The sequence below is a fragment of the Pinus tabuliformis genome, chromosome 7 (assembly GCF_031772625.1).
Source record: "Pinus tabuliformis cultivar Carrire ecotype Pingquan chromosome 7, CPIR1, whole genome shotgun sequence".
NCBI classification, from domain to species: Eukaryota; Viridiplantae; Streptophyta; class Pinopsida; order Pinales; family Pinaceae; genus Pinus; species Pinus tabuliformis.
The window spans coordinates 910,445,840-910,511,268 of NC_142293.1; the positions used below are offsets into that span (position 1 = coordinate 910,445,840).

General features: G+C 35.4%; 1 long non-coding RNA gene and 2 pseudogenes across 1 annotated transcript; 1 reads left to right on the forward strand and 2 right to left on the reverse strand.

The window, feature by feature from the left end:
* Positions 1–30,676: 30,676 nt before the first annotated feature.
* Positions 30,677–33,105, reverse strand: LOC149250606 (mannitol dehydrogenase-like; annotated as a pseudogene).
* Positions 33,106–34,814: 1,709 nt separating this feature from the next.
* LOC149250607 (uncharacterized) lies at positions 34,815–37,831 on the forward strand. Its single transcript, XR_016265953.1, has 3 exons — positions 34,815–35,282; positions 35,380–37,434; positions 37,571–37,831. It is a non-coding gene; the product is annotated as an uncharacterized LOC149250607 (long non-coding RNA).
* A 27,126-nt stretch (positions 37,832–64,957) lies between these two features.
* LOC149250608 (putative mannitol dehydrogenase) overlaps positions 64,958–65,429 on the reverse strand; it is a 2,043-nt pseudogene continuing 1,571 nt past the window's right edge.

A 65,429-nucleotide genomic window follows, 5' to 3' on the forward strand; every position in this document is an offset into this window, starting at 1 on the left:
TAACTATATCAGGGTGCTGACTTGGTATACTCACAAGAGTCTATCCATGGGAAATTGATTCTGATATTGGTCGAAACCTGTCCCAGCTACATAATAATTAATCTTCAAGACATATTCATGTGTTTACTTTTGATAATATCTATAACAGGGCATTTGGCATGGAGCCCTACTGCTTGAGTCCAAGCCTTCTGGATGTTCCCTTTACCAAGGAAATAGAGGTTGCGGGGGAGGTAGCTACGCTTAGATTCATGATGCCCAAGTTTGCATAGAGATTCATGAGACGATTAGGGGTAGGCATCGATGTCAAACTCAAATATGCCTTAAAGATCATTGACGAGTTTGTTATGGACATCATTTCCTCGTGCAAGAAACAATTTAGCAGCACCTCCAGAACTATTCATAAGGTGCCTGAGGACTTACTATTTGTGTTCATGAGATCTCGAGACGATTATGGGTTCTTGTATTTTGAAATTTCATTGCGAGATGTTTATTTAAATTTTAGTTTTATTGGCCATGACACAATGCCTGTAGCACTCTCATGGTTTGTTTGGCTTCTCCTTCAACATCCCCACATCAAATATCAAATCGTGGAGGAGATTTATAGAATTTTAGAAGGAAGAAAGTAATTAGAAGGTAATAAGGATCCAACAATTTCAGTAAACAGGAGTTGAAACAAATACATTATGCACATGCCTATCTCTCCAAGGGGTTGAGCCTCTACCCACCTATTCCAATAGAAATGAAACAATTCTCGGAGGACGTGGTGTTGCCATACGACACAATAGTTAACAAAGGTACGATCATATTTTAAATCATTTACGTGATGGGACAGATGGAAAGCATATGGGGGATAGTAGAATTTATAAGTAAGCTAAGTAAGCACCAAGGGATTCGTATAGCATAATTGATAATTACATGATCAAGAATGGATTTTTTAGAGGAAACATTAAGACTACCTTGTACAGAAAGGTAAATGAGCATGGACATATTTTGATTGTTTGCTTGTATGTAATGAGCATGGATAGATTTTTATTGTTTATTTGTATGTGGATGACATGATTTATACCGGTGATCTCGAGTTAGATTAATTCAAAGCAACCATGAAGAAAAAATTGAAATCACAGATCTTGGTCTTATGAAATATTTTCTTGGCATAGAAGTTGAGAAATTCGAGAAGGGAATTTTTATTTCTCAAAATAGATATGCTAAATATTTGTTGAAAACATTGAGGATGGAAAATTGTAAACCTACCCCTACACCATGTATAAAGTTAAGGATGATGAAGGATCAAATTTCAATCCAACTCTAATCAAAATATTGGTTGGCAACCTCACGTGTTTCACAGCTACAAGACCGGATATTATGCAAGGATTTAGTTTGATTTCCAAGTTTATGGAGACTCCAAAAGACTCAAATTGGAGAGCGGGAAAAATAATTCTAATATACATAGTAGGAACTACAATTTGTAGCATAATGTATGCAAGGACAGAGAAGAAGGATTTAATTGCATATATAGATAGTGATTTGCACACAATATGGATGATATGAGGAACTCTTTTGGTTGTGTCTTCCATCTTAGTTCAAGTGTGATTTCATGGGAATATAAGAAGCATCCTATTGTGACACTTTCGTTAGCAGGAGTAGGATATGTAGTAGCAACATCAACAACATGTCAAGCAGTGTGGTTAAGAACAATATTGGATGGACTCAAGCAGAAACAACAAGGATCAACAACAATATATTGTGAAAACACCTCAAGCATTGCACTATCCAATAATAGTGTGTTTTATCAGAAGAACAAGTATATTGATACTAGATAAAATTTTGTTAGATAACTTCTAAGCAATGGAGAAGTTGACTTGCTACCTTGTAAATCGACTGATCAATTGGCTCATATGTTTACTAAGTCATGATCGAAAGATCTATTTGAGTTTCACAGAGGAAACTTGGGTGTTGTAATCCTAGCTAAGACATAGACCAACACACATGTTTGAGTTGTCATGAGTTATGTCTTAGTTTAGCTGTTGTAATTAAGGGGAGTGTTAAAAATTTCTAATTACTCATGCATGGAGAGTTATCAAAGATTAGAGAGTCAATTAACTAAATCAAGTTGAGTCAAGTTGAGTTAAGTCTTATTTTAGTTAAAGCAGAATCTAGAGTGTGGTTGCATGTCAAAATTATTTTGAGAGAGTCACTAGTTGTAAAGGTTAAATACAGTACAACGGGTTCATTATAATTTTGTGTGATCAATAGAAGAGCCGCAACTTGTGTTATTGTGTGTGTGAAATTTGTACCTATCCTCCTCTGCCTTTCCAACAAGTACTACACAAACAAAATTTGTATTCATTAATCATTATCACATACACATCCACAAAGTTGTGCTCTTGGTTTTCACCCACAACACTGATTAAATGTGGAATCATCAAACTAACTTGGCTTGAATTTTTTCTAGCTAATGCTTTATGCAAACTCAGGCTAGACTTCCAATATTGGACTTACTATTTCTAACGCCAACCATTTTCAAAAGCAGAATAAAATAATTATTACAATTATAGATATTAATAAAATAATTATTTTGGATTTGTAAATGTAAAAAATTGTAAACCAATCATACTTTCTTACCAGTTATCATTACCATTTCTTTACGGTTTATTTCAGGTCCTTTTCTTTAACATATTATTTAAAAGATGGTGGTTTTTAAAACGATCATTTTTTATTCAAAACAACCATTTATTTGCGGTCAATTAAAGTGTATATTAATATTAATAGAAACAGGAATCCACGAAGATACACATCATTGCCGGTACTAAAACCATTGTAATATATTTGATGAATGTTTATTATATATCTCTAGTATCATACAAGCCCGCTACAGATTCCAAAATATGCTTGGACTTAGGGAATGGAAGTCACATTGATATTGTTACTGATGTCTAAACAACATAGCTAAATAGTAGACAGTGTCTAACGGCTCCTTTCAGGTGGACGTAGTTACGCAGGAAAGTTTCCTTAACAAATCCGGCCTTCTCCAGAACTCTGGCCGACGCCACGTTTTCAGGGAGCACAAGAGCTTCAATTCTCTTCACTCCCTGCAATTCTTTGAATCCCATTTTAAGTGCTGTTGTCACCGCTTCGGTGGTGAAGCCCATCCCCCAGTATCTTCTAGCGATGGCGTACCCCATCTCGGCTCGGCAGTTGTGAATACCGGTTCCTTGCTTGAGCATGACGTGACCAATAGGCTTCCCTCTGAAACATATAGCCTTAAACCATGGGTGAGGAATCACCACCTTCAGCAGAAACTCCCTGAGATTCTCCTTGGATTTAAAAGCTTCCCATGTCATAAACTTGGTCACTTCTTCGTCACTAGCCCATTCGTAAAAGTCTTCCAAGTCTGCCGGCAGAAGTTCCTCAATTGGACTTGCCCAACACTAAAACTGCCACGCTTAGCTTCCATTCTTTCGATCTTCGACTCTCTCAAATGCTCAGTTCTGGCTCAGCGATTCGCAATGGAATCTGTAATTTAAATGGACAATATCTCCTATGAGTTTGCAGCACGGCAACACTAGTCGAGTTGGATGAATGCTGGGGTGAAGATGGTGGAATTTATAAACACTCAAAACTGCGTCACATGCCGATAAATGTAATGTGGAGGTCGGCAATGAATTCCTATCGAATGCTGACTGCGTCACAAAAGTCGATTGGAACGCAATAGTCTAGCAACATAGAATCGCTCAGACAATCTAATATGAAGATGCATAGTATTGCAGAGGTCGGCAGAGTTAAATAAAGAGATTACAGGGGAAAATAATCCCAAAGATTTCCTTCATTTCCTTTTACAGTTTGGACAGTTTGAAACGGACAGAAATAATTTTTATTATTTAAATTATATTCTTGAATAATTTATTATTATTTATATTTTATATTAAAAATTGAATAAATTACACATTTTCAATTTTTTTAATTATTTAATTTTTTTTTTATTTATGATTAAAATATTTTACCAAAGTAAACATAAAAAACAAACATATATATACATATATATAACCTTAAATTGTTTATAAAATAATCAGAAGTGTTTTTTAATTTTTATTATTTAAAATTATATTAAATTATTTTATATAATATAGGTATTTTATATAATTATATTATATTATTAAAATTATTTATATTATGTTATTTAAAATTATATAAAAATTTTATTTATTTTTAACCAGAATATAATGAGATTGAGATTATAAAGTTTTTATTATAATCTACCATATTTTTTCATTTAAAATATATATTTTTAAAGGATCTGTGTCAATTCTAAATTGAGTAGGGACTAAATTATACATGGTCTAATATGTAAAATAAGCCTTTCCGCCTCAGAATATGAAGCAGTGATCATGCAATGCATTACTTGTAGTGGACATACCTTGATGCGGTTATCTTATATTCTATGCTAGCAAATATCATCTGAATGCTTAGTAATACAGGTCACTCTCTGTGCAGAGTTCTAATCACTGAGCAATGCGACTTTGGTATCCACCCAACCTATTGATTTTATAACCGCCAAGTTCTAGTCCCTAAATTAGTACGGCATATATATTAGCAATTGTTCCAAAAGATACAAAGAGAGGCTGATAGGATTATTAAATTGGAATTGTTGAATTTTTCTAGAAGAGTTAATTGGTTTGTGGAAAACCTTATTTTCTTGGACTGGATCACTGTGCAATCACTTTTCTTTAGATGTTTTGTTTATATCTATATTACAAGGAATACATTGAATGTATTATTTCATTTTAGAGTAAGTTAATCACCCAAAATCAAGAGGTTAAGTTAATTACCCAAAATCAAGAAACTTCTATAGATGGCCAAACATATACAAAATACATCTCATTCATATGCAATACCTAATCCCTCTTTCCTTTTCTCTGAGTAAAATTTCAAAACCATGAACATATGCTATTTCATATGCACAATAAACCCAACTTCTAAAATTTCAATGCTTGGATGCGACGATTGTTAATGCATAAAAAGTCCTATCGGCCTAAACATAATCATCGTACATATTCGACGTATATAAACATAATCATCGTACATACTCGAAATACACACTTATTGCCAACTGAAATCTATTCAAACAAAAACCAAAACCACATATGGTTTTCTCATAATTATAAACATCCACTTCCCTGGCAGACGTTAATGCCTCTATGATTTTATGAACTTGGTGGTCCACTAACGTATTTGTTCGTTGAGTTTTTCGGTCCCGAAGATTTGGCACAAAATCGAACACTTTGCAGTCCTGTTCAATGTTGTTGATCTTTCTTTGAAAAGACGAAGCATACGCGGAGGCAGACAAGGGTTGGAACAAGTTTCTTGTGAAAATTTTATGCAAAAATTTCTCAGAACAACATAATGTATAGCCTATTGTCTGTTCAAGATTTTCACTGTTCAGAGATTGGAAACCGTAATCGAGCTAGAGAAGTTCCATTGCAATTGTAAGAACATGAAGTCAAATACAAGACGCTAAACTTTAAATGACATTATTCTTTGGAAGGACTCATCATATTTACTTTACCTTTTATGTAAATGACAGAATGCCTCAATCAAAGAACTAAGATGTGTATTATAAAGAAATGATTTAGTTTGTTATTTTAATTTTCCAACGCTAAATGTTCATGGTGTGAACAGCTGAACATCTTAACAGAATTGAAATTGTCCTCGGTGTCAGTGTTTAGATAAGGTCTTCAAAATGTTTAACATGCAGTTACAACACAAATGAATTTGGCTATTTATAAAATACTTTCGAAATGCAAACATTTAAACACTTTGCCTAGCTTTGCCTTGTTTTCTTTACCACTGTGTAAGAGGCTAAATAGGATTTCAAGGTTAACGGTTGAAGGCAACTGCTTTAGATCTTTGGATATTTTATCACATTTTTATTATCTCAGATGGAGTGAAATGGATATGAGCTTTAATAACTACTAGATTTAAATGAAGGTTATTTATATTTTGATAAAAGGTTACTGTATGTTGTTTTTACAACAAACACGGATGGAGATACTGCTGCTCCGTGGTACAGCTTCGAATCCAGGCAACCATCTGTTTCCCTTCATCAAATTTGCCTAAACCAGATTGCAGACAACATCAATAAACTATGCTGGAAATCTTGGTGTCTACTCCATCAAATAAAATTACAGACGGCAAGAAACAACAAGAGAAAATATAATATATAATTTATTGGTAAGAATTCCGAGTATCTATCGCCAGGCTTGACAAGCATTGTCATCTGATAGAACTCTGTCAAACTCAAACCATGCTTTACACAATTGTTTCGGAAGGATGGAAAATGAAGTTGGGAAGGCCACAGATTTGATCGATCGCTCGCTAACGCCACAACATTGCGTCGATTGTCTCCTCTGCAAGCCTAGCCTCTTGAGGAAAATTAGAAATGCTTAATACTAATTAATGCTTGCCAAAAGCCAGGGAAGAAGAACAGTGCTTGCAAAAACCCAAGGAAGAAGATGAACAACAACAACTGGCAGACCAAAGAAACTATTAACTCTGAGGCCAAGAGTGACATAAAAGAATGGGAAAAAGCAATAAAAATATCTTCAAGAATGACATAAAAGAATGGGCAAAAGTAGTAAAAAATATCTTGCCATGTGTATATTTGGGAAAAGCAGTCACATGTCAAATCAACGATTGAATGTGTCTCACTTGATCCAACGGAGGAGGTTAAAAGTGTTGACAATTTTTGATGCATAGGAAAGGCCTATTGGCCTAATTAAATATATAATATGTGGATAGTGTGTCTCGAAAATAGTAAAAGCAACTGATGTTTTGATATGAAAATATTGTATATTGAAAATAATAGCAAAGGGTTGTGAAAATCACATGATTATAATCCCATACAATTTCATTAAATTAAAGGGCATTATTATATAATTTTTATTTAATTCTTTAAATATTAGTTAATAAATATATGCATGTCATTATTTAATTCTTTAAATATTAGTTAATAAATATATGGATGTGATTGTTAAAAGGATAGTTTTAATTAGTTATTAAAATATGGAGTATTTATATTCATATAAGAGGTGGGTGAGGGAATCAATCTAATTATTTATGATAGCACAAGCTTATTATTGGAGAAAATGAGAGAAATCATCTAATGTTCAATGGAGGTGGTACAACATTCTTAGGAAGATGTATAATAGCTTTTATAGTAGCAAGAAGGGACGAAAAGAGAGAACTGTTATGAAAGAAAGATGGGAGGCCATGATTTTATTTCAAAAATAACCCATAGAAGATAGTAATTAAGCTAAGAAGTAAGTTGGTATCCACGAGAGAAGTTATGGATAAGAAAATATCCAAGAGTGTGTGTAGAGGATATGTGAGTGATCTTGTAGTAGTTAGAGTTCTTAGAGAACGTATTTAAGAAATTCCTTATCAATATTATATTGGAGCCAAGGAACGTGTTAGTGTTTGTCTTTTCCAATGCTCCTTTTCCTGGAGAGACAAATGTAGAAATGCAACAGTGGATCGTTAAATTCTTCTATTTTTCTTGAAACCCATGATATATATAATTATGCAATTTCCTCAATGATCCTTGTTTCACAGTTTTCACATCGAACAAGCACTTTTTCACACCCACTCTTTTATTTCTTTGGAAAAATTTAACCCAAACTTTCAAAGAAGCGGTCTATGTAATAGATCTAACAATAATCCTTGACATCCCTCAATGGAGAGTCTCTAGCCTCTATATAGGCTTCAAACATATGATACCATGGGTAATAACCATTGGTCTATCAATATCATATATCCAACACAATGGGCTTATCACATTATTTCCTAACTGCTAGTGATCCCTTACATTATGTTAGTTAACCACTTTATTTTTTAACTATGACCCATTTATTTATTATCCTTATATCTCATTATTACTTTGGGTACCTCCTTGTGTACTCCAGTTTATCCCCCCCAGGTATACTACATTGCACCCCCCTTAAACATGTTTCATTCCCGAAACTTGAGAAGAACACAAATAATAAGATCTACCCAAAAGAGTAGTCCACTGGTACCATGCACGTGCATCTAGCCATCCCAATGAAATGTGAACACTCGATCTAGTAGGTGCCTCACTCGCTTGAGATGGAAGCTGGTTATGGCGGTTCCTCTTTGTTGATGTGTTGTGGTTGGATCATCGCACTTCCCTATCTATTTCCCAGGGGTTGGTTGTTGTCCTTGTTGCTAGTTTGTTGCCACCTTGTTGGTTGTTTCCTTGTTTTTTCATGTGGGTGGTGATATATTGAATCTTTAAATGATGGAATATATTTCGTTAGTTCCTATACTATTGGTGCCAAAGTGGTGTTTGGTGCCTTTTTTGGCACCTCCATTATCAGTGTCTGAGTTGTGTCTAGTGCTTTCTCATAGTTTGCACTGATTCGTGTATGGAGAGATTAGGTAGAGTTGTACTGCAAGATAGTATTGTTATAGCCTATGAGTCCAGAAAGTTAAAAATCCATGAAAGGAACTATGATGTATATGATTTAGAGTTAGTTTCTGTCATACATGCCTTGAAAATGTGGAGATTATTTGTTAGGTAAAATATTCACTTTAGTAACTAACTATATCATCTTACAATTAGGTTTAGTCAACAAGATTTCAATGTGAGACAAGCTATATGGATGGCATTCCTTAGTGAATTTGAATTCGACATAAAACGTATAAAGGGAAAAGAAAACAAGATAGCAGATGCCTTGAGTATACATGCATACGATATCATGGAAGTGGCAGTTAGCAACAGTAAGACAGATTTCATAGAGAAGATTCAAAACTCTATAATTAATGACCCAAAATATCTAGAAATACAACATAAATTACAACAAATTCACATTCCTGGTTATACATAAAGCTCTGAAAAATTATTGTTATATAGGAATATATTGTATGTCCCCAATATATCTTCTTTGAAACATATGATACTTGATTAGTATAGTAAGAGACCACACATATGACATCCCGGGTACCAAAAGATGATCATGGCATTAAGGAAAAAATTATTTTAGCCCGCTATGAAGAAAGAAGTGGGATAATACTTGTCAAAATATTTAGACTGTCAATAGGTAAAAGTAAAACATGAACACACTGCTGGGGTATTGAACCCACTACCTATTCTAGAATGGAAGTGGGAAATAATCTCCCTAGATTTTTTTATCATTGTATTATTGATGACTAAAAGGAAACATGACTCCATTATGGTGGTGGTATATACATTAATCAAGGAAGCCCATTTCATACCAGTGCAATCTACTTATGGTACCTCACGGACCGCCAATATTTTTATGAAGGAAATTTTACGGTTTCACGGGATACCTAAAATGATAGTGTCAAATAGAGATTCCAAATTCACCTCAAATTTTTGGAAGTCATTTTTTGGGGGCATGGGTACTAAATTAAATTTTAGTATGACATCCATCCTCAAATGGATGGAAAAATTGAAAGAAACAATCAAATTTCAGAAGACATGCTTTGAATGTATGTTGTGGACAAGCCTAGAAAATGGGAAGATTATCTGCATTGAGTTGAGTTCGCTTGCAGCAACATTTATCACACATCTATAAAATTGAGCCCTTTTGAAGCGTTGTATGGTAGAAAATTCCATACACCACGCAATTGGAGTCAACTAGAGGATACGATGATTCTAGGGTGGCAGACATTTCAAGAAACTAGTAGACAATGTGAAGAATTCAACATAATATTAAAACAACACAAGATCGACAAAAGACTTATGGAGATAGGAAAAGAACATAAAGAGAATTCAAAGTTGGGGATCATATGTATTTGAGGGTAAAACCAAGGAAAAGTACACTGAGGACGGGAACCTGTCCAAAATTAGCACCACAACATTGTGGACCATTTGAATATTTGGATCGTGTTGGACCAATAACTTATCAATTAGAATTACCCAGTGCCATTAAAGTTCATAATGTATTTCATTTTTCTTTACTTAAGAAATATATACATGATAGTTCTCACATTATTGATTGGAAAATGCTATAAGTGGAAACAGAAGGTGACTTCTTGGTAGAACCACTCTGTATTCTAGACAAGAAAGAGATCTATCTTCGGAATCGAGTCATCGTTTGGGTTAAAGTGCAATGGAACCACTTTACTACGGAGGAGGCTACCTAGGAGCAGGAAGATGATATGCAGAAGAACTATCCACTATTGTTCCCGAAAGAAGAAACTGGGAATTAAACACCGAGGATGTTGTAGCTAAAAGGGGGGAAAGATGTGACATCCCTTAGTTTTTGGTAATAATTAGTATTCTTTATTTTTGAAACAATTAGTATTGATCAAACTATGATTAGTTGGAATGGTATTTCCATGACTTGGATACAAGTGGTTATGAAATAATTAAATTTTATTATAAATAAATTGGAATGGAAACTACTTGATTGAGACACTTGAGTAAAGAGATAATTATGAATCTCAATCTTAGGTAAGATTGAGACAAATATTCCATGGGAAATAGGCATTTCCAATGTGTGAGCATTTAATGGATGGAAGAACAAGATCCATTAAATTGTCTAGTTGGAGAAAGATGTTAAATATATGGAACGATAAATAATTGTTGGAGATAAATGTAGGCTTTAGCAACAAAAATCTTTCCATAATGGTGGGACGTCGCTAATAGAAAAAAATTATTTTGGAAGAAAAGCTAGAAATATACCTATTGAGAGGATGAAGGATTTTTCGAAGCTATGAGGGATCTGACTACCAATTGGTCTAAGCTCAGGGGGGAACTGATGGTCAGTTCATGGTTGGGTGGAATAGTGTACTCATTCAGTGATTCTTCCTTATTCTGGTTAGAAATTGTGCGTGCTTAATTCTGTTGGTAAATAAATAAATATATTTTCATTCTTAAAATATGTGTAAGAATTAATGTATTAAATATGTTGTACTAGAATTATGCTTTTGTACATCTCAGTGGTCAAAATGACTATAGGATAAAGAAATTCCAAATTTATCTTGTGGGCGGATTTATGATTTTCTCTCTGTGAATAAGCACTGTGCAAAGGAAAAGATAATGATAATTGAGTCCATGGGGTTAAAATAGATTACACTCAGAATATCTAGAGCTCAGACCTCTTCAAATTCCTTTTTAAAATTGAAGGCAACTCAATCAAGCCAAATTGTTACCTAAAGAGAAGGGTAAGTACCCATAGGAAGCTGAAGAATGAAAACAAAACAAAATCTCTGATGCAAGTAGATAGTCATTATAGCATAGAAAATTAATTTATGTGTTTTAATAAGTAAATAGAATCACATTATTGGTAGCGTGATCAAGGTAAGAATGAATTATGAATTAGTAACAAATGAGACCTTTCCGTTTATCAAATGCATAGAAGATGGGGAATGTAGAAGAATCAAAGCACCAGTAGTCCCCATTCTAATAAACATATTTATTATGAATACACCTAGTGTTTTAACAAGCTTTGAATAGAGGTGCGTGGACTTGATAGCTGATTTTTACAAATTGGTTAAGCTTAGAGCCATACATTAATTAAGCCCAATGAATAGGAGAAACTCAGACTTGTTTATTAATTCAGATCATTAAGAAATTACAATGGAACTTGTTCCAACATAAGGGAAGAAATACATATCTACAACTCAACACCAAATAATCTTTCCTAGTTCAGTATATGTAACTGTGAATATATTTTAACCTGGGTAAGAGAAGGAAACTACAATCATAAATGCTATTGAAACCATAGAACATTGAAATTATATTATAAATCATTCCATGTAAATAAAACATCAAGATAAGGCCTATAGGCCATTGAAAGTATATATATAAGCTTGAAGTTTACCTGACTATCAAACAAAATATAAAATAGAAATGTCCAGCTAGATAGCCATAACGTAAGATCTTGAGTAGATTTTATCAAATTACATATGAATGGTAATAACTTCATCCTAGTATTATGGAGACATAATATTTAGAGGATAGGATATCCATTGAAGGAACACCCTGTAGAACACAATATAGTTGGTATGAACCATACCATTTTGGAAACAAAATAGGAAAAAAAGAAACCCAGTAGCACGAACAAGATTCCATCAACGACTCTACCAAATAGGAACAATTGTGGTATTTGGTAACTCTTAGGAATAAAGGGAAAATTCCACTGACTTGAGAAACCAGATAACTTGTTAGTCATTGTTGATCCTATACTTCTACTCAACGAGACAGGAAGGGAGTGGTCGTGAGTGTACCTACAGAAAACAAACATTGAAATCAGTATTTAGTGCGTAGTTGAGAATAACAACAGGGTACATTAGCAAAGGTGTTTTGAGATTTCTAGAAAACTACTAATCAATATTACCTTATTTTTTTATAGTTGAATAATTTTCTCCCTCATCTGCTTGCTACAAAAGGAATGAAAATTGTATTTGGGAATGAAAAATCATGCATAACAAAAACTAGGTGAAATCAGTTATAAATCGTATATATATTTAGGAAGAAAAGCATGCACCTGTGAAGGTGAGGGAAAATGAACAATGAAGTCTCTATCAAGTGACCAAAACCCTGCTTGCCGAAAATACTCTACAGGGGGGCATAGAAGCGATAATAGGTCACCATAGGAGTCATACTGGCATACGAGGGGATAGGAAAAGGAAAAGTAAATACGTATCATTATACCTGGAGGAATAAGCGTAGGATAATACTCTAACAGTATAGAGCCTGATAGGAACCAGGGAAACTTGTAAAAGACCATAAGGATATCATTTCCTGATGTGGTTGTGACATATGGTAACCAATCGAAGAAACCAACGAAACCCACGACCCTTTGTTCCTCTGAAATGAGAACTAAGTAAACAAGCATTCAAATCTTACTAGAATAAGGAAACGCACAATTAGGGAAAAAGAAATGACAAAGAGTAAGTGGCCATTATAATAGAATCCCAATGAATTATAAAAATAAACAAAGCAAAACAAAATTCCTGCTCTGCAAATTGCAAAGGAAAGCAATATTTTAGCTTACATGGATTACTAAGGTTGCAACTGTATGTTTTGGTGGTAAATCTAATATAAGACACATAATTAGACATAAAACCTTTAATGGAGCGAACAAAGTAAAAACTAGTGAAAACGAGGAGAAATGGTGACAATGCTATTCAAGTCAAGGATAAACCAAACCATTACTACCTATTTGAGAACAAGTTACCTGGATATGGTGGAAATGATTCTGTTGTCATGGCCCAAACTATGGTCTTGCTGCTATCCTCCAAGAGGTTGGTGCCAAACTTACAAGAACAATGATCAGACCTTACCCTAGGAAGAAAATCATCCAATGGGAAACTGGTTTAGTAATGGCATGTTTTAGCATAGGATGAGGGTTTTCCATGAATGCAGGACGTATGTTGATTTCCCTGAGGGAAACTAGGCATAGGACAGGGATAGATGAGACTGCCAAATGCCAAAGGAAAAGGAAAGGGTTAATGCAATTAGGGTTTGATGGATGAGAAACCACCATTGGATTCCATCGCTACATCTCAGTCATGCATTTAACTGAAGGTCAGTGCCTCCATGTGACTTGCACATGACATATATTAATTTGGAAGGACGAGATTGGTTCACTAATTGGTTTAGCGTACCAATCTTTATAACCATTGTCATAGCATCACATTGATTGTAAATAAGGAGTAATAAGATTTTACTTTGGGGTCAAAACATTAATCATACATGTAACCATACATAAGCTCTCAAATCATCTTCGATGTTCCTTTTTATATCAATGCATAAGTAAAATAAAATGTGGGTAAGTATACTCCTCGGGGTTAGGGAACCTAGGGAATTAATTACCGAGTTAGGGTAATACTAATAAGTTAAGGGTTGTATTGGGAAATAAAACAAAGGTAAAGAAACATATGTGGTCGTCGTAGTTGAAAAGGTGGTGGATTACCTCATCATACAATGTTACAATTATAGAGCATAAAAGTAGAATATATAATCTATGGACAGAGATAGTGGACTCCAGTAATAACATAAGAACCAATCATTATTAATTCTATTGAATTTAGTCGTTGAACTATTCTTAGTAATGATGTATTATGAGTATGAGACATAGAGAAAACGATGGTTTACAATGCATTAATAAAAGTACAAGGAAGGGTTTGTGACAACTTCCATTCTCTTATTTTCTTTGCTTACTTAAGGAAAGTGCGAGAAGAATTCAGGTAAGTGGTCATCTACATTCATGGTTACACTGGATTTTTTCTATTACCTTATCTAGTAGATGTTTCCAGTACATTTGAGTAGGTAGGTGTAAGGAATAACCTCAGCACCCAAAGCATTCTTTTTAGTTTGAGTTTGTAGTAGAGTTTTCAACTCTTAGTGTACAATTTAGTTTTAAGTTTGAAGAATGGATTTGGTTCATATTGAGGATTAGAACACACTGTTAGTTTAGTTACAATTTGGTTTTCACTCCCAACTTTAGCTGAGGGAGGTAATTTCAGTATGAGTTTCAGTTTTCAATTGGCTTCAATTGGAGAAGGTCACAGATTAGAGCATATTGGAGTTGGACTTCATTTACCAATGGTTTAGGCTACTAGTCTACTGTGTTCCTACCACCTCATAGGGAGCATGTGATCCCCATTAGAGCCAATTTTGTTGTCTTATAATATAGGGATCATAGTGTTTCTATATTGTTATTCATTTCGTGGTGTTCTGTAAAATTTTGCTTATGGTTTCATGAGTATCATAGTTAAAGTGTCATTGTAAATATTTGTGTCAAAAAGGGTTAGGTCATGGGGAAATTGATTATCATCAATTAGTAGTCGGTGTTAGTTCAATCATGCCATTTAGTTGCAAAGTCAGTTAGTATCATATCAACTTTATGATCACGAAAGTACACTTGCATTTCATCTCACTACATAATTTAATATCCACCATCATATGAAGAAGAAGGCTTTGTGTGGCATAAGAATTCAAAATTGTATCATAAAACACTCATTTTCTCTCATCCAAAGTCTAGTTTGAGCTTTGGAGAAATTTCAAGGTGAAATAAATCATTGAGAAGGGCAAAGGAGAGGTTGTAGGTCGATTTCAAGCAGTCACTGTGAATTTGCTGCACAAGTGATCTACTGCTATGCAACTATTGCATAAGTGGTGAAACGGCCTCAGGATTTTGAGTAACAATTTTTCTCTCTTCTATTCAATTTTAAATGTTTCGTGAATCTTTTTGAACACCCTCCAACTAGTCTCAGAATTTGCAGAAGACCCGAAGTACACCAACCTTGGATGTGCATTCGCATTTGTTGTGCAAGTTGCATAGTCCCTCATTTTGGTGAACTGTGGAAAATTTGTAATTTTAATAGATTTATAAGGTTTTATAAGGATTTTTTATTTGGTAAGAGTTCTCCTCGGCCATTTTGAAACAGAAAGGCAATCATAAGCTTGAAATGTTGGACTTGCTATGAAATTGTTGCGCAAGTGGAAATCAATCATCTAGGAGGTCTTTAAGCTTTAGAGATACTAATTCGATATTTCTACCATAAAAAATACATTTAAATCCTACCCATTTCATCCATTATTCCAGAGGAGGTGCAAAACCATATAAAGCATGGAGGGCTACTTGGACTTGTTATGAATTTGCTGCAAAACCTGACTATTTTTTTCATCATTTTCAAAAGTTGGTTCCGACCAAATGGAGCTGAATTTGGGAAAAAAAAAATAATGTTTTTTTAAGAAAGACCAAAAGAACACAAAAATCCTTAAGCTTCTTCATATGATTCATACATTGGAATATTAAAATTCATCTTTGCAGCCTAGTTTTCATGTTTTGTCATTTCCTATTTTAGTTATGATGTTTAGGTTCAGATTGTGAGGAGCTGGAGAATAATTTTTTGAAACTTAGAGAGGTTTCTCAAAAGGAAACAGTAATATATAAAAAACTCCTTTTTGTTGTAACATAGTTTAGGATTTAGGAGATATGAGCTAGTTTTTTATCCCTAGTTTTCTAGAAATTCAATCCCTGTTCTGTAGTAGACTTGTTGTGAATGAGCTACGAAACTGCAAAGTCATATTTTTGAGCGAGTTATCTTAGTAAAACCATGATGCAAATTTTTTTAGGTGTTATTAATTGTGATAAAACATTTGGAAACTCATAAGATTGAATTGGGGCTAATGAATTAATGTAAATGCTTAGAAAATAATTTGTTTAAATGAGTCCCTAGTTTTTAACCGTTAGATCTATTTTCCTTGCAGAAGTTAGGAACAAAATTCTTAATGAGGAAATCAACCCATGAAGGTGGGAAATGACTTTTTTAACTCAATATTATTATGTACATATAACAGAAAATGAGTTGGTCAGTGTGAAGAAGCTAGTTTACAAATTTTGCATTTTTTTTGTCATTTTCTCAATTGAATAAAAGAAGGGAGAAGGTGTTTTGACATGGATTCTTGTGTCAGATGTCTATTGGTATGTGTATTGTCTTTGTTATTAGTGGTTCTTATGTTTCCATGGTGTGAAAAGAATTCTCCATTCTCATCTTAAAGGAGTTTTGCAGAATTAACTTTGTGCTATGTTTTATATTAACTAAACATTCATGTGTTTCCTTTTATTCTAATGGAAATTTGAATTGATATATAGTTTGATCCTCTTATTGTCACCTTTTGATGTTGAACTCATCGACACACTACAATGAATCTTGGTTACTTATCAACATAGCTTCCTATCCTACCCTTGCTCAAAATATCATTGTTATCCCTTATTCACTTGAATCATTAACTATATTGAGCCTATTTGAAGTGGATCTTCCTTCTTTAACCTACCTTCAAACAACAAATTGAAATTACCTTATTGTATCATCGTAGCCAACCTAAGATCAAGAATTATTTCAGTCACTTGATTGACTGAGTGAAACCCTAGTGAGAGAGCCCTCTCCAAGGCTAGTAGGGTTGGATCCTAGCCTAAAAGTGGTTTGTGATTACCTCTAGAATTTCTCACCTCAAGCTAGTGAAATTTATAGAGTGCTAATAGAACCGTTTACAAATTTCAAAGGTTACATGTAATCAAAGGTTTAAAAAACTTCATGTTCCAAAATCAAAAGGTCTCGGCATTTTGTCTTGAGTGATACTAAAGTTTTTTCCTCTTTTCTCCACTTCACAAAATACATCGCATTCATTAATCTGAACTTTAAAACATATTCTGGGTGACAGTGGAATAACGAAAAGACTAAATAGCTGCTGCTAGGAAAATTCGGAAGCGTTGGAAATATTTCTTCAAAAAACTTCTGCGAACATTGCACATTTACAATATTTTAGAGTACCAATTTCTCAATTTAGTTTTAAATTACCTTTTAAAAAATCTTTTTGTAAGAATGTGTTGGAAGTGTTCTTATCGTATGTTTGGATATATGTATGTTTTAATTTACATAGTCAGCTGTCGTCAAATTTGAACACCAACCATGTTGGAATATTAATTCCAACTGCAGGAGAGTTTGCGGACGTGGACCGGGACAGCGATGGCAGGGCAGTGATCAACGGGAATCCGCCATCAAATCAGCGAGCACGCAGCAGGAAAAACCGCTTCAGCAAAACCACCCGACACTCATCGGACCGCCTTTTGCTATGAGGCAGTTTCCATACGCTCGCCTCCGATGCAATCATTTTTGGACGCGTGGTCCTCTGTACGTTCACAAAACCTGCCATATTGGAGCCTAACGTTCGGCATGAAGTGGGCTCCCGATATTCTTGTCCACTGTCCGATGCAGCTCATCAATTTCCGCCGTCCATCGTTTCAACTTGCATACGAGCCTGCATTAATGACATTGCGTGGAGTAAAGTTAAAGTCTGATTGACCGCCGGTTCCGTCTGCAAAAGAGTTAAATCGAATTTAAACATGGTCGTAGAAAGTTGGTAAACATTTAAGTTTTTTTATTTACGGCACGTAAAATAATTAAGTGCACGTTCGTTTTATGTTTTAATATATGCTTTTGTTTTAGGGTTAATTCATATATATGTAACGAGCCAAACAAAAGGAACGTGCTCTGTATTGTTGTATTTTGCACATGGAAGAGATGTAAGCGCGCAGTAGCGAAAGAACAGGTGGAGCGCATATGTTTCAAGAAATGGTTTTTATGAGTCGACCAGTGTGTGAGGCATGTAATGTATCGCACAACAGTGCGTAGAGTTTTGCAAGGAGGATATGCACAGCAGTGCAATGTGTGAGCTCGCGGCAGCGAAAGAAAACAGGGGGAGCAGCATAAAAGGTTTTTATGTGTTGATTGTAATTTGAGTTGAACAGCATGTAAACAAAGGAGTATGCGGGGAGTGTGAGCATATAATTTTTTGTGGAGCTACATATGAAAATTTATTTTTACAACAGTATGTGTAAAAATAGTTTTACACCAGTAAATGTAAAAAGGGTTTTACAACAGTAAAAGAAAATGAGAATTTTACCCAGCAGTGTAAAATCTCAGGAGGAGACAGAGTTTTATTTTTGTTGGTTGAAATGTTTCTTTTTGGTAAATCCCTCTGAGTGAAAGAGGATGAATATGTATCAGGCATTTTATGTTTAATGTGCATTTTTCTGGGTATGTAATACTCTGTTCTCAAACAATTTTTTTTTTTAAGCTTCCCTGTGTCAAAGATCATGTGGAGAGAAGGAAACAGAACATTGCCTCTGTGTGTTCAGTTTTTATTTGTTTTTGTGATTTTACCAGAAAAATCCCCAACAAACCAAACATCGATATTGAAGCTTAGTCGACCCTCTAGGGATTTCAACATAAATCCACAACCCTCCCAAAACACAACTAAAACTTCTCATTCTAAATCTTTTCTTGGATACCTTCCTTTATGTCCCTTCGAATATCTTCTGCAAAGTGAAATTGTAGGTTACCTAGATATTGCGAAGATGAAACACATGCCTAGTTAGGAATCTGCCCATGCCGTTTCAAACTGTCCAAACTGTAAAAGGAAATGAAGGAAATCTTTGGGCCTCTGCGCCGGAACTCATCTGAAAATATTATGATTATTTTTCCCTATAATCTCTTTATTTAACTCTGCCGACCTCTGCAACACTATGCATCTTCATATTAGACTGACTGAGAGATTCTGAGTTGCTACCTACCAAAAGTCAGCATTCGATAGGAATTCATTGCCGACCTCCACGTTACATTTATCGGCATGTGACGCAGTTTTGGGTGTTTATAAATTCCGCCATCTTCACCTCAGCATTCATCCAACTCGACTAGTGTTGCGCTACTGCAAACTCATAGCTCATATTCTTCATTTAAATTACAGATTCCATTGTGAATCGCTGAGCCACAACTGAGCATTTGAGAGAGTCGAAGATCGAAAGAATGGAAGCTAAACGTGGCAGTTTTACTGTTCGGCAAATCGAATTGAGGAACTTTTGCCCGACTGACTTGGAAGACCTGTACGAATGGGCTTGTGACGAAGAAGTGATCAAGTTCACGACATGGGAAGCTTTTAAATCCGAGAAACGAGTTTCTGCTGAAGGTGTTGATTCCTCATCCATGTTGAAGTCGTAATTTCAACGCAGCCGTGCGCATATCTCCAAAACCACCGAACAAAACCACAAACCGCCCAGAGCATATCGCACCGCCTTCCAGTGAAAATCTGTTTCCGTATATTTGCCTCCGATAAGATTTGGTGCAGACGCGTGGCTCTCACCATACGTCATCATCTCTGACATATCGGGAGGTAAAGTTCAGCATTAAAGTGCCTTCCGATATCTCCGTCCGCCGTTCGATTGTCTCCAGTGTTTTTGACCGTTGATTGCTCAAACCTGCATACGGGCCTGTATCAAATTAAATATTGCGTGGAGTAAATTAAAAGCTTGGTTGACCATACCTGCTATCAATGCAATGTCATATGCGTTGGTAAAATATTTAAGTTTTTCATACGGCATATATTAATATTCATAAAGAACGTGTTATATTTTTTTATGGAGTGTTGACCATATGTAATGTAAAAAAAGCCACGGTAATATAGAGTTTTTACGTATTATGTTTTATATAGCGAGCAAAACATATATGCTCGAGTTTTTCTCATTGTATTTGCAAGGGGGAAACACACAGTAGTGTGTAGAAAAACAAGAACAGGGGCGTGAGTTTTTTTTGTGATGTAATTTTTTTTATGTGTTGGCCATCGTAAAACGGAGGTGTAGCGAAAAACCATGTGTGGTTTTGCACAGCAGTGCATAAAGAAAATGGTGGAGCGCATTTGTATGTATATGTAAATTTTTATTACAGCAGTAAAGTGTCTTTCACAGAAGTGAATGTAAAAGGGGATTTACAGCAGTAAACCCAGCTCAGTGAATTCTCAGGTGAAAACAGAGTAAATGTTTTTGTTGAATGTATTTTTGTGGTGAATCCCTCTCAGCAAAGAGGATGAATATGTATCAGGCATATATGTTAATGAATAGAAATGTTTTATGGTGTTAAAATACTCTGTTCTTCAGTCATTTTTTTTAAAGCTTCCCTGTGCACAAAAGATCCTGGAAAGGTAGAAACAGAGCATTGCCTCTGTGTGTTTGAATTGTTTGTTTTTGGGATTTTCTCAGAAAAATCCCCAACAGTGGTATCAGAGCAGGCTTAGGCTCTTTGAAGGTGACAAAGAAGCTAAAGGGAGGAGCTTGTTGCAGCAGTAAAACTTCTCAAGCAGAGTGAAGGCTCAGTCAGGAAAATACTCAGGTATTTCACAAAGTTTTTTTTGTGTTGCTGAAGAAACAGTCAGTTGTTTTAAATCCACAGTCAAGGAATGGCTAGCACAAGCACTGGTATGGGTATGTTTAATACCCAGCTCCCACAGTTTAATGGGAAGAACTATGACTACTGGTCAATAACTATGAGAGCCCTGTTTGCCTCTCAAGATTTATGGGAAATAGTTGAAGATGGTTTTGAAGAACCAGCAGATGAAACTAAGTTCAATGCATTAACTCAGGGAGAGAGAGATCAGCTGAAGAGCAATAGGAAGAAGGATTCAAAAGCCCGTATGTTGTTGTATCTAGCAGTAGACCAGAGTGTGTTTCCAAGGTTAGCAGCAACTAAGACATCCAATGAAGGATGGAAAACCCTCAAGACAGCCTATCAAGGCATGGAGAGAGTGAAGACAGCAAAACTACAATTGTTGAGAAAAGATTTTGAGAATCTGTGCATGAAGGAGTCAGATAACATTGACTCATTCTTCACTCATGTGATTGGTGTAATCACACAAATGAGAACTCATGGAGAAACCATTGAAGATAGAAGGATTGTGGAGAAAATATTGAGGGTCTTACCCTCAAGGTTTGATGCCATAGTCACCACCATTGAAGAGACAAAGGATCTCTCAAACTATTCAGTTGATGAGCTACATGCATCACTGATAACACATGAGCAGAGGTTGAGTAGGAATGAAAACTCATCTCTTGAGCAAGCCTTCAAAACCCAGATGTCCTTTGAAAGAGGAAGAGGTCAAGGAAGAGGAAACTGAAGAGGAAGAGGCAGAAGCCAGAAAAGAGGTGGAAGGAACAGCCCATCAAATGCACAAGGAAGAGGCAGCAATACAAATCAGAACCAAGGCCAAGGCAGCAGCAAACAAAGAGAACAGTATCATGCTCAAGGACAAAGGTATGATAAATCTAATGTTCAATGCTATTATTGCAAAAAGTATGGACATTATGCAAGTGATTGTAGAAAGAAACAGCATGATATGAATAGTAGACAAAATGCAAATGTTACAAGAGAAAACAGCAGTCAAAATAATGTGTTGTTAGCCTGTAACATGGCTGAAACAAACAGTGAGGACATTTGGTTTTTAGACTCAGGTTGCAGCAACCATATGACCGGAAACATAGCCTTCTTTTCTGCCCTATATAAAAATGTGAAATCAGAAGTCACACTAGGAACTGATAGTAAAATCTCTGTTATGCGAAAAGGAGAGATAAAGATATTTACAAAGAAGGGAGAAAGGAAAACCATAGCAGATGTCTACTATGTCCCTGGAATGAGATGTAACCTCTTGAGTATTGGACAACTTGTCCATAAGGGGTACAATGTTTTCTTTAAAAATGATGTGTGCACCATCATGGATATAGCACCCAGCAAAAGATGCATTGCTGAAGTAAAAATGACAAGGAACAGGATGTTCCCTCTTAGAATAAGAGTAGATTTGAAAAACAAAGGAGAAATTGCAGCAGTCACCCAAGAGGCTTTCCAAAGCGTGCCAAAGGATGAAAATTGGTTATGGCACTTGAGATTTGGACATCTCAATTTTGGAGGTCTAAATCTATTAAGCAGAAAAGGAATGGTAAGAGGATTACCATTGATAGAGAAACCGGACAGCCTTTGTGAAGGTTGCATTTTGGGAAAACATCATAGAGAAAGTTTTCCATCAGGGAAGAGCATAAGGGCAAAGGCACCCTTAGAGATCATTCACTCAGATTTATATGGACCAATGCAAGCTCCATCATTAGCAGGCAGCCAATATTTCCTAACATTCATTGATGACTTTACAAGAAAGACTTGGATATATTTCCTTGAAAACAAAAGTGAAGTGTTTGAGAAATTCCAAAACTTCAAGGCATTTGTGGAAAACCAAAGCGGGCTGCATATTAAAGTTTTGAGAACTGATAGAGGAGGTGAGTATATCTCCAAGGAATTCCTAAGATTTTGTAGAGAAAATGGTATACATAAACAGTTTACAGCAAGGTACACCCCACAGCAAAATGGAGTTGCTGAAAGGAAGAACAGGACCATCATGGATATGGCGAGGAGCATGTTGAAGGCAAAGCATTTGCCAAATGATTATTGGGCTGAAGCTGTAAATTGTGCAGTGTATATTTTGAACAGGTGTCCTACAAAAGCAGTGTTGAACAAAGTGCCGGAAGAAGCATGGAGTGGGAGAAATCAAGGTGTCACCCACTTGAGAGTTTTTGGATGTGTGGCCTATGCACACATACCAGATCAGCTAAGGAGGAAGTTGGACAGCAAAGGGGAGAAATGTCTATTCATTGGATACAATGAGGAATCCAAAGCCTACAGATTATATATCCCATCCACCAAGAAGTTTTTTGTCAGCAGAGATGTTCAATTCATTGAAGAGGAAGCTTGGGATGGAAGCATAGAGAAAACAGTGAATGTTAAAAACTGTTTGTCTCATGATGAAGATGAAGAGGAGGTGGCTGAAATGCATCCCCAAACAGCAGCACCAACACAAGGACAGCAAGGGACACCATTGAGGATCAATGAGAGTGCTTCTCCAAGCACACCACAAGGAGGAAATTCAAGTGCGTCTTCAAGCACTTGCACACCAAATGAAAGAGGTAAGAAGTTTAGAAATCTAAGTGACATTTATGATGAAGGAATGAATTCCTTGTTTGCCTTGTATTGTCAAGTTGATGATCCTATTCATTTCGAAGATGCAATTAAAGATAGGAAATGGATAGAAGCTATGGATGAGGAGATGAATGCCATAGAGAGAAACAAAACATGGGATTTGGTTGAGCTACCAAAAGGCAAAGAAGTCATTGGAGTGAAATGGGTCTATAAGACCAAGAGCAATGCTGAAGGCAAGATAGAAAGGCACAAGGCAAGGCTGGTTGTCAAAGGGTACAAGCAGCAGTATGGAAGAGATTATGAGGAGACTTTCGCACCGGTTGCAAGAATGGAAACCGTGAGAGCAGTGCTGTCCATAGCAGCACAAAACAAATGGAAAGTCTACCAAATGGACGTGAAGTCAGCATTCCTAAATGGAGTGTTAAAAGAAGAGGTGTACATTGAACAACCTCTCGGTTATGAGAAGAAAGGTGAAGAGCACAAAGTGTGCAAATTGAAGAAAGCTCTTTATGGGCTGAAGCAAGCGCCAAGAGCATGGTACAGCAGGATAGATTCATATCTATTGGATAATGAATTCGACAAGTGTGAAGGAGAACCCACAGTCTACATCAAAGAAAAAGATGGTAAAATTTTGATTGTTGTCTTGTATGTTGATGATGTTATTTTCACAGGTAATGATGATCAGCTCATTAAGAATTTTAAATCAGTCATGAAGGAAGAATTTGAAATGACTGACATGGGTTTCTTGAGATACTTCTTAGGCATAGAAGTAGATCAAAATGAAAAAGGAATTTTTATCTCACAAGCAAGATATGTAAATCAAGTATTGAGCAGATTTAACATGCAAGAGTGCAAGGCAGCGATCACTCCCACAGTAATGGGATTAAAACTCAGCAGAGAGGACAGCAGCAAGGATTTTCATCCTAGTTTGTACAAGAGTATTGTTGGCAGCCTTATGTATTTAACAGCTACTAGGCCTGACATTATGTATGCTATTAGTTTAATTTCCAGATTTATGGAGAGGCCAAAGGAGGCACATTGGCAGGCAGCAAAAAGAATTTTGAGGTATGTGAAAGGTACCAAAATGTTTGGAATTTTATATAATGTCTCAGAACATTCAGATTTGGTTGGATACACTGATAGTGATTGGGTTGGAAGTGTAGATGATCGGAAAAGCACTTCCGGTTATGTTTTTCATATGGGTTCAGGAGCCATTTCATGGGCTTCTAAGATGCAGTCCATTGTAGCATTGTCTACAACAGAGGCTGAATATGTGGCAGCTACAGCAGCAGCATGTCAAGCAGTTTGGATGAGAAGGATGTTGAGGAGCTTAGGCCAAGAGCAGGCAAAAGCGACAGTGATTTTTTGTGACAATAGCTCAGCTATTGCATTGTCAAAGAATTCACTGTTTCATAAGAGAACGAAACACATTGATACAAGGTTTCACTACATCAGAGAATTGGTGAACAATGGAAAAATTGTCTTAGAACATTGCAGGACTCAAGAACAGGTTGCAGACATCTTGACAAAGCCACCGGATCAGAAGAGCTTTGAATTTTTGAGGAAATGTCTGGGTATGACCAAATGCCCAGCTGTTGAAATTAAAGGGGAGTGTTGAAGTCATAATTTCAACGCAACCGTGCGCATATCTCCAAAACCACCGAACAAAACCACAAACCGCCCAGAGCATATCGCAATGCCTTCCAGCGAAAAGTTGTTTCCGTATATTTGCCTCCGATAAGATTTGGTGCAGACGCGTGGCTCTCACCATACGTCATCATCTCTGACATATCGGGAGGTAAAGTTCAGCATTAACGTGCCTTCCGATATCTCCGTCCGCCGTTCAATTGTCTCCAGTGTTTTTGACCGTTGATTGCTCAAACCTGCATACGGGCCTGTATCAAATTAAATATTGCGTGGAGTAAATTAAAAGCTTGGTTGACCATACCTGCTATCAATGCAACGTCATATGCGTTGGTAAAATATTTATGTTTTTCATACAGCATATATTAATATTCATAAAGAACGTGTTATATTTTTTTATGGAGTGTTGACCATATGTAATGTAAAAAAAGCCACGGTAATATAGAGTTTTTACGTATTATGTTTTATATAGCAAGCAAAACATATATGCTCGAGTTTTGCTCATTGTATTTGCAAGGGGGAAACACACAGCAGTGTGTAGAAAAACAAGAACAGGGACGTGAGTTTTTTTTGTGATGTAATTTTTTTTATGTGTTGGCCATCGTAAAACGGAGGTGTAGCAAAAAACCATGTGTGGTTTTGCACAGCAGTGCATAAAGAAAATGGTGGAGCGCATTTGTATGTATATGTAAATTTTTATTACAGCAGTAAAGTGTCTTTCACAGCAGTGAATGTAAAAGGGGATTTACAGCAGTAAACCCAGCTCAGTGAATTCTCAGGTGAAAACAGAGTAAATGTTTTTGTTGAATGTATTTTTGTGGTGAATCCCTCTCAGCAAAGAGGATGAATATGTATCAGGCATATATGTTAATGAATAGAAATGTTTTATGGTGTTAAAATACTCTGTTCTTTAGTCATTTTTTTTAAAGCTTCCCTGTGCACAAAACATCCTGGAAAGGTAGAAACAGAGCATTGCCTCTGTGTGTTTGAATTGTTTGTTTTTGGGATTTTCTCAGAAAAATCCCCAACAATCCATGATTCAAGGCAATATGTTTCAGAGGGAAGCCTATTGGTCACGTCATGCTCAAACAAGGAACCGATATTCACGACTGCCGAGCTGAGATGGGGTATGCCATCGCTAGAAGATACTGGGGGATGGGATTCACCACCGAAGCGGTGACAACGGCACTTAAAATGGGATTCAAAGAATTTAGAATTGAAGCTCTTGTGCTCCCTGAAAACGTGGCCTCGGCGCGAGTTCTGGAGAAGGCCGGATTTGTTAAGGAAACTTTCCTTCATAACTACGTCCACCTGAAAGGAGCCGTTAGACACTATCTACTCTTTAGCTATGTTTTTTAGACATCAGTAGCTTGCATGATACTAGAGTTATATAATAAACATTCATCAAATATATTATAATGGTTTTAGTAAGTAATCTTAAAAGTAACATGTTAAGAGTGACCTGGTTCATAAAATCACTTAATGCAATGTAAAAACAAATTATTAATGTTTAAAATACTGGTAGATCCATATCCAAATTTAAATCTGAAATCTGTTAACTTATACACACACATTAACCGAATTTAGCTCAGGTGGTTGGCATAAATGTTGATAACAAGTTAGTAAGTAATCTTAAAAGTAACATGTTGAGAGTGACATGGTTCATAAAATGACTTAATGTTATGTAAAAACAAATTATTAATGTTTAAAACACCGGTGGGTCCATATCCAAATTTAAATCTGAAATCTGGTAACTTATACACACACACGTCAACCAGATTTAGCTCAGGTGGTTGGCATGAATGCTGTTAACTTGTTATCACCCCTAAATAGGTTCAATCCCTGCATGTGATGTATTGATCTCATAATGAGTATTTCTTGTAATGGCTTCTAGCCTTAATGTATGAGCAATCCCTCAAGGACCTAAACATTTATATTCCTCATATGGAATATAAAGATATTTCTTATGGAAAAAAATATTTTCATGTTCACTCTTCAACCAGCAAACAAGCAATTCAAAATTAGTGACGAAAGGAATATCTTTCTTTTTATTTTTACATAATCATTAACCAAATAAGAACAACATGAGTAAAGAAATATCTATTACAAAACAAATTCAACAATAGAATTGAAATAAACGTTATTGCAGGAGGTGAAGATCTTTCTTTTTATTTTTACATGATCATTAAGCAAATAAGAACAACATGAGTAAAGAAATATCTATTACAAAATAAATTAAACAATAGAATTGAAAGAAACATTATTGCAGGAGGTCCTTTTTCACCTAGCAGTCCAACATCGTCTAGCTTTCATAACAACAACTCCTATTCCAAGCAAATGTGGGCAACAAGAGGACTATGCTATCGCCCTAATTCCCCTTGCACCTTCATTTAAAAAAAATAAATCTTCCTTTATATATATATATATATATATATAAAACTACATCTTCATACATTTAATTGTTAAAATATATAATAAATTTAACAAAATTAACTCATCTAAAAACATAAAATAACTACTAAATTAACTAATCCATAAATGTAAAATAACTACAAATTAACAACGGAATTTTCTCATTGATGTTGGGAATTGGTGAAATCATGTTCACAATGTTTGGTACGAACCAAAGAGATAGTTGAGTTGGTGTTAGTTATCTTTCACAGTGCAGCCACTCATTTGAATCCGAAGGTTATAAACCTATTTGTTAAATATTTTCAAAGTTTCATGATATCATTGTTGTAATACTTATACTTAACAATTATTGCTCTTATACAAAAAGAAATTATTGGTCTTATACAAAAAGAAATTTCAATGCGTAGGTATACACAAATGAGTCAATCACAGATAATGAATTTTGTGCCTTAGAATTGCAACCATGATTGTGCCCTCACTGGGAAAACTATTAGGAAGTCGTTGAAGACGCAAAAGGAAATTAACTGCACAGAAAGTCAAAGTCTAGCAAGCGTCCATCACTTTTGGCATCAGCTCAAAAATCCGCTCAGAATTCCTGCATGCAGCACAAGGCTTCTTAGGTCTTTATATTTAACTTCTGATACATACAAGGAATCTAGAAACCCTGCAAGTAAAACAACCGAGAACTCTGGACTTCACAATCCTCCGTGAACCTGCGTACTGGTTTTCCTGGGAAAACACTGCAAATAACACTTAAAACCATGATGAACTTGCTTCTTTCAATAGATAAGAGTAGTGGCGCAACTTTCAAGCCACGTTATTGCATAAACCAACCGCCCACGATAAAAAGACGCAACATCATGGCATAAAACAACAACCCACGTAGTGACTTAACTTTAAAGCCATATCATTCCATAAACAACGCATATCATTCCATAAACAATGCAGGATAATTAAATCATGTAACAGATGTCAAATCTGGCAAAAAATAGACGAAAATGTAAAGGGAACTGATTCGAAAGAAAGGGTATCAACTTCTCATTGTCCCAAAAGTACAAAGGGAGGCTTATATACTTATGAAGTTAGGAATTGTTGAATTTCTAAGAATGATTAAATAGTAAAAGTATTTTTCAAAAACATATTAAAAATTGAAAATAATGAATATTGGAAACCATATAACATCTACAGTCTAAATTATTATTATTATTATTATTATATATATATATATATATATTAAGATCTCAATTGTATTGTCACTTTGGGTATTGGTTAACTTTTACACAAACATATGCTTCCACAATTGTAACTCTTCTCCAACATTGATTCATTTTCTTCGTGAAACCTGCCACATTAGTGCAGTCTAATAGGAAATATTGTAAACAAAGGTTGAGAAATCTTTCTTTATATATAAATATATATTTTTAAAATGTTTTGAATTGATTTTAAAAATGAGCAGTTTGTATCAAATCTACTGTGCTTGTCCCAAGTAAGATACAATTTTGATATTTCATTTACTTAATTATTCATAAATCTTTTTAATATTTCTACTCGTTATTTGTTCACAATGGACAATGCAGACCATTGTTGCTGTGAACTTTGCATGGTCTTTCCATAAATTTGACCGCACCAAAAATGGGATCCATAGATTTAGAGAAGCCCACTCTTGAATAAACTCCATTTCTAATTTTTCATTTTTTAATTCTGGTAGTGACATGTAGCATATTTCCTTCAGGTTGGCATCTCCTCACATATCACCTTAAGAGGGATTGATAGAGTCGGAAGTTCAACAATTATTTTTGTGGAATTCTGAATTAGGCTCTTAAATATATTAAATTATAATTTTTATAAACCATTGCCATTGTACATAATTGAATTAAATGTAAACTTTATAAACCACATACATGTTATTAGTAAGTAATCTTAAAAGTAACATGTTAAGAGTGACATGGTTCATAAAATGACTTAATGCAATGTAAAAACAAATTATTAATGTTTAAAACACTGGTGAATCCATATCCAAATTTAAATTTGAAATTTGGTAACTTATACACACACACATCAACCGGATTTAGCTCAGGTGGTTGGCATAAATGTTGATAACAAGTTAGTAAGTAATCTTAAAAGTAACATGTTAAGAGTGACATGGTTCATAAAATGACTTAATGTAATGTAAAAACAAATTATTGATGTTTAAAACACCGGTGGATCTATATCCAAATTTAAATGTGAAATCTGTGTAACTTATACACACACACACACACATCAACCAGATTTAGCTCAGGTGTTTGGAATAAATGTTGTTAACTTGTTATCGCCCCCAAATAGGTTCAATCCCTCCATGTGATGTATTGAGTTCATAATGGATATTTTTTGTAATGGCTTCTAGCCTTAATATATGAGAAATCCTCTAAGGATCGAAACATTTATATTCCTCATATGGAATATAAAGAGATTTCTTATGGAAAAAAATATTTTCCTCTTCACTCTTCAACCAGCAAACAAGCAATTCAAAATTAGTGATGAAAGGAATATCTTTCTTTTTATTTTTACATGATCATTAACCAAATAAGAACAACATGAGTAAACAAATATCTATTACAAAATAAATTAAACAATAGAATTGAAAGAAACGTTATTGTAGGAGGTCATGTTTCACCTAGCAGTCCAGCATCTTCCAGCTTTCATAACAACAACTCCTATTCCAAGCAAATGTGGGGAACAAGAGGACTATGTTATTGCCCTAATTCCCTTGCACCTTCATTTAAAAAAATTACATCTTCCTTCAGATATATATATATATATATATATATATATATATATATATATATATATAACTACATCTTCCTACATTTAATTCTTAAAATATATAATAAATTTAACAAAATTAACTCATCTAAAAACATAAAATAACTACTAAATTAACTAATCCATAAATGTAAAATAACTACAAATTAACAACGAAATTTTCTCATTGATGTTGGGAATCGGTGAAATCATGTTCACAATGTTTGGTACAAACCAAAGAGATAGTTGAGTTGGTGTTAGTTATCTTGCATAGAGCAGTCACTCATTTGAATCCAAAGGTTATAAAGCTATTTGTTAAATATTTTCAAAGTTTCATGATATCATTGTTGTAATACTTAAAAAGAAATTATTGGTCTTATACAAAAAGAAATTTATATGCGTAGGTATACATAAATGAGTCAATCACAGATAATGAATGGTGTGCCTTACAATTGCAACCATGATTGTGCCCTCGTTGGGAATTTTGAATGGCTCACTCTACCAAATCTAATATCCTTTCTACCTTACTATCTGCTTCATCGTATTTACTTAAATCAGCATCACTATTGTACAAGAACAGTCCTTGCCTTGGGTGGTTTATCATCAACGAAGACAGAAAGGAAGGAGCGTTGTGGGTTTGGGCATGGGAAGTTCCATGAAAATCCACTACATTACCATCCAGAGTATTGAGGTCTCTGGCATCACCATCATCATCAAAAGGGGCAGGCATGCTTAGGTCCAATAGTTCCACTCTTGCAGGCAGCTGTTGTAGCTTAGGGGTCTCCTTGTTGCCATAACTAGTAATTATAGTATCTGAAGCTCTGCTACCCCAATGGCGTCTCTTTTGACCACCCAAAGCCTTACCTGAAGAAAAACAATTTTTACAGATTGAGCATTCATGGATCCTTAGAATCTTCTTACCTAAAATAGCAGTAGACTCAATTGTCCTCGTTCCATCTTTGGCTTTGGCACCAGAAACCTTAGTCCTCTCCTTTGCAAGAGACTTGTGGAAATTTCTAGGTAGCTGAGAGCCCAATCCAGTACTGAGCTCATTAGCTATGTCTTCTTCTAGGCTCTCATTCTCATAAATAAATTAATTACACAAAATTAAACTATAACATAATTATGCAAACTTTATTAACCAAATTGTTCAAGCTCTCGGGCATCTATTACATTCTACGAGTTACAGTTCCTAGTTTCTCACATCCTCATTCAGCCATAAACCTACTCTTCTATGAGAGCTAAAAGCTTCTCGCCAGCTATAACACATTTCCTGAGTTTCCTTCACTCCTCCAATCAAACTCCCCACAACAAATCGATGGGCTGCACACACCAAAATTAAAATTAAATCCCAGCTTCCATGTGATTAACACCCAAATTCTTGTTCAAGAAAACAGTAGAGAAATCCAAAATTTAGAGATAGCATATCTGCCTAAGCTGTGGATGCCTTTGACACTCTCCGTTTGATTGAAATATAATTTTGTTCATATCTTTTATCTACAAGACAAAAGGGCATGGAGGACTTACCCATAACAACAGTCGGAGCAGCAAATTGCACAGGCTTTTCTGGCAAACCATCTATGACCAACTTACCATTCACCTTTAGCAAATTAAGGAGGGGCTTCACAGCATGATTAGCAGAGACTGTGTCAATAATATATTCTACAGACTTGACTGCAGCCTGCATCTATTTCTCATCTTTGCTGATGACAAAGTGATCTACTCCTAAAATTTCTCTCACTTCCTTTTCCTTGCTAGGCGATGTACTTATCACCGTCACTTGCAACCCAAAAGCTTTTCCAAATTTGACAGCCATGTGTCCCAAACCGCCAAGCCCCACCACGCCCAGGCTCTTTCCAGGCTCCGTCATCTGGAAATATTTCATGGGGCTGTACACCGTTATTCCCGCACATATAAAATTTGGTGCAGCGGCATCCAAGGGAATATTCTCTAGTACCTTCACCACAAAACTACTTACAACCCACAAACCACCCAAATTATTAAAACCCTATTTAACCAATATAAAGAAAAAGTATTAATGCCATTTGTCTCCGGTTTTATATAAAAGAGACAAACCACCCATCTCGGCAAGGCCTGCCGGAACTTGGCGCAATTAAATTTTCCGAGGTTTTGAGTCAATTGGGAGATTCCTGAAACTTGTTGATCCCATTCCAAACATGAATAAGATTATATGGACAGAAAAGGAAGCCTTTTATGGCGAGTTTAGCCCATATGCCCTAAAACAAAAATGGTTGCATGAGTTGGGATAATGATTAATCACCTCTGGTTACAAACCATCAAGTATGAGTAACCTCCAAAAGTGACAGAACCATCAACATCGGTGCTACCATACGTCCAAATGACCACCTCACAATATTGTTCTTGTCCTTTGCTACAAGAATCGCAATGATGGCAACTTCCAACCTTACAGGCCACGCCCACACAATCTCCAGAAGAAAAATTCTTCACTTCTGAACCAACTTCAACTACTATACCTACTATTTCATGGTTGCAAAAATAGAATTGCGAGTAAATTAAAATTGAGCATGAACTTCTAGGCATATACTCTTTCTGTCTTGCTATTTGATGTGAAGCAGTGTTGAAGATCATGAAGACATTACCCAGGAACCATTGGGTATTGGGAAGCTTTCCATTCATTACCAATTTTATGTAGATCAGTGTGATAGATTCCGCAGTATACTATCTTGAAAGTAACATCATGCGGCCCAGTTTCCCTTTCAAGGCAATTTAAATGTAAGTTTTTTTCAAATGGGTATCAATAGAAGCAAACAATTTAAATGTAAGTTTTCTGCAAATGGGGATCAATAAAAGCAGTTATGAGAGTAAAGCGAGGAGAAACTTGCGAGTGGAATTGAAGGGCGAGAGAATTCGACTCGTCTCTAGCAACCCATCCTTGAACATTAGGCTGACCTACTTCCTTAACCATCTTCTTTTCTTCACAACACTCATAGATAAATTTGATTCACTTAGAAGGAGCAGTTAAGCAGAGGAATATAAAGAACAGATTTGAGGAGACAACAGGTGTTGGGATGGGTATTTAAAAGGTCAAGTATGGCAGGATATAGCAGGATGACCACTGAATAATCGAGAGCTAAATTCATAGTTAGGCAGCAAGGCAGGTCGTGCACAGTAGAAACCGGAAACATTATTGTAGCAGGTTGTGGAAGGACCCAGAAACATTATTACAGGAAGTCGTGGAAGAGCAGAAAGCGGAAAGTGGGAGGAGCAGAAATCGGAAAGCAGTTTTGGTGAGGGAGGAATAGTCCGATAACATATGCTAGATGTCAATTAAACCAGATGCTAGTGGGACGCCAGATGTCAATCAGAGAATCAATAGGTAGATGACTAAACTCATTCAAAGGAAGGCCTATCGGCCTAATAAATATAAAATAATAATATACAATTTAATTGACAACAAATAAAATGTAGTTTTGAATAAGAAATGATTGTTTTAAAAATGACAACAAATAACGGGCTTGCCATCGGCCATTTAAAGTGCCCCGATAGCGCCCATTCACCCTACATATCAATGCAGAGGTTGTATGTTCGAATACCATAATATATCGTACCTTTTTATCAACGTTTCAGATCTCCTCACGTCCCATCTTCGGAACTGGCTATCCCTGTTGTTGCAGTGTTCAGCCTCCTGTAGCGTCGTGTCCATTTGCAATTGCCAAACATGTTGCGTCCCATCTCATATCGTAGGTGCCCATATCATCCCTGCATCATCCATTTTAAATTTGTAATTGGGAGCACATGAATTTTTGAAATTTATCCTACATCTTTCAGTCCATCCTAATTAGAGTGGGATATTATGTTTTGTAGAGAGGCAGAGTAGGTCTTCGATCAAAATTATATATTTTTTATGGCAATGTTGGGCATATTTTTAGGGATTCACATACTATAAAATATTGGGCATATTCTTAATCATTAACATAGTAATATGTTAGAAATGGTAATTAGGAGTTGATTAAAATTAATGAGTGAGTTAAATGAATGTTGAGCGTTGAGTGGTGAGTCAAGATGAGTGATGGATAAAGAGTTAAGTGCAATCCATATTTAGAGCATGAGTTAACTAAGTTAAGTGTGTGTGCATGTCAAGATATTCTAGGCAAATCACTAATTAGAAAGGTTTGAATACCCTTCACTTCACTGGGTTCATTGTAAGAATCATGTTTTGTATGACCAATAAAAAAGCAGCACCTCATATAATTTGTGTGTGACTTTGTGTTTTGAGTCCTCTACCTTTCCAAAAAATTAAAGTGAATTCCTCTGCCTTTACAACAATTTGGTATCAGAGTGGTTACAAAGAGCCAAAAAAACAAATCAACAATAGTGAAATAGAAGAGAGAAATATTTTTTCCTATAACACTCCTTACAGTGGTATTCAGAGTGTTATAATGCTGTTGGGCTTAGCATAGAACCACGTTAAAGATGAAAAACTTACCGCATATGCAGGTTATTAGGCCGATAGGCCTTCCTTTGAAAGGGACCTTTCGTCATCCTTCTCATTCTGACGCTGACACCTGGCGAACTGGCAATTAGCTTCGTCTTCGTTCAGGCTTTATTCTTATCTGACACCTGGCGGAGTGGGCATTTTTTCCCGTATTCGTTCAGGAAACGACTTAGCGGGTTTTTACGACACCATTACCTGCATATCGGCCTCAGGGGCGGAGGTATTCATGGATGCCGCCTCACTGACTGAGCCTACATCACGAACAAGCCGAAACCTCGAAGTTCTGGACTGGTGAGCCCTATCGCCCCTCGCAAGACGGAGAATCATACTAAGGGGGCATTCGGTGGGACATTTTCTTCTGCTAAGAATGGGCGCGCAGGGGTTGCACCTCGAACTGCTCTCGGTGATATTACGAATGGGGTCGAGTCCTGTAAGGCTCCAGCCTCTGCGGTTAAACAGAAGAAGGCGCGGGGGAAGAATGCGAAAATAGGTTCTAATCCGAGATGTGAACTAACGGAGGAGGAAAAGCAGAAGGCCAACGCTTGGGCTCGAGAAAGAATCGAGAGGGTTCAGTTTAGTGGTAAAGACATGGAGGTGTTGAAGGCAAAGATCGCAGAAGAAGGTATGTGGGTTTTCTAAGGCCAGTTCTCGTTCGTTGTTAGTTTGTGTTTGTTTTGCGGTTAAGGTTTGCAGGTGTTATATCACATTTCATATTTTAGGTAGATCTTTCATCTCCACTTATGGCAAGCCTCAGATCTAAAATCTGCTAGGTGTCTTATTCTTCGCTCGCGGGTAAATAATTATTTGATTTTGGGCTTACATAACTCCATGCCCGTTAGGCACCCACATTCTTACCTTCACTTGGGAGGTCTACATTGGTCACTGGCGAATTTTAAATCGTTGCGGTCTTTCTGCTTATGGTTTTTCTCGCTCAAGCCGCAGTAATAATCTATGTTACTGGAAACGTGGCCAGAGACCTATTTCTTGTTCCATTCTTGTTTTCGTGCTCATTCTCATCTTGACACCACATTAGAACATTAGTAATCATGGGGAGTGGGCTTCGCATTTAGCAACCTCAAAACCCTCTGTATCCATTTCTTATTACATTTTCGTTTCCCTTTTCTGGAATCGTAACTGGCTCCAAATGATCTGTCGGGCAATTTCTTGCGAATCCCTACATTTAGCAACCTCAAAACCCTCTGTATCCATTTCTTATTACATTTTCGTTTCCCTTTTCTGGAATCGTAACTGGCTCCAAATGATCTGTCGGGCAATTTCTTGCGAATCCCTACATTTTTGGGAGTGCACAATACTTGTACCCATGAAATATTTGACATTCTTAATTTCTTTGAGTCAAGTTCTTCAGAAGTAGCCTTTTTGGATGTGCACCAAAATTTGCTCTGCTTCTGGGGTTCACACTGGTGGACAAACCCTCACAAATGAGATTCTGTTAGTCTCATCATTTGTGTGATTATCCAAACTGCCACTTAAACACCCTGTTCATGTTGTGTTTGGCAGATGCAGGAGCACCCTTCTAATGCTAAAAGGGTCAAAATCAGGGAAATTTTCATTCAGCTCTTTAATTCTTTCTATTACTGTTGATAGGGTCAAAATCTGCATATTGTTTTTTTTATCATTTACCCAGTTGATAACTAGCTCTGAATCTCCCAGTATCTGGATTTGAGCAGTACCTTTCTTAATTGTTAAATTTTCCAGTATCGAAAATGCACTTAACTCTGCCCAGTAGTTGGTACCTTCTGCCAATGCAGCTTTGAAACAGAAACTATGGTTTTCCTTAAGAAATAACACACGTCCAGCACCACAAATCCCTGGAATTTATGGGAATTTTATGTCTCATGCATTTCAGATTCATATTTGCAATTAAAATATTAGATGAGGATAGTTCTTGACAGTAGAGGTGTTTTCTTTATAATGAACTATTTCTTTTATTCTGGGCTCTTCACATGCTTGGTGATGCATGTTAGAGTGCCAAGTATTCTGAGTTGAGTTATTTTAGTTTCATATTGTCTACATATGGCTCTTGGGCCTTTACTCGGATTTTAGAAGTGCTATCATTTTCATTTTGGAGGACAGGTTTTTTCAGTCGACATTCTTTACTGTAGATTACAGCTGCTGGCTTATAATGTGGATAAGTTTAGGTCCTGTTCATCTTTCTGAAAGGTAAATGAAATGGTGTCATTGGTTGCCATCTGAAAGTTTTTGTTGCCTGGATATCAAATTTCCTCGTGGTTTACTTACATCAGCTGCTTCCTTAACTGTATTATTTTAATAGATCAATGGAGACCGCATTCGTAAATGTTAATCTGTGCTTTTTGTTGGTTAAATGATCTGTGTTTTGCAATACGAGAGAGCAGGTTGGGCTCTAGAGCCCAAATGGCAAGATTCCTTCTACATTAAACAACAAAAACATGTCAGCATTTTACCCTTAAATCACATTCACAAACTTGAGTTTTATATCATTTGGATGTTCAGCTTTCGAAGATGCTCCAGACACTCACAATGGGTTGCACACTGCTATTACTCTGTTTTCGAAAACTCTCAATTGCTTAGAAATTTGCAGATATGGACATAAATCCAATTCCAATATCAATTTACCATGTCCAATAATCTCAAGATTACAAATGATAAGAAACCATCATTACAGCCACCATAATAAAGAAATAAACTACACCTTGAGTCACAGGAAACAATATTTTGCAAAGAGAATAACATAAAAATGCGCCCTGAACAATTATTCAGAAAACTGAGGAACTGTGTAAGTAACTGTAATTCTTATCCTTAAACTTTCATCTTTTTCTGTTATAAATGTGATGGTGGTTAAATGAATGTATAAGATTTTTAATATTTATGGCCTTTTCTTATAAATTTTGGTTAACAATTGTTGTACAGGAAAGCACGGTGGCGCTAATGGAGATGAGGAAGAAGAGCCACAACATTGGAAAGAAGATCCTTGTGGCAATTGAGATTAGCAGCAATGCCCTCCCTTGCGAAAAAACCTGAGGATTTCTCATTAGGTCCTTCTCTAGAGATATTCAATATTTGTCATGCTTGTATTAGTAAGTTGGCCTCATGAGAGGTGCATAACACAAAAATGTGTACATTAGAAAAATTTCATTCAACTTGGAATATTGTTTGAAGTTCATTTTATAAGGATGAGGCATTGCTCACTACCAAAGAGTCTGAATTTGCATGATTGAAAAGCGTTGCTTGGATGATGCTACATGCACATGTTTACGAAAGAAAACTAGGTCTATGTGTTGCTTGTCTGTCAAACACGAATGTTTAGATCTGATATAACTGCCACCATTCATAATTTGACATATGACTTGCCTGCATGGTCTGTCAGCATATATCCCATTGCAAGAATGTGGCATTCAATACTACAAAGGTGAGTTGGTTTTCCTTGGTTGCATGAAGGTTAATTGAATTGGCATTGAACTGTTACCCATCTGGCAATGTTCCTACTCATCATTTTGTGTATTGCATAATCATCTATCATTTCTAAAAAGTTCTACTTTTGTCTGGGATAATTTTATTGGGCTATGAAGGTGGTTAACATTAGGGGTCTGATTAGTCAGGTGATAAGATTTAGAAAGCTCGTGTTTGTCTAGTGGTAGAGAAAATTAGGACACCAAGCAAAAGTTATCAAGCAACCACAAATATGGTGTTAATATTTAGAAAAAGCGTAGTTATCACACAAAGCAACAGTGTGTGCTTTTCTTAAATATTTGCAACCAAGTGATTAAGAAAGTTGAGGTAAACTCTCTTGCTGATTCATCATTGTATCACCTTTTATTGAGTACTTGCCACACTCCCTTTCCTGGTTTTTTTGTTTTGTCCAGTATATGTTGGTTGATTATTGTTCTGCTAATACTGTTGTCAATCTAGGAGTGTATCAGTAGTAAGTTTGTGCATTTCCCTGTTCTTTCTGATGGTCATAACATAAATTACGGAGAACACATGAAATATTGTGATACTGTTGAGTAAACAATGAACGGGAATCAGTCCTGTAGTGTGCTTTCTTAAGTATTCATTGTGTATACACTATATAGTCAACTAATTTAATGTATATATGAAGTAATGTTCCATTAACTTATTAAGTTATTTGTGAAGGGTGGTTGTTACTCTGTTCATGTAAATATCAGCAGTTGTATTTTTTTCAGTAAACGTCTCCCTTGCAATTTTGGGATGCAGGACTGCAAATTCACATTTTTGGAGTTGATTGGGTTTATCTCTTATGTTTTTGTTATGTTTTTTTGTTGGGATTTTGGAATCAAATGAGTGGGCTTTTTGGCCATTATTTCGCTCTCTTTAAAAAGACTTCTATGAACGCCTTCTCATCCAATTGCACAAACCTATTTTTTGGTTCATCTATATAAATGATACTAAATGAATTTTATGAAAAGCAACTTACAATTAGTTAATGTTTTAGTTATAGTGTGAACCACCAATGTAAGTGATTTGTTTTAATATTTGCAAATCTAATTCCCCGCTTTTCAATTACCATGTAAAACACTGTAATTTACTTTTCCGCTGGTACACGCTGGTCATCGTGGTTAGTGCCTTCGTCACTACTGAGCTTTATATATGCTTGCCTATCTATATAGGTTTCCTCCTTTTACTAATCCTATCGGCCTCTCTTTGTACCTTTTGGGACAATTGCTAGTCTTTACCGTATAGAGAATTCATACGCAGGTCTCAACCAGTCACGGCCACGTTAACCAAGTCAAGAAAATTTGTTTAAACCATCATGTGGTGACCGCTGACTCATAAAAATTTGTTACGGAAGGGCTTTTTTAAAAGTTCGATGGATTCTTTTTACCCATATTAAAGTGTTAGGGTTTTTTAAGGAAGGATTTATTAAAAGTTTATGGGTTATTCCTCGTGATAAATGTCTATAAAATATGTAAGTTTTGCCATAAAGATGGAAGGATTTTAACATAAAAGGTATTCGAAGGTTTTTAGAGTCATTTTTTGATATATTGAAAAGTTCAAGTTTATAAAGGTTTTTGCTTTTTTTTATATAAAAATATATTCTATAAATAGATCTGTTTTATATATAAAAAAGCATAAGGGATTTTATAAAAGAGTTTATAAAAAAAAATTATTGGCAAGAGAATTTGGGGCTTTGTAAAATTCTTCAGTTATTTGGTCTTTTTAAGTATGACAGTGTTTTGGTAAATATTGTGTCTTATGGGGCACATATTGAAAATCATATTTTTTTGGGGGGCGATATGGAAGATACGATCAAGAAATCAGCAAAACAACCATAAAAAAAAGGAATGACATCAGTCATGGGTCGCAAACCGCAACTGAAGGAATGACATCAGTCATGGGTCTGCAACCTCATAACTCAGCTATTGAGGATGAAGTTCATGAAGACAAATTTCATTATTTAGAGTCCAGACAATGAGAAACAGGTTTATGGCCTTGATGAATTGTATGGTTCGAAAGTGGACAATGTCTCTAGTATGTATGAGCCAATGCCTAGTGTTTCCTAGCATGTAGGTGAGTCATCTCATTACAAGGTTGATTGGATTCATGTCTACACACAAATAGAGAGCGATACTTCACAGCAGAAATTAAGTTTTTCATGTAATTATAAAGAAACAGAACCAGACATGGCTCAGGAAATTGTTGATTCTTCAAACAGCTTTGAACTTGAAGGCATTATTGATGTGTTCGCTAGTTCGGGAATGCCTAGACTCTGTTCTAGTTCCCTAGTATTAATATTAATGATGTGTTCCCTTTGCTATAATGATTTCAATACTCCATTAAACAAGCCCAACCTTACCGATAGTAATGATGTGTTCCCTTTTCAGTTATGGATGAATCTGTTCTTGAAAAAGCAGTCATTGCTGAGGAGATTGTTCAAAATAAAATCAATTCTTAAGACAATACTGATTTGTTTCCTTGTCCAGGTATTATTCTTCAAGAAAAAATATGGGTTTCCTCTGTATTTATAGTAATGATGTGTTTTCTCCACATTTATAAGTGTTTTTACTCCATGAAACACAACCCATCCACTAAATATGTGCTTGAGCATTGATTAATTGTTAGAGTATGGGTAATCTCCACTTAAGACCACATGGTGAACCACTACATTTATGTCTCCATATACATAAAGGTGTGCTGCTTTAGAAGAGCACCAATATGCAATAAAGAACCCTAAAATATGCTTGGAAAATGAAAAAACATAAAATAATGTAGAGTACTGGTGGCAAAGAGGGTATAAAAACCCAGAATTATGTTTAACCCTCCAATATAGTTGACTGCACATGGAATAAGTGAATTCATATGAATGAAAATGCAGTAAATGCCCATGAGCTCTGGTTTCATCAATTCATGAGTAAATGTTGGTGTGGGATTAAACCAAATAATGTCAATCTCATGCCTCATACTTCTCAAAAATCCAAGCTACAAATATCATGGCTTTGTATTATACCTATGCGCAGATTTGTGGAGATTTGAGATGTTCAGAGGAGAATCAATCATATTTTCATAACACCCCTCTAGAACCTATTTCATGCTAATGAATTAGAGTCTAGTGCCAAACACATTATCACATATTCAAGCAAAAGATCATCCCAGTGCATCTCCTAGAATGGTAGATATCAAGTAACTCAATGTGGCCATTTATTGCATAGAAGTTGAAATATATAACAATGAGCCAATGGGGTGTGCATTTACATAAAAGGATGAACTCATTTCTCAAAACACACCCAAAGGAACTAGGATTGTTACAATGTTTTATGTTGGCTTAGGTTGCAACACTATCATGTTATAAGACACAATTGCATATAAAAGGTTATACTCCATGGGATACATAAAGAAATTCCTTTTCTTTTCTTAATTAGAAAGGAGACAGCTTTTCATTGACAAGAAAGAATTGTTATTTAGAAAGGAGGCATCATCCAATGAAGTTCGAGATGTTGAAGAATGCAGCATACAGTACATTTCAGCTACTTCTATTCAGGAAAATCCCATCTCACTTGTTAATAATGAAACTCACGAGTATGGGTTTAAGAATTCAGATGCAATTGAAAGATATCAAGATCATGTAGTTGAAAAAGAAGAGCAAATTGAACAAGTTTACAAAAGTGAAACTCACGATGATGAAGAACGAAAATCACATAAGAATTATAACAGTAGCCAAAATGATGGTTTTCCCATGTTGTATAATGCAACTTCTTTGAAATTTGGAGATCATCAACTGATTCATTCATCATACGATGAACCTCAAGAAGCTTATGAGAATATTCGAGTTTGAGATGTTAGTCTGCAACCTCATAACTAAGCTATTGAGGATGAAGTTCATGAAGACAAATTTCATTATTCAGAGTCTAGACAATGACAAACAGTTTTATGGCCTTGATGAATTGTATGGTTCCAAAGTGGACAGTGTCTGTAGTATGTATGAGCCAATCCCTATTGGTTCCCAGCATGCAGGTGAGTCATCTCATTACAAGGTTGATTGGATTTGTGTCTACACACAAATAGAGAGCGATACTTCAAAGCAGAAATTTAGTTGTTCATGTAATTATAAAGAAACAGAACCAGACACGGCTCAGGAAATTGTTGATTCTTCAAACAGTTTTGAAGGCAGTATTATGTGTTCGCTAGTTTAGGAATGCCTTGACTCTATTCTAGTTCCCCTAGTATTAATATTAATGATGTGTTCCCTTTGCTATAATGATTTCAATACTCCATTAAACAAGCTCAACCTTACCGATAGTAATGATGTGTTCCTCGTTCAGTTATGGATGAATTTGTTCTTGAAAAAGCAGTCACGGCTGAGGAGACTGTTCAAAATAAAATCAATTCTTAAGACAGTACTGATTTGTTCCCTTGTTCACGTATTATTCTTCAGGAAAAAAAATGGGTTTCCTTTGTATTTATAGTAATGATGTGTTTTCTCCACATTTATAAGTTTTTTTACTCCATGAAACACAACCCAGCCACTAATGATCTGTTGCAATAATTCTAGAACAAATTAAACGAGCCAGGCTTCTAGATAATAATGATATGTTCCCTTGTTGAGGTATAATTGATTCTATTCTTGAAACAGAAGAAACATTTCAATCGATTTTGTAGACTATAACAATGTGTTCCCTCATCAAGGTATGTATGATTTTGTGAAGTTCAAGCTGATGAAAAATGCAGTAAAGAGTATCTTCAAGAAAATCCCATATCACTTGTTAATGATAAAGGTTTAGAGGATGAATTGAATGATTCAAAAACCACTAAAGGGTATTTGGTCTCTGTAGTTGAAAGCGAAGAGCAAATTGAATAGTTTTCCAAGAGTGAAACTCAGAATGCTCAAGAAAGTGTATCTCCTAAGAATTACAATGAGGAAGCTCGAGAGGCTGTGAAGGATGAAGCTCATGAAATCAAGTCTTATTTTTCAAACAAGAGCAAAGTGTGTTTTGGACTTGAGGAGTTCAATGGTCCTCAAAAGGAGGAAGATGAAAACCAACAGATTTATGAGAATGAAGCTTATGAAAGTGAACCAATGGATTGTGGCTCCAAAATTAAAAAACAAACTTCAATTTGATGCAGACAATTTGAATGGTGCTCACCAATTCGAACTCCTGCTAAAGGCTTTGTCTCTAGAAAATCTGTCACAACTGGAATCATATAGTGAATGTCAACATCTTGGGGAATGCAATGAAGAGGAGCTTTTAGTTCTAAATGATGTTCAGAAATGTCACATCTCACTGGTTAATGATGAAGCCCAAGAAGATAAATTGAGTGATCCCAAAACTAAAGTAGGATATCATGACTCTATATATCAAAGAGAGGAGCGTTATGAACCTACTTCGAGGGGGCAACCTCCTTTACATTACACAAATGAACAATTCCTGGATGATACAAATGACAAGGCCTCCTTTCTATATATAGGAGTCTAAGGGGTCATAATATAATCAGAGCTGACATAAAAATAATAATGTAAGGGCACAATAATAACAATAGTGGGCTTCTATGTGGCACAATAATAACAATATGGGGACTACATGGGTACAACAATATAATAAGGGGTTTGTACTAATAACAATAAGGGGTTACACTAGTAGTATAGGGGCCTAACACTCAGTGTTGGAATTAAAGCTCCAAAATCAACGACATGTATCGTAGGATAACTATATCAGGGTGCTGACTTGGTATACTCACAAGAGTCTATCCATGGGAAATTGATTCTGATATTGGTCGAAACTTGTTCCAACTACAGAATAATTAATCTTCAAGACATATTCATGTGTTTACTTTTGATAATATCTATAACAGGGCATTTGGCATGGAGCCCTACTGCTTGAGTCCAAGCCTTCTGGATGTTCCCTTTACCAAGGAAATAGAGGTTGCGGGGGAGGTAGCTACGCTTAGATTCATGATGCCCAAGTTTGCATATAGATTCATGAGACAATTAGGGGTAGGCATCGATGTCAAACTCAAATATGCCTTAAAGATCATTGACGAGTTTGTTATGGACATCATTTCCTCGTGCAAGAAACAATTTAGCAGCACCGCCAGAACTATTCATAAGGTGCCTCAGGACTTACTATTTGTGTTCCTGAGATCTCGAGACGATTATGGGTTCTTGTATTTTGAAATTTCATTGCGAGATGTTTATTTAAATTTTCGTTTTATTGGCCATGACACAATGCCTGTAGCACTCTCATGGTTTGTTTGGCTTCTCCTTCAACATCCCCACATCAAATATCAAATCGTGGAGGAGATTTATAAAATTTTAGAAGGAAGAAAGTAATTAGAAGGTAATAAGGATCCAAAAATTTCAGTAAACAGGAGTTGAAACAAATACATTATGCACATGCCTATCTCTCCAAGGGGTTGAGCCTCTACCCACCTATTCCAATAGAAATGAAACAATTCTCGGAGGACGTGGTGTTGCCATACGACACAATAGTTAACAAAGGTACGATCATATTTTAAATCATTTACGTGATGGGACAGATGGAAAGCATATGGGGGATAGTAGAATTTATAAGTAAGCTAAGTAAGCACCAAGGGATTCGTATAGCATAATTGATAATTACATGATCAAGAATGGATTTTTTAGAGGAAACATTAAGACTACCTTGTACAGAAAGGTAAATGAGCATGGACATATTTTGATTGTTTGCTTGTATGTAATGAGCATGGATAGATTTTTATTGTTTATTTGTATGTGGATGACATGATTTATACCGGTGATCTCGAGTTAGATTAATTTAAAGCAACCATGAAGAAAAAATTGAAATCACAGATCTTGGTCTTATGAAATATTTTCTTGGCATAGAAGTTGAGAAATTCGAGAAGGGAATTTTTATTTCTCAAAATAGATATGCTAAATATTTGTTGAAAACATTGAGGATGGAAAATTGTAAACCTACCCCTACACCATGTATAAAGTTAAGGATGATGAAGGATCAAATTTCAATCCAACTCTAATCAAAATATTGGTTGGCAACCTCACGTGTTTCACAGCTACAAGACCGGATATTATGCAAGGATTTAGTTTGATTTCCAAGTTTATGGAGACTCCAAAAGAATCAAATTGGAGAGCGGGAAAAATAATTCTAATATACATAGTAGGAACTACAAATTGTAGCATAATGTATGCAAGGACAGAGAAGAAGGATTTAATTGCATATATAGATAGTGATTTGCACACAATATGGATGATATGAGGAACTCTTTTGGTTGTGTCTTCCATCTTAGTTCAAGTGTGATTTCATGGGAATATAAGAAGCATCCTATTGTGACACTTTCGTTAGCAGGAGTAGGATATGTAGTAGCAACATCAACAACATGTCAAGCAGTGTGGTTAAGAACAATATTGGATGGACTCAAGCAGAAACAACAAGGATCAACAACAATATATTGTGAAAACACCTCAAGCATTGCACTATCCAATAATAGTGTGTTTTATCAAAAGAACAAGTATATTGATACTAGATAAAATTTTGTTAGATAACTTCTAAGCAATGGAGAAGTTGACTTGCTACCTTGTAAATCGACTGATCAATTGGCTCATATGTTTACTAAGTCATGATCGAAAGATCTATTTGAGTTTCACAGAGGAAACTTGGGTGTTGTAATCCTAGCTAAGACATAGACCAACAAACATGTTTGAGTTGTCATGAGTTATGTCTTAGTTTAGCTGTTGTAATTAAGGGGAGTGTTAAAAATTTCTAATTACTCATGCATGGAGGGTTATCAAAGATTAGAGAGTCAATTAACTAAATCAAGTTGAGTCAAGTTGAGTTAAGTCTTATATTAGTTAAAGCAGAATCTAGAGTGTGGTTGCATGTCAAAGTTATTTTGAGAGAGTCACTAGTTGTAAAGGTTAAATACAGTACAATGGGTTCATTATAATTTTGTGTGATCAATAGAAGAGCCGCAACTTGTGTTATTGTGTGTGTGAAATTTGTACCTATCCTCCTCTTCCTTTCCAACAAGTACTACACAAACAAAATTTATATTCATTAATCATTATCACATACACATCCACAAAGTTGTGCTCTTGGTTTTCACCCACAACACTGATTAAATGTGGAATCATCAAACTAACTTGGCTTGAATCTTTTCTAGCTAATGCTTTATGCAAACTCAGGCTAGACTTCCAATATTGGACTTACTATTTCTAACGCCAACCATTTTCAAAAGCAGAATAAAATAATTATTACAATTATTATCTATATAGTTATTAATAAAATAATTATTTTGGATTTGTAAATGTAAAAAATTGTAAACCAATCATACTTTCTTACCAGTTATCATTACCATTTCTTTACGGTTTATTTCAGGTCCTTTTCTTTAACATATTATTTAAAAGATGGTGGTTTTTAAAACGATCATTTTTTATTCAAAACAACCATTTATTTGCGGTCAATTAAAGTGTATATTAATATTAATAGAAACAGGAATCCACGAAGATACACATCATTGCCGGTACTAAAACCATTGTAATATATTTGATGAATGTTTATTATATATCTCTAGTATCATACAAGCCCGCTACAGATTCCAAAATATGCTTGGACTTAGGGAATGGAAGTCACATTGATATTGTTACTGATGTCTAAACAACATAGCTAAATAGTAGACAGTGTCTAACGGCTCCTTTCAGGTGGACGTAGTTACGCAGGAAAGTTTCCTTAACAAATCCGGCCTTCTCCAGAACTCTGGCCGACGCCACGTTTTCAGGGAGCACAAGAGCTTCAATTCTCTTCACTCCCTGCAATTCTTTGAATCCCATTTTAAGTGCTGTTGTCACCGCTTCGGTGGTGAAGCCCATCCCCCAGTATCTTCTAGCGATGGCGTACCCCATCTCGGCTCGGCAGTTGTGAATACCGGTTCCTTGCTTGAGCATGACGTGACCAATAGGCTTCCCTCTGAAACATATAGCCTTAAACCATGGGTGAGGAATCACCACCTTCAGCAGAAACTCCCTGAGATTCTCCTTGGATTTAAAAGCTTCCCATGTCATAAACTTGGTCACTTCTTCGTCACTAGCCCATTCGTAAAAGTCTTCCAAGTCTGCCGGGCAGAAGTTCCTCAATTGGACTTGCCCAACACTAAAACTGCCACGCTTAGCTTCCATTCTTTCGATCTTCGACTCTCTCAAATGCTCAGTTCTGGCTCAGCGATTCGCAATGGAATCTGTAATTTAAATGGACAATATCTCCTATGAGTTTGCAGCACGGCAACACTAGTCGAGTTGGATGAATGCTGGGGTGAAGATAGTGGAATTTATAAACACTCAAAACTGCGTCACATGCCGATAAATGTAATGTGGAGGTCGGCAATGAATTCCTATCGAATGCTGACTGCGTCACAAAAGTCGATTGGAACGCAATAGTCTAGCAACATAGAATCGCTCAGACAATCTAATATGAAGATGCATAGTATTGAAGAGGTCGGCAGAGTTAAATAAAGAGATTACAGGGGAAAATAATCATAATATTTTCAGATGAGTTCCGCAGACGCCCAAAGATTACCTTCATTTCCTTTTACAGTTTGGACAGTTTGAAACGGACAGAAATAAATATACCTTTAAAAACGGCATGGGCGGATTCCTAACGAGGCATGTGTTTCATCTGCCCAATATAAGATTTAGAGTCAGATCCCTACAGGGCTGACTGAGTTTCGCAGAATTATCTAGAAGAAATATTTTCAACACTTCCGAATATGCCCAGTAGCAGCTATGGTGTCGTTTCCTTATTCCACTCTGACCCAGAAAAGAGGGATTTTTATGGTCTGTGCTCGAGAATTTGATCCGCATTTCGTATATGCAGAGGGTCGAAAAGGAAAATGCAAAAGGTGGGTTACTGAAATTTTTAATATTCTAATAATTTATATATATATATATATATATATATATATATTTCTTTAAATATATATATTCTAATAATTTATATATATATTTTACCTTACATGGTTTATAAAATAATCAAAAGTGTTTTTTAATTTTTATTATTTTATTTAAAATTATATAAAATTATATTATATAATATAGGTATTTTATATAATTATATTATATTATTAAAATTATTTATATTATGTTATTTAAAATTATATAAAGATTTTACTTATTTTTAACCAGAATATAATGAGATTGAGATTATAAAGTTTTTATTATAATCTACTATATTTTTTCATTTAAAATATATATATTTTTAAAGGACCTGTGTCAATTCTAAATTGAGTAATTGAGTACGGACTAAATTATACATGGTCTAATATGTAAAATAAGCTTTTCCGCCTTAGAATATGAAGCAGTGATCATGCAATGCATTACTTGTAGTGGACATACCTTGATGCGGTTATCTTATATTCTATGCTAGCAAATATTATCTGAATGCTTGGCAACACAAGTCTCTCTCTGTGCAGAGGTCTAATCACTGAGCAAGGCGACTTTGGTATCCACCCAACCTATTGATTTTATAACCACCAAGTTCTAGTCCCTAAATTATTACGGCATATATATTAGCAATTGTTCCAAAAGATACAAAGAGAGGCTGATAGGATTATTAAATTGGAATTGTTGAATTTTTCTAGAAGAGTTAATTGGTTTGTGGAAAACCTTGTTTTCTTGGACTCGATCATTGTGCAATCACTTTTCTTTAGATGTTTTGTTTATATCTATATTACAAGGAATACATTGAATGTATTATTTCATTTTAGAGTAAGTTAATTACCCAAAATCAAGAGGTTAAGTTAATTACCCAAAATCAAGAAACTTCTATAGATGGCCAAGCGTATACAAAAAATACATCTCATTCATATGCAATACCAAATCCCTCTTTCCTTTTCTCTGAGTAAAATTTCAAAACCATGAACATATGCTCTTTCATATGCACAATAAACCCAACTTCTAAAATTTCAATGCTTGGATGCGACGATTGTTAATGCATAAAAAGTTCTATCGGCCTAAACATAATCATCGCACATATTCGACGTATATAAACATAATCATCGTACATACTCGACATACACACTTATTGCCAAATGAAATCTATTCAAACAAAAACCAAAACCGCATATGGTTTTCTCATAATTATAAACATCCACTTCCTGGCAGACGTTAATGCCTCTGTGATTTTATGAACTTGGTGGTCCACTAAAGTATTTGTTCGTTGAGTTTTTCGATCCCGAAGATTTGGCACAAAATTGAACACTTTGCAATCCTGTTCAATGTTGTTGATCTTTCTTTGAAAAGACGAAGCATACACGGAGGCAGACAAGGGTTGGAACAAGTTTCTTGTGAAAATTTTATGCAAAAATTTCTCAGAACAACATAATGTATAGCATATTGTCTGTTCAAGATTTTCACTGTTCAAAGATTGGAAACCGTAATCGAGCTAGAGAAGTTCCATTGCAATTGTAAGAACGTGAAGTCAAATACAAGACGCTAAACTTTAAATGACATTATTCTTTGGAAGGACTCATCGTATTTACTTTACCTTTTATGTAAATGACAGAATGCCTCAATCAAAGAACTAAGATGTGTATTATAAAGAAATGATTTAGTTTGTTATTTTAATTTTCCAACGCTAAATGTTCATGATGTGAACAGCTGGACATCTTAATAGAATTAAACTTGTCCTCGGTGTCAGTGTTTAGATAAGGTCTTCAAAATGTTTAACATGCAGTTACAACACAAATGAATTGGGCTATTTATAAAATACTTTCGAAATGCAAACATTTACACACTTTGCCTAGCTTTGCCTTGTTTTCTTTACCACTGTGTAAGAGGCTAAATAGGATTTCAAGGTTAACGGTTGAAGGCAACTGCTTTAGATCTTTGGATATTTTATCAAATTTTTATTATCTCAGATGGAGTGAAATGGATATGAGCTTTAATAACTACTAGATTTAAATGAAGGTTATTTATATTTTGATAAAATGTTACTGTATGTTGTTTTTACAACAAACACGGATGGAGATACTGCTGCTCCGTGGTACAGCTTCGAATCCAGGCAACCATCTATTTCCCTTCATCAACTTTGCCTAAACTAGATTGCAGCCAGCAGCAACAAACTATGCTGGAAATCTTGGTGTCTGCTCCATCAATAAAACTACTAACGGCAAGAAACAACAAGAGAAAATATAATATATAATTTATTGGTAAGAATTCCGAGTATCTATCGCCAGGCTTGACAAGCGTTGTCATCTGATAGAACTCTGTCAAACTCAAACTATGCTTTACACAATTGTTTCCGAAGGATGGAAAATGAAGTTGGGAAGGCCACAGATATGATCGATCGCTCGCTAACGCCACAACATTGCGTCGATTGTCTCCTCTGCAAGCCTAGCCTCTTGAGGAAAATTAGAAATGCTTAATACTAATTAATGCTTGCCAAAAGCCAAGGAAGAAGAACAGTGCTTGCCAAAACCCAAGGAAGAAGAACAACAAAAACAACTGGCAGACCAAAGAAACTATTAACTCTGAGGCCAAGAGTGACATAAAAGAATGGAAAAAAGAAACAAAAATATCTTCAAGAATGACATAAAAGAATGGGAAAAAGTAGTAAAAAATATCCTGCCATGTGCATATTTGGAAAAAGCAGTCACATGTCAAATCAACGATTGAAAGTGTCTCACTTGATCCAACGGAGGAGGGTAAAAGTGTTGACAATTGTTGATGCATAGGAAAGGCCTATTGGCCTAATTAAATATATAATATGTGGATAGTGTGTCTCGAAAATAGTAAAAGCAACTGATGTTTTGATATGAAAATATTGTATATTGAAAATAATAGCAAAGGGTTGTGAAAATCACATGATTATAATCCCATACAATTTCATTAAATTAAAGGGCATTATTATATAATTTTTATTTAATTCTTTAAATATTATTTAATAAATATATGCATGTCATTATTTAATTCTTTAAATATTAGTTAATAAATATATGGATGTGATTGTTAAAAGGATAGTTTTAATTAGTTATTAAAATATGGAGTATTTATATTCATATAAGAGGTGGGTGAGGGAATCAATCTAATTATTTATGATAGCACAAGCTTCTTATTGGAGAAAATGAGAGAAATCATCTAATTTTCAATGGAGGTGGTACAACATTCTTAGGAAGATGTATAATAGCTTTTATAGTAGCAAGAAGGGACGAAAAGAGAGAACTGTTATAAAAGAAAGATGGGAGGCCATGATTTTATTTCAAAAATAACCCATAGAAGATAGTAATTAAGCTAAGAAGTAAGTTGGTATCCACGAGAGAAGTTATGGATAAGAAAATATCCAAGAGTGTGTGTAGAGGATATGTGAGTGATCTTGTAGTAGTTAGAGTTCTTAGAGAACGTATTTAAGAAATTCCTTATCAATATTATATTGGAGCCAAGGAACGTGTTAGTGTTTGTCTTTTCCAATGCTCCTTTTCCTGGAGAGACAAATGTAGAAATGCAACAGTGGATCATTAAATTCTTCTATTTTTCTTGAAACCCATGATATATATAATTATGCAATTTCCCCAATGATCCTTGTTTCACAGTTTTCACATCGAACAAGCACTTTTTCACACCCACTCTTTTATTTCTTTGGAAAAATTTAACCCAAACTTTCAAAGAAGCGGTCTATGTAATAGATCTAACAATAATCCTTGACATCCCTCAATGGAGAGTCTCTAGCCTCTATATAGGCTTCAAACATATGATACCATGGGTAATAACCATTGGTCTCTCAATATCATATATCCAACACAATGGGCTTATCACATTATTTCCTAACTACTAGTGATCCCTTACATTATTTTAGTTAACCACTTTATTTTTTAACTATGACCCATTTATTTATTATCCTTATATCTCATTATTACTTTGGGTACCTCCTTGTGTACTCAAGTTTATCCCCCCCAGGTATACTACATTGCACCCCCCTTAAACATGTTTCATTCCCGAAACTTGAGAAGAACACAAATAATAAGATCTACTCAAAAGAGTAGTCAACTGGTACCATGTGCGTGCATCTAGCCATCCCAATGAAATGTGAACACTCGATCTAGTAGGTGCCTCACTCGCTTGAGATGGAAGCTGGTTATGGCGGTTCCTCTTTGTTGATGTGTTGTGGTTGGATCATCGCACTTCCCTATCTATTTCCCAGGGGTTGGTTGTTGTCCTTGTTGCTAGTTTGTTGCCACCTTGTTGGTTGTTTCCTTGTTTTCTCATGTGGGTGGTGATATATTGAATCTTTAAATGATGGAATATATTTCGTTAGTTCCTATACTATTGGTGCCAAAGTGGTGTTTGGTGCCTTTTTTGGCACCTCCATTATCAGTGTATGAGTTGTGTCTAGTGCTTTCTCATAGTTTGCACTGATTCGTGTATGGAGAGATTAGGTAGAGTTGTACTGCAAGATAGTATTGTTATAGCCTATGAGTCCAGAAAGTTAAAAATCCATGAAAGGAACTATGATGTATATGATTTAGAGTTAGTTTCTGTCATACTTGCCTTGAAAATGTGGAGATTATTTGTTAGGTAAAATATTCACTTTAGTAACTAACTATATCATCTTACAATTATGTTTAGTCAACAAGATTTCAATGTGAGACAAGCTATATGGATGGCATTCCTTAGTGAATTTGAATTCGACATAAAACGTATAAAGGGAAAAGAAAACAAGATAGCAGATGCCTTGAGTATACATGCATACGATATCATGGAAGTGGCAGTTAGCAACAGTAAGACAGATTTCATAGAGAAGATTCAAAACTCTATAATTAATGACCCAAAATATCTAGAAATACAACATAAATTACAACAAATTCACATTCCTGGTTATACATAAAGCTCTGAAAAATTATTGTTATATAGGAAGATATTGTATGTCCCCAATATATCTTCTTTGAAACATATGATACTTGATTAGTATAGTAAGAGACCACAAACATGACATCCCGGGTACCAAAAGATGATCATGGCATTAAGGAAAAAATTATTTTAGCCCGCTATGAAGAAAGAAGTGGGAGCATACCTCTCAAAATTTTTAGACTGTCAATAGGTAAAAGTAAAACATCAACACGCTGCTGGGGTATTGAATCCACTACCTATTCTAGAATGGAAGTGGGAGATAATCTCCCTAGATTTTATCATTGTATTACCGAGGACTAAAAGGAAACATGACTCCATTATGGTGGTGGTATATACATTAATCAAGGAAGCCCATTTCATACCAGTGCAATCTACTTATGGTACCTCACAGGCCGCCAATATTTTTATGAAGGAAATTTTACGGTTTCATGGGGTACCTAAAATGATAGTGTCAGATAGAGATTCCAAATTCACCTCAAATTTTTGGAAGTCATTTTTTGGGGGCATGGGTACTAAATTAAATTTTAGTATGGCATCCATCCTCAAACGGATGGAAAAATTGAAAGAACCAATCAAATTTTAGAAGACATGCTTTGAATGTATGTTGTGGACAAGCCTACAAAATGGGAAGATTATCTGCATTTAGCTGAGTTCGCTTACAACAACATTTATCACACATCTATAAAATTGAGCCCTTTTGAAGCCTTGTATGGTAGAAAATTCCATACACCCCACAGTTGGAGTCAACTAGAGGATACGATGATTCTAGGGTGGGAGACATTTCAAGAAACTAGTAGACAATGTGAAGAATTCAACATAATATTAAAACAACACAAGATCGACAAAATACTTATGGGGATAGGAAAAGAACATAAAGAGAATTCAAAGTTGGGGATCATATGTATTTGAGGGTAAAACCAAGGAAAAGTACACTGAGGATGGGAACCTGTCCAAAATTAGCACCACAACATTGTGGACCATTTGAATATTTGGATCGTGTTGGACCAATAACTTATCAATTAGAATTACCCAGTGCCATTAAAGTTCATAATGTATTTCATTTTTCTTTACTTAAGAAATATATACATGATAGTTCTCACATTATTGATTGGAAAATGCTATAAGTGGAAACAGAAGGCGACTTCCTTGTAGAACCTCTCTGTATTCTAGACAAGAAAGAGATCTATCTTCGGAATCGAGTCATCGTTTGGGTTAAAGTGCAATGGAACCACTTTACTATGGAGGAGGCTACCTAGGAGCAGGAAGATGATATGCAGAAGAACTATCCACTATTGTTCCAGAAAGAAGAAACTGGGAATTAAACACCGAGGATGTTGTAGCTAAAAGGGGGGAAAGATGTGACATCCCTTAGTTTTTGGTAATAATTAGTATTCTTTATTTTTGAAACAATTAGTATTGATCAAACTATGATTAGTTGGAATGGTATTTCCATGACTTGGATACAAGTGGTTATGAAATAATTAAATTTTATTATAAATAAATTGGAATGGAAACTACTTGATTGAGACACTTGAGTAAAGAGATAATTATGAATCTCAATCTTAGGTAAGATTGAGACAAATATTCCATGGGAAATAGGCATTTCCAATGTGTGAGCATTTAATGGATGGAAGAACAAGATCCATTAAATTGTCTAGTTGGAGAAAGATGTTAAATATATGGAACGATAAATAATTGTTGGAGATAAATGTAGGCTTTAGCAACAAAAATCTTTCCATAATGGTGAGACGTCGCTAATAGAAAAAAATTATTTTGGAAGAAAAGCTAGAAATATACCTATTGAGAGGATGAAGGATTTTTCGAAGCTATGAGGGATCTGACTACCAATTGGTCTAAGCTCAGGGGGGAACTGATGGTCAGTTCATGGTTGGGTGGAATAGTGTACTCATTCAGTGATTCTTCCTTATTCTGGTTAGAAATTGTGCGTGCTTAATTCTGTTGGTAAATAAATAAACATATTTTCATTCTTAAAATATGTGTAAGAATTAATGTATTAAATATGTTGTACTAGAATTATGCTTTTGTAAATCTCAGTGGTCAAAATGACTATAGGATAAAGAAATTCCAAATTTATCTTGTGGGCGGATTTATGATTTTCTCTCTGTGAATAAGCACTGTGCAAAGGAAAAGATAATGATAATTGAGTCCGTGGGGTTAAAATAGATTACACTCAGAATATCTAGAGCTCAGACCTCTTCAAATTCCTTTTTAAAATTGAAGGCAACTCAATCAAGCCAAATTGTTACCTAAAGAGAAGGGTAAGTACCCATAGGAAGCTGAAGAATGAAAACAAAACAAAATCTTTGATGCAAGTAGATAGTCATTATAGCATAGAAAATTAATTTATGTGTTTTAATAAGTAAATAGAATCACATTATTGGTAGCGTGATCAAGGTAAGAATGAATTATGAATTAGTAACAAATGAGACCTTTCAGTTTATCAAATGCATAGAAGATGGGGAATGTAGAAGAATCAAAGCACCAGTAGTCCCCATTCTAATAAACATATTTATTATGAATACACCTAGTGTTTTAACAAGCTTTGAATAGAGGTGCGTGGACTTGATAGCTGATTTTTACAAATTGGTTAAGCTTAGAGCCATACATTAATTAAGCCCAATGAATAGGAGAAACTCAGACTTGTTTATTAATTCAGATCATTAAGAAATTACAATGGAACTTGTTCCGACATAAGGGAAGAAATACATATCTACAACTCAACACCAAATAATCTTTCCTAGTTCAGTATATGTAACTGTGAATATATTTTAACCTGGGTAAGAGAAGGAAACTACAATCATAAATGCTATTGAAACCATAGAACACTGAAATTATATTATAAATCATTCCATGTAAATAAAACATCAAGATAAGGCCTATAGGCCATTGAAAGTATATATATAAGCTTGAAGTTTACCTGACTATCAAACAAAATATAAAATAGAAATGTCCAGCTAGATAGCCATAACGTAAGATCTTGAGTAGATTTTATCAAATTACATATGAATGGTAATAACTTCATCCTAGTATTATGGAGACATAAGATTTAGAGGATAGGATATCCATTGAAGGAACACCCTGTAGAACACAATATAGTTGGTATGAACCATACCATTTTGGAAACAAAATAGGAAAAAAAGAAACCCAGTAGCACGAACAAGATTCCATCAACGACTCTACCAAATAGGAACAATTGTGGTATTTGGTAACTCTTAGGAATAAAGGGAAAATTCCACTGACTTGAGAAACCAGATAACTTGTTAGTCATTGTTGATCCTATACTTCTACTCAACGAGACAGGAAGGGAGTGGTCGTGAGTGTACCTACAGAAAACAAACATTGAAATCAGTATTTAGTGCGTAGCTGAGAATAACAACAGGGTACATTAGCAAAGGTGTTTTGAGATTGCTAGAAAACTACTAATCAATATTACCTTATTTTTTATAGTTGAATAATTTTCTCCCTCATCTGCTTGCTACAAAAGGAATGAAAATTGTATTTGGGAATGAAATATAATGCATAACAAAAACTAGGTGAAATCAGTTATAAATCGTATATATATTTAGGAAGAAAAGCATGCACCTGTGAAGGTGAGGGAAAATGAACAATGAAGTCTCTATCGAGTGACCAAAACCCTGATTGCCGAAAATACTCTACAGGGGGGCATAGAAGCGATAATAGGTCACCATAGGAGTCATACTGGCATACGAGGGGATAGGAAAAGGAAAAGTAAATACGTATCATTATACCTGGAGGAATAAGCGCAGGATAATACTCTAACAGTATAGAGCCTGATAGGAACCAGGGAAACTTGTAAAAGACCATAAGGATATCATTTCCTGATGTGGTTGTGACATATGGTAACCAATCGAAGAAATCAACGAAACCCACGACCCTTTGTTCCTCTGAAATGAGAACTAAGTAAACAAGCATTCAAATCTTACTAGAATAAGGAAACACACAATTAGGGAAAAAGAAATGACAAAGAGTAAGTGGCCATTATAATAGAATCCCAATGAATTATAAAAATAAACAAAGCAAAACAAAATTCCTTCTCTGCAAATTGCAAAGGAAAGCAATATTTTAGCTTACATGGATTACTAAGGTTGCAACTGTATGTTTTGGTGGTAAATCTAATATAAGACACATAATTAGACATAAAACCTTTAATGGAGCGAACAAAGTAAAAACTAGTGAAAACGAGGAGAAATGGTGACAATTCTATTCAAGTCAAGGATAAACCAAACCATTACTACCTATTTGAGAACAAGTTACCTGGATATGGTGGAAATGATTCTGTTGTCATGGCCCAAACTATGGTCTTGCTGCTATCCTCCAAGAGGTTGGTGCCAAACTTACAAGAACAATGATCAGACCTTACCCTAGGAAGAAAATCATCCAATGGGAAACTGGTTTAGTAATGGCATGTTTTAGCATAGGATGAGGGTTTTCCATGAATGCAGGACGTATGTTGATTTCCCTGAGGGAAACTAGGCATAGGACAGGGATAGATGAGACTGCCAAATGCCAAAGGAAAAGGAAAGGGTTAATGCAATTAGGGTTTGATGGATGAGAAACCACCATTGGATTCCATCGCTACATCTCAGTCATGCATTTAACTGAAGGTCAGTGCCTCCATGTGACTTGCACATGACATATATTAATTTGGAAGGACGAGATTGGTTCACTAATTGGTTTGGCGTACCAATCTTTATAACCATTGTCATAGCATCACATTGATTGTAAATAAGGAGTAATAAGATTTTACTTTGGGGTCAAAACATTAATCATACATGTAACCATACATAAGCTCTCAAATCATCTTCGATGTTCCTTTTTATATCAATGCATAAGTAAAATAAAATGTGGGTAAGTATACTCCACGGGGTTAGGGAACCTAGGGAATTAATTACCGAGTTAGGGTAATACTAATAAGTTAAGGGTTGTATTGGGAAATAAAACAAAGGTAAAGAAACATATGTGGTCGTCGTAGTTGAAAAGGTGGTGGATTACCTCATCATACAATGTTACAATTATAGAGCATAAAAGTAGAATATATAATCTATGGACAGAGATAGTGGACTCCAGTAATAACATAAGAACCAATCATCATTAATTCTATTGAATTTAGTTGTTGAACTATTCTTAGTAATGATATATTATGAGTATGAGACGTAGAGAAAAAGATGGTTTACAATGCATTAATAAAAGTACAAGGAAGGGTTTGTGACAACTTCCATTCTCTTATTTTCTTTGCTTACTTAAGGAAAGTGCGAGAAGAATTCAGGTAAGTGGTCATCTACATTCATGGTTACAATGGATTTTTTCTATTACCTTATCTAGTAGATGTTTCCAGTACATTTGAGTAGGTAGGTGTAAGGAATAACCTCAGCACCCAAAGCATTCTTTTTAGTTTGAGTTTGTAGTAGAGTTTTCAACTCTTAGTGTACAATTTAGTTTTAAGTTTGAAGAATGGATTTGGTTCATATTGAGGATTAGAACACGCTGTTAGTTTAGTTACAATTTGGTTTTCACTCCCAACTTTAGCTGAGGGAGGTAATTTCAGTATGAGTTTCAGTTTTCAATTGGCTTCAATTGGAGAAGGTCACAGATTAGAGCATATTGGAGTTGGACTTCATTTACCAATGGTTTAGGCTACTAGTCTATTGTGTTCCTACCACCTCATAGGGAGCATGTGATCCCCATTAGAGCCAATTTGGTTGTCTTATAATATAGGGATCATAGTGTTTCTATATTGTTATTCATTTCGTGGTGTTCTGTAAAATTTTGCTTATGGTTTCATGAGTATCATAGTTAAAGTGTCATTGTAAATATTTGTGTCAAAAAGGGTTAGGTCATGGGGAAATTGATTATCATCAATTAGTAGTCGGTGTTAGTTCAATCATGTCATTTAGTTGCAAAGTCAGTTAGTATCATATCAACTTTATGATTACGAAAGTACCCTTGCATTTCATCTCACTTACATAATTTAATATCCACCATCATATGAAGAAGAAGGCTTTGTGTGGCATAAGAATTCAAAATTGTATGATAAAACACTCATTTTCTCTCATCCAAAGTCTAGTTTGAGCTTTGGAGTAATTTCAAGGTGAAATAAATCATTGAGAAGGGCAAAGGAGAGGTTGTAGGTCGATTTCAAGCAGTCACTGTGAATTTGCTGCACAAGTGATCTACTGCTATGCAACTGTTGCATAAGTGGTGAAACGGCCTCGGGATTTTGAGTAACAGTTTTTCTCTCTTCTATTCAATTTTAAATGTTTCATGAATATTTTTGAACACCCTCCAACTAGTCTCAGAATTTGCAGAAGACCCAAAGTACACCAACCTTGGATGTGCATTCGCATTTGTTGTGCAAGTTGCATAGTCCCTCATTTTGGTGAACTATGGAAAATTTGTAATTTTGAAAGATTTATAAGGTTTTATAAGGAGTTTTTATTTGGTAAGAGTTCTCCTCGGCCATTTTGAAACAGAAAGGCAATCATAAGCTTGAAATGTTGGACTTGCTATGAAATTGTTGCGCAAGTGGAAATCAATCATCTAGGAGGTCTTTAAGCTTTAGAGATACTAATTCAATATTTCTACCATAAAAAATACATTTAAATCCTACCCATTTCATCCATTATTCCAGAGGAGGTGCAAAACCATATAAAGCATGGAGGGCTACTTGGACTTGTTATGAATTTGCTGCAAAACCTGACTATTTGTTTCATCATTTTCAAAAGTTGGTTCCGACCAAATGGAGCTAAATTTGGGAAAAACAAAATAATGTTTTTTTAAGAAAGACCAAAAGAACACAAAAATCCTTAAGCTTCTTCATATGATTCATACATTGGAATATTAAAATTCATCTTTGCAGCCTAGTTTTCATGTTTTGTCATTTCCTATTTTAGTTATGATGTTTAGGTTCAGATTGTGAGGAGCTGGAGAATAATTTTTTGAAACTTAGAGAGGTTTCTCAAAAGGAAACAGTAATATATAAAAAACTCCTTTTTGTTGTAACATAGTTTAGGATTTAGGAGATATGAGCTAGTTTTTTATCCCTAGTTTTCTAGAAATTCAATCCCTGTTTTGTAGTAGACTTGTTGTGAATGAGCTACGAAACTGCAAAGTCATATTTTTTAGCGAGTTATCTTAGTAAAAACATGATGCAATTTTTTTTAGGTGTTATTAATTGTGATAAAACATTTGGAAACTCATAAGATTGAATTGGGGCTAATGAATTAATGTAAATGCTTAGAAAATAATTTGTTTAAATGAGTCCCTAGTTTTTAACCATTAGTTCTATTTTCCTTGCAGAAGTTAGGAACAAAATTCCTAATGAGGAATTCAACCCATGAAGGTGGGAAATGACTTTTTTGACTCAATATTATTATGTACATATAACAGAAAATGAGTTGGTCAGTGTGAAGAAGCTAGTTTACAAATTTTGCATTTTTTTGTCATTTTCTCAATTGAATAAAAGAAGGGAGAAGGTGTTTTGACATGGATTCTTATGTCAGATGTCTATTGGTATGTGTATTGTCTTTGTTATTAGTGGTTCTTATGTTTCCATGGTGTGAAAAGAATTCTTCATTCTCATCTTAAAGGAGTTTTGCAGAATTAACTTTGTGCTATGTTTTATATTAACTAAACATTCATGTGTTTCCTTTTATTCTAATGGAAATTTGAATTGATATATAGTTTGATCCTCTTATTGTCACCTTTTGATGTTGAACTCATCGACACACTACAATGAATCTTGGTTACTTATCAACATAGCTTCCTATCCTACCCTTGCTCAAAATATCATTGTTATCCCTTATTCACTTGAATCATTAACTATATTGAGCCTATTTGAAGTGGATCTTCCTTCTTTAACCTACCTTCAAACAACAAATTGAAATTACCTTTTTGTATCCTCGTAGCCAATCTAAGATCAAGAATTATTTCAGTCACTTGATTGATTGAGTGAAACCTAGTGAGAGAGCCCTCTCCAAGGCTAGTAGGGTTGGATCCTAGCCTAAAAGTGGTTTCTGATTACCTCTAGAATTTCTCACCTCAACCTAGTGAAATTTATAGAGTGCTAATAAAACCGTTTACAAATTTCAAAGGTTACATGTAATCAAAGGTTTAAAAACCTTCATGTTCCAAAATCAAAAGGTCTCGGCATTTTGTCTTGAGTGATACTAAAGTTTTTTCCTCTTTTCTCCACTTCACAAAATACATCGCATTCATTAATCTGAACTTTAAAACATATTCTGGGTGACAGTGGAATAAGGAAAAGACTAAATAGCTGCTGCTAGGCAAATTCGGAAGCGTTGGAAATATTTCTTCAAAAAACTTCTGCGAACATTGCACATTTACAATATTTTAGAGTACCAATTTCTCAATTTAGTTTTAAATTACCTTTTAAAAAATCTTTTTGTAAGAATGTGTTGGAAGTGTTCTTATCGTATGTTTGGATATATGTATGTTTTAATTTACATAGTCAGCTGTCGTCAAATTTGAACACCAACCAAACATCGATATTGAAGCTTAGTCGGCCCTCTAGGGATTTCAACATAAATCCACAACCCTCCCAAAACACAACTAAAACTTCTCATTCTAAATCTTTTCTTGGATACCTTCCTTTATGTCCCTTCGAATATCTTCTGCAAAGTGAAATTGTAGGTTACCTAGATATTGGGCAGATGAAACACATGCCTCGTTAGGAATCCGCCCATGCCGTTTCAAACTGTCCAAACTGTAAAAGGAAATGAAGGAAATCTTTGGGCCTCTGCGCCGGAACTCATCTGAAAATATTATGATTATTTTTCCCTATAATCTCTTTATTTAACTCTGCCGACCTGTGCAACACTATGCATCTTCATATTAGACTGACTGAGAGATTCTGAGTTGCTACCTACTAGAAGTCAGCATTCGATAGGAATTCATTGCCGACCTCCACGTTACATTGATCGGCATGTGACGCAGTTTTGGGTGTTTATAAATTCCGCCATCTTCACCTCAGCATTCATCCAACTCGACTAGTGTTGCGCTACTGCAAACTCATAGCTCATATTCTTCATTTAAATTACAGATTCCATTGTGAATCGCTGAGCCACAGCTGAGCATTTGAGAGAGTCGAAGATCGAAAGAATGGAAGCTAAGCGTGGCAGTTTTACTGTTGGGCAAATCGAATTGAGGAACTTTTGCCCGACCGACTTGGAAGACCTGTACGAATGGGCTTGTGACGAAGAAGTTCATGACATCGGAAGCTTTTAAATCCGAGAAACGAGTTTCTGCTGAAGGTGTTGATTCCTCATCCATGATTCAAGGCTATATGTTTCAGAGGGAAGCCTATTGGTCACGTCATGCTCAAACAAGGAACCGATATTCACAACTGCCGAGCTGAGATGGGGTATGCCATCGCTAGAACATACTGGGGGATGGGCTTCACCACCGAAGCGGTGACAACGGCACTTAAAATGCGATTCAAAGAATTGCAGGGAGTGAAGAGAATTGAAGCTCTTGTGCTCCCTGAAAACGTGGCCTCGGCGCGAGTTATGGAGATGGCCGGATTTGTTAAGGAAACTTTCCTTCGTAACTACGTCCACCTGAAAGGAGCCGTTAGACACTGTCTACTCTTTAGCTATGTTTTTTAGACATTCATCAAATATATTATAATGATGCGGGGTCATAATCATGGGGGTAAGTTGGCTGGGCTTGGATACTCGGACTAGGCTACTCGGCTGGGCTAGGCTACTCGGATACTATACTTCTTCTCTTGCTTTTCGGGCTTAGCTAGCTTCTCTGGCGGCTTCTCAGACAGAAGGTAGCAGATCCTTCCTAATGTAGTTGAAGGAGAGAGAGCAGTAAGGGTCATTTTATTGGTAAGGAGGCGAGGAAAGGCCTGTTTGGTTCCAGTATTGGAGCTATGGTTCCGTTGAAAGCAGATGTGAAGGCTACAAAGCAAAGGCGTAGGCAACCAAAAGCCACAGCCGGAACGCCGTTGATCCATTTTAGTAAGTGATCTTACTTTGAGTGACTTGGTTCATAAAATGACTTAATGCAATGTAAAAACAAATGTAAAAACAAATTATTAATGTTTAAAATACTGGTGGATCCATATCCAAATTTAAATCTGAAATCTCTTAACTTATACACACATCAACCGGATTTAGCTCAGGTGGTTGGCATAAATGTTGATAACAAGTTAGTAAGTAATCTTAAAAGTAACATGTTAAGAGTGACATGGTTTTATGTAAAAACAAATTATTAATGTTTAAAACACCGGTCGATCCATATCCAAATTTAAATCTAAAATCTGGTAACCTTTACACACACACATCAACCAGATTTAGCTCAGGTGGTTGGCATAAATGTTGTTAACTTGTTATAGCCCCCAAATAGGTTCAATCCCTGCATGTGATGTATTGAGTTCATAATGAGTATTTCTTGTAATGGCTTCTAGCCTTAATGTATGAGCAATCTCTCAAGGACCGAAACATTTATATTCCTCATATGAAATATAAAGATATTTCTTATGGAAAAAAATATTTTCATGTTCACTCTTCAACCAGCAAACAAGCAATTCAAAATTAGTGACGAAAGAAATATCTTTCTTTTTATTTTTACATGATCATTAACCAAATAAGAACAACATGAGTAAAGAAATATCTATTACAAAATAAATTAAACAATTGAATTGAAAGAAACGTTATTGCAGGAGGTGAATATCTTTTTTTTTATTTTTACATGATCATTAACCAAATAAGAACAACATGAGTAAAGAAATATCTATTACAAAATAAATTAAACAATTGAATTGAAAGAAACGTTATTGCAGGAGGTCCTTTTTCACCTAGTAGTCCAGCATCTTCTAGCTTTCATAACAACAACTCCTATTCCAAGCAAATGTGGGGAACAAGAGGACTATGCTATTGCCCTAATTCCCCTTGCACCTTCATTTAAAAAAATTACATCTTCCTTTCTATATATATATATATATATATATATATAATTAAAACTACATCTTCATACATTTAATTGTTAAAATATATAATAAATTTAACAAAATTAACTCATCTAAAAACATAAAATAACTACTAAATTAACTAATCCATAAATGTAAAATAACTACAAATTAACAACGGAATTTTCTCATTGATGTTGGGAATTGGTGAAATCATGTTCACAATGTTTGGTACAAACCAAAGAGATAGTTGAGTTGGTGTTAGTTATCTTTCACAGTGCAGTCACTCATTTGAATCCGAAGGTTATAAACCTATTTGTTAAATATTTTCAAAGTTTCATGATATCATTGTTGTAATACTTATACTTACCAATTATTGCTCTTATATAAAAAGAAATTATTGGTCTTATACAAAAAGAAATTTCAATGCGTAGGTATACACAAATGAGTCAATCACAGATAATGAATTGTGTGCCTTAGAATTGCAACCATGATTGTGCCCTCACTGGGAATTTTGAATGGCTCCCTTTACCAAATCTAATATCCTTTCTACCTTACTATCTGCTTCATCATCTTTACTTAAATCAGCATCACTATTGTACAAGAACAGTCCTTGTCTTGGGTGGTTGCTCATCAACGAAGACAACAAGGAAGGAGGGTTGTGGGTTTGGGCATGGGAAGTTCCATGAGAATCCACTGCATTACCATCTAGAGTATTGAGGCCTCCAGCATCACCATCATTCATCAAAAGGGGCAGGCATGCTTAGGTCCAATAGTTTCACTCTTGCAGGCAGCTGCTGCAGCTTAGGGGTCTCCTTGTTGCCACAACTAGTAATTATAGTATCTGAAGCTCCACTACCCCAATGGCATCTCCTTTGACCACCCAAAGCCTGACCTGAAGCAAAACCCTTTTTACAGATTGAGCATTCATGGATCCTTGGAATCTTCTTACCTGAAATAGCAGTAGACTCAATTGTCCTCATTCCATCTTTAGCTTTGGCACCAGAAACCTTATAGCAGTAGACTCAATTGTCCTCGTTCCATCTTTGGCTTTGGCACCAAAAACCTTAGTCCTCTCCTTTGCAAGAGACTTTTGGAAATTGCCAGGCAGCTGAGAGCCCAATCCAGTACTGAGCTCGTCAGCTATGTCTTCTTCTAGGCTCTCATTCTCATAAAAAAATTAATTACACAAAATTAAACTATAACATAATTATGCAAACTTTATTAACCAAATTGTTCAAGCTCTCGGGCATCTATTACATTCTACGAGTTACAGTTCCTAGTTTCTCACATCCTCATTCGGCCATAAACCTACTCTTTTATGAGAGCTAAAAGCTTCTCACCAACTATAACACATTTCCTGAGTTTCCTTCACCCCTCCAATCAAACTCCCCCCAACAAATCGACGGGCTGCACACACCAAAATTAAAATTAAATCCCAACTTCCATGT